The sequence below is a fragment of the Crinia signifera genome, chromosome 8, assembly GCF_055691185.1.
Source record: "Crinia signifera chromosome 8, ASM5569118v1, whole genome shotgun sequence".
In the NCBI taxonomy this organism is placed as follows: domain Eukaryota; kingdom Metazoa; phylum Chordata; class Amphibia; order Anura; family Myobatrachidae; genus Crinia; species Crinia signifera.
This window is the reverse complement of record NC_139224.1, coordinates 38,635,421-38,707,509: the sequence shown is the minus strand read 5'-3', so window position 1 is coordinate 38,707,509 and position 72,089 is coordinate 38,635,421. Positions and strand designations below refer to the sequence as shown.

The window sequence follows — 72,089 nt, the reverse complement described above, 5'->3', positions numbered from 1 at the left end:
AGTTGGGGTCCAGGTTTGTTTTTTTGAGAATTGGGGAGACAAGAGCGTGTTTGAAGGAGGAAGGGAAGATCCCAGAGGATAGGGAAAGATTAAAGAGGTGAGCCAGGTGAGAGCAGACTGATGGACTGAGACGACGTATAATATTGGAGGGGATAGGATCAAGCGGGCAGGTGGAGGGAGAAGCGGATTGAAGGATAGAGTGGACTTCAGCAGCAGTGGTGGGGTAAAATGAGGACAGGGGTTGGAAGGAGGGGAGTGGAGATGTAGGAGGGGAGGAGGGAGAGGGTGAGGTCATGGCAGCAGTGATGGCAGTCCTGAGAGAGGAGATTTTGGTTGAAAAGTAGGTAGCAAAATCAGCGGCTACGATGGAGGACGGAAGAGCTGGAGGAGGGGGGGAGAGCAAGGAGTTGAAGGTGGCGAAGAGCCTGCGGGGATTGGATGATTGGGAAAGGATGAGGGACTTAAAGTAGGATTCCTTGGCCAGAGCAAGGGCAGAGCTGAAGGAGGAAAGAATGAATTTGAAATGGAGATAATCCGCAAGGGAGCGTGATTTCTTCCAGAAGCGCTCAGCAGTGCGAGAGCTTAAGCGCAGCAGATTCCGTTACAGCGTCTTATATAGCGCAGCAGATTCCGTTACAGCGTCTTATATAGCGCAGCAGATTCCGTTACAGCGTCTTATATAGCGCAGCAGATTCCGTTACAGCGTCTTATATAGTGCAGCAGATTCCGTTACAGCACCTTATATAGCGCAGCAGATTCTGTTACAGCGTCTTATATAGCGCAGCAGATTCCGTTACAGCACCTTATATAGCGCAGCAGATTCCGTTACAGCGTCTTATATAGCGCAGCAGATTCCGTTACAGCGTCTTATATAGCGCAGCAGATTCCGTTACAGCACCTTATATAGCGCAGCAGATTCTGTTACAGCGTCTTATATAGCGCAGCAGATTCCGTTACAGTGTCTTATATAGCGCAGCAGATTCCATTACAGCGTCTTATATAGCACAGCATATTCCATTACAGCATCTTATATAGTGCAGCAGATTCCGTTACAGCGTCTTATATAGCGCAGCAGATTCCGTTACAGCGTCTTATATAGCGCAGCAGATTCCATTACAGCGTCTTATGTAGCGCAACAGATTCCGTTACAGCGTCTTATATAGCGCAGCAGATTCCGTTACAGCCCCTAATATAGTGCAGCAGATTCCGTTACAGTGTCTTATATAGCGCAGCAGATTCCGTTACAGCGACTTATATAGCGCAGCAGATTCCGTTACAGCACTTTATATAGCGCAGCAGATTCCATTACAGTGTCTTATATAGCGCAGCAGATTCCGTTACAGCGACTTATATAGTGCAGCAGATTCCGTTACAGCACTTTATATAGCGCAGCAGATTCCGTTACAGCCCCTAATATAGTGCAACAGATTCCGTTACAGCGTCTTATATAGCGCAGCAGATTCCGTTACAGCGACTTATATAGCGCAGCAGATTCCGTTACAGCACTTTATATAGTGCAGCAGATTCCATTACAGTGTCTTATATAGCGCAGCAGATTCCGTTACAGCGACTTATATAGTGCAGCAGATTCCGTTACAGCACTTTATATAGCGCAGCAGATTCCATTACAGTGTCTTATATAGTGCAGCATATTCCCTTACAGTGTCTTATAGCGCAGCAGATTCCGTTACAGTGTCTTATATAGCGCAGCAGATTCCGTTACAGTGTCTTATATAGCGCAGCAGATTCCGTTACAGCACCTTATATAGTGCAGCAGATTCCATTACAGTGTCTTATATAGTGCAGCCGATTCCATCACAGAACCCCATTATATAGCGCAGCAGATTCCATTACATTGTCTTCTATAGCGCAGCAGATTCCGTTACAGCACCTTATGTAGCGCAGCAGATTCCATTACAGCGTCTTATATAGCACAGCAGATTCCGTTACAGCGTCTTATATAGCGCAGCAGATTCCGTTACAGTGTCTTATATAGCGCAGCAGATTCCGTTACAGCGTCTTATATAGCAGCAGATTCTGTGTCTTATATAGCACAGCATATTCCCTTACAGTGTCTTATAGCGCAGCAGATTCCGTTACAGCACCTTATATAGCGCAGCAGATTCTGTTACAGCGTCTTATATAGCGCAGCAGATTTCATTACAGTTTCTTATATAGCGCAGCAGATTCCATTATAGCATCTTATATAGCGCAGCAGATTCCGTTACAGCGTCTTATATAGCGCAGCAGATTCCGTTACAGCGTCTTATATAGCGCAGCAGATTCCGTTACAGCGTCTTATATAGCGCAGCAGATTCCGTTACAGCGTCTTATATAGTGCAGCAGATTCCGTTACAGCACCTTATATAGCGCAGCAGATTCTGTTACAGCGTCTTATATAGCGCAGCAGATTCCGTTACAGTGTCTTATATAGCGCAGCAGATTCCATTACAGCGTCTTATATAGCACAGCATATTCCATTACAGCATCTTATATAGCGCAGCAGATTCCGTTACAGCGTCTTATATAGCGCAGCAGATTCCGTTACAGCGTCTTATATAGCGCAGCAGATTCCATTACAGCGTCTTATGTAGCGCAACAGATTCCGTTACAGCGTCTTATATAGCGCAGCAGATTCCGTTACAGCCCCTAATATAGTGCAGCAGACTATAACAATATCACTGGTATATAATATGATCAATAGAGCTGCCACCACATCATGCAGTGTAAAGGAAGGAGCACAGCTGCTGCACGTGCCTAGTGTACCAGCTTCTTCTTCTAATTTTGGATTATATTTGGAAACCCCCTCTAAAAATCCTGCGTTTGCCACTACATGGGAACATATTATGATAAGTGAGAGGTGTGCATGGAATTTGGAGGCATTATGGCATGTGGGGGATTAAGCTTGGAGAAGAGATAAACTGGAGATAAAGCGGAGAAAAGGTAAAAGGAGATAAAGCACCAGCCAATCAACTCCCAACTGTCATTTTCAAACACAGCTGATTGGCTGGTGCGTTATCTCCTTTTACCTTTTCTCTGCTTTATCTCCAGTTTATCTCTTCTCCAAGCTTAATAAATCTGCCCCTTAGGCCATGTGGGGGGAACATGGACCAAATAGGAGGCCTGAGTGTCTTAAAAACAGCCAATATTTAATATGATTTGTTAGTGACTACAACATACTTCATGTGGGCGGACAAGTGCAAATTCACCATATAATCGTTGATTTTAAACAATAACATTTTTATGTGATTATCATATTGTTTTATAAATATGAATAAGGGTTGAGTCAGGAAGAGATGTATCTGCAGCAGTGACATCACAGAGTGACTGTGATGTCACAACTGCCAGCTTACATCATGACAGAGCAGGCAGGACAGATCAGTAATAAAACTGCTGCCTGGAAGTCAGGTGTTACATGTCCTTACACAGCAACCTTCTCTTTATTCCTCCCAGCAGCTTCCCAACCGCTGTGACACGTCCACCTACGGCAGCAGCTGTACATGGAGATGCGGCCACTTGTTTTTGAAGACTCATCTAATAAGCAGCAGTGCGCCTGTGTGGAGCTTCCTGCCCCTCTACTCATGGTAGGAGGAACTATTATTGAGGAGCAGCAGGTGAGTGCGGTCAGGGATCGGGGATGGTGGTGTGGTCTCACTGCTTGATGGAAATCGCAAAATTCAGACAACAAAATTCTGACATTATTTACAGTATATCAAAATTAGGGTTGTTATTTTTGTTGTGGCAAAATAGAGAATAGGGGGCATGGCCAACCCTGAGAGCTGATGGCCATGCCCCCAGTTCCTCTCTCATAGTGGCCTAATTTCGGGCGTGGCCTATACTGGCGGCTCACCCGCGAGGCCGTTTTGATGCTATGGGGGCATGACCCAGAGGCTCTCTGTGCCTCTAGCCATGCCCCGAGCCCAGGGGGGTCTCCCAACAACCCCCCCCCTCGCCGCGGGACACTGCCGGCCGCGGCAGGGACACGGGAATGTCCCTGAAAACCGGGACATTCCCGCGGTTTTTGGGACTGTTGGGAGGTATGGCGCTGTGCAGGAGGTACGGGTGTAAGCTGAGTGACGTCAGCTAATTTATTCACTGCACTGCCAGTACTGCTGGGAAATTCAAAACTGAAAGTGCTCCCAGAGCTGGGCAGGCGGGTGACTATTGCGCTGTGCAGCAGGTATTATATGCCAGGGGCGCTGGCCAGGTATACAATATCGGGTGCCATGACATCCGATAATCACATTGCATCGAAGTTTTGTATCCGATGTTCTGCATGTGAAACATCGGATGCAATGCGATTTTTCCATAGGGTTGTATGTTAGTGAATTTACTGTACAATACCGGGTGCCATGGCATCCGATAATCGCATCCCATCCGATGTTTTGCATCCGATGTTTTTCATGTGAAACATCTGATGTGATGCGATTTTTCCATAGGGTTGTATGTTAGTGAATTTACTGCACAATATCGGGTGCCATGGCATCTGATAATCGTATTGCATCCGATGTTTTGCATCCGATGTTTTGCATGCGAAACATCGGATGCAATGCGATTTTTCCATAGGGTTGTATGTTAGTGAATTTACTGTACAATATCGGGTGCCATGGCATCCGATAATCGCATCCGATGTTTTGCACCCAATGTTTTGCATGCGAAACTTCGGATGCCATGCGATTTTTCCATAGGGTTGTATGTTAGTCAGTAGTTAGTAAGTACAATATCGGGTGCCATGGCATCCGATAATCGCATCACATCCGATATTTTGTATCCGATGTTTTGCATGCAAAACATCGGATGCGATGCGATTTTTCCATAGGGTTGTATGTTAGTGAATTTACTGTACAATATCGGGGGCCATGGCATCCGATAATTGCATCACATCCAACGTTTTGCATGAGAAACATCGGATGCAGTGCGATTTTTCCATAGGGTTGTATGTTAGTGAATTTACTGCACAATATCGGGTGCCATGGCATCCGATAATCACATTGCATCCGATGTTTTGCATCCGATGTTTTGCATGAGAAACATCGGATGCGATGCGATTTTTCCATAGGGTTGTATGTTAGTTAATTTACTGTACAATATCGGGTGCCATGGCATCCGATAATCGCATTGCATCTGATGTTTTGCATCCGATGTTTTGCATGCAAAACATCGGATGCGATTTTTCCATAGGGTTGCATGTTAGTGAATTTACTGTACAATATCGTGTGCCATGGCATCCGATAATCACATTGCATCGATGTTTTGTATCCGATGTTTTGCATGCGAAAAATCTGATGCAGTGCGATTTTTCCATAGGGTTGTATGTTAGTGAATTTACTGCACAATATCGGGTGCCATGGCATCCGATAATCGCATCCAATGTTTTGCATCCAATGTTTTGCATGCGAAACATCGGATGCGATGCGATGTGATTTTTCCATAGGGTTGTATGTTAGTGTATTTACTGTACAATATCGGGTGCCATGGCATCCGATAATCGCATCGCATCACATCTGATGTTTTGCATCCGATGTTTTGCGATTCTTCCATAGGGTTGTATGTTAGTGAATTTACTGCAAAATATCGGGTACCATAGCATCCGATAATCACATCACATCTGATGTTTTGCATCCGATGGTTTGCATCCGATGTTTTGCATGCAAAACATTGGATGTGATGTGATTTTTCCATAGGGTTGTATGTTGGTGTATTTACTGTACAATATCGGGTGCCATGGCATCCGATAATCGCATTGCATCCAATGTTCTGCATCTGATGTTTTGCATGCAAAACATCGGATGCGATGCGATTTTTCCATAGGATTGTATGTTAGTGAATTTACTGTACAATATCGGGTGCCATGGCATCCGATAATTGCATCGCATCCGATGTTTTGCATGCGATGCGATTTTTCCATAGGGTTGTATGTAACTGATTTTACTATACAATATCGGGTGCCATGGCATCCAATAAACTATCGGATCCGATTGTTTAGGGTTTTATGCCATATAATGTACTATACATGTATTATGACATATAATGTGATGGACGCACCCCCCCACTATCCATGCCACCCCGAAGCGTAGCGAGCGGCGGCAGAACGCGTCCGCCCGACCTTTTCATACCTCCACTATCCAAGACGGCGTGGAGTTGATTTTATATAGTGTGGCAAGCCCGAAGCGTGGCGAGCCCCGCGAGGGGACGCGAAATACATGTAACGTAATACGCTTCCCCTCGCGGGGCACGCTGCGCTCGCTATGCTTCGGGCTCGGTGGCTCACTGCGCTCGTCGCACTATATAAATTGAACTCCACGCCGACGTGGATAGTGGGAGTATGAAAAGATCGGGTGGATTCGTTCCGCTGCGCTCGCCATGCTTTGGGGTGGCGTGGATAGTGGGAGGTGCGTCCATCCCATTATATGTCATATAATACATGGATAGTACATTATATGGCATAAAACCCTATACAAGTGGATCCAATATTGGATCCGATATTTGATCGGATGCCATGGCACCCGATATTGTACAGTAATTTCACTAACATACAACCCTATGTAAAAATTGCATTGCATCGCATGCAAAACATCGGATGCGATGCGATTTCCCTACAGTAATGTACGTATGCTAATTGGGCGCCCAACTAACATATAAGTACCGGTTATCCACTTTCAGCCCGGACCGCCCGGCTGCCTCCCCCTGCTCCCCCGCCCTGCTCACTATGGAGCATTCGACCGCCGCCGCCAGCTCCCCCCTCTCCCCCCGCCTTCTCCACACATGAAAATCACCGTCTGGCTCCCTTCCCGGCACCTCACGGAGCATACATTTCCCTGCTCCATGCGGCGTGAGAGCGACAATACGGAGCAGGGGGAGAGAAAATATACATTGCCGCCTGCCTACTGTCCGCCCGCAGCAGCTCCGAGTCTTCCTCCAGCTCCCCTATTACTATGTTATTAAGGTAGCCCTACTGTGTGGTGCTATGTTATTATATTGCAGAGCGCGCGTCTGGAAATGTCAGTCGCTGATGAGATAGGGAACCTTTTTAGGAGCCTTGCACCAAGCAGGGAATGTGTCTGAACGGCCTTCTCCATCTTTTTTTCAGTAAAGGGAACAGGTTGCAAAACTCAGATATCATTTCCAAGGTGGCTCCCACCCATCTCTTCCCTTTACCCTGCGCAGACTTGTGCTCTGTTACACACACTTCCATCACACACGTACACACACATGTGTACGCTGTCCCCCCCAGTGCCCCCTGTGTGTACGCTGTCCCCCCAGTGTTCCCCGTGTGTACGCTGTCCCCCCCAGTGCCCCCTGTGTGTACGCTGTCCCTCCCAGTGCCCCCCCCGTGCGTACGCGGAATCGGTACATCTGTCAGACCACACTTAGGTCTACAGTCATTAGGCCGACCCCACTAGGTCGACTGGCAGGAAGGTTGACCTGACTTAAGGTCGACATGGGCCAAGGTCGACGTGACTTAAGGTCGAATTTGCATAAAGGTCGACATGAGGAAGTTCGACTGGTCATAAGGTCGACATGGGTTTTTCACAGTTTTTTTACCCGAATGTCGACACAGTCGACATGGACACAGTTGGCAATGAGAATCGGACCCTCGCATTGCTCGCTTCGCTCGCAATGCTTCAGGCTTTAATAACCTCCTCCACGCCCTAGTGGATGGTAGGGCATGAAATACCGCCTGTCGGCACATGTCGGCTCAGAAAACAGTGAAAAACCCATGTCGACCTTATGACCAGTCGACCTTCCTCATGTCGACCTTTATGCAAATTCGATCTTAAGTCATGTCGACCTTGGCCCATGTCGACCTTAAGTCAGGACGACCTTCCTGCCAGTCGACCTAGTGGGGTCAACCTAATGACTGTAGACCTAAGTTCATTCTAATAGATGACCGCTTCCCGCGTACGCTGCCCCCCCCAGTGCCCCCCGTGTGTATACTGTCCCCCCCAGTGCCCCCCGTGTGTATGCTGCCCCCCTGTGCCCCCATGTTTACGCTGTTGTCCCCCCAGTGCCCCCCGTGTGTACACTGTCCCCCCCAGTGCCCCCGTGTGTACACTGTCCCCCCCAGTGCCCCCCGTGTGTACGCTGTCCCCCCCAGTGCCCCCCATGTGTACGCTGTCCCCCCCAGTTCCCCCGTGTGTACGCTGTCCCCCAGTGCCCCCCGTGTGTACGCTGTCCCCCCAGTGCCCCCGTGTGTATGCTATCCCCCAGTGCCCCCCCGGGTGTACGCTGTGCCCCCCATGTGTACGCTGTCGTCCCCCCCAGTGCCTCCGTGTGATGCTGTCCCCCCAGTGCCCCCATGTGTACCCTGTCCCCCCCAGTGCCCCCCATGTGTATGCTGTCCTCCCCAATGCCTCAGTGTGTATTCTGTCCCCCCAGTGCCCCCCGTGTGTACGCTGGTTCCGCCAGTGCCCCTCGTGCATAAGCTGTGCCCCCCCATGTGTACCCCATGTGTACATTGTCCTCCTTTAATGCCCTACAATGCCCTTCAATGCCTTTTACACGCTGGGTGTCATGCTCATTGCCAGGGGTTTCATGGGCTGGATGTCTTGCCTGTTGACAGGGGTTTCATGCACTGGGACGGGTGTCATACTCAATGCCAGGGGTTTGTAATGCTTGTGGCCAGGGAGTGTTATCATTAAACATTTAAAAAATCAAATTTCATTCTTACACTGAAATTTAAAAATTTAAATAAAAAAATAAATAAATTGAAAAAAGCTATGAAATTCCATGGACAAAAAACCTTATGGTTTCACATGTCCCATAAAGGCTTCATACACATGATCTGGCATTTCAGAAACCTGCTGTAACTCTTCCACTCAAACTCCAAAAAGCAATGAAATTCCGATCATTAAGGCTGACGCCTTAATGGACGTGTTCCTTGCGCAATACAGATATGGTACGCCATCACAGCCTGTGGGTAAGTGCAGATTCAGCACTCTCACAGAGTGAGATTGCTGTCACTCACACAATGGTGGAGCTGCAAATTCACAGATTTGTGTTCTCATTGGAATACACACACATGCAGTCTATGCAACTGAAGGTCTGAGCAAAAGAGAGCTGAGCGGATGGGGTAAAAGTTGTGTTGATTGGAGGAGGAGACAGTGTCATGTGGATGGGGAGGAATAGAAATGCGTAGATAAAGGGAAGGCTGAGCAGCACTGATTGGGGGACTAACAAAGCAGATGGGTGGAAAACAGTGGCACAGATTGGGGGAGATAAGACAGAGTGATGCATTAGGTGGGAAACAGTGGAACAATTAAAGGTGGCCCAGATAGGAAAAAGACTGTAGCTGGGATGGTGGGTAGACAGAGGAGTGTGGATGGGTGGCAGAGCAAAGATGATGAAGGGAAAACAGGAGCACAGATGGAGAGAGGAGACAGCAGTACAGATGGAAGGAAACTGTGGCATGGATGAGGGGACAGAGCAGCCTGGATGGAGGGGGAGACAGAGTATTACTAATAGAGGGGAAGCCAGTGGCACAGATAGAAGGAAACAGAGTGGCATTGATATGGAAAGACAGGGCAGCACAGGTGGGGAAATACACATTGGCGTGGATGAGGGAATACAGACTAGCATAGATAGGAGAACACAAAGCAGTAAGGATTGGGGAAGACAGAGCTTCATGGAGGCATATACTGTAGGAGAAGAAAGTGTAGATACATAGTAGTTGGAGTATTATAGTTTTTGCAATTATGCAAGATGTTTGTGGTAACTGCATGTGAATACTAAATGAAATGGATAGTAGGTAGCGAGTGCGAAAGATGTTGGACCCCAGTGGAATAGTTCTAATAACTCAGTGGGATAGACAGTGTTAGATGATTGTGGGTACTTACTCATACCTCCCAACTTCAGTCCGGAGGAAATAGGGACACTCGCGCGGCGAAGCCGCGCGAGCGTCCGAAAAGGGGGTGGGGCGTATGCAAATGAGGGCGCAGTTTATGCTAATTAGCCGCGACCTCATTTTCATACGAGAATAGACGCTGTGCGCATGCGCACAGCGTCTATTCTACTAGATTGGGGGGTCTCCCAACTGCCACCCCCCGCAGCGGGACAATGCCTGCCGCGGGTGGGACGTCGGGACAGGACCCGAAAATCGGGACTGTCCCGACGGAATCGTGACAGTTGGGAGGTATGCTTACTGTATTAGGATGAGTGTGCCACATAACTGCTCAGACCTTTAGTTGCATAGACTGCATGTGTGTGTATTCCAATAAGCACACAAATCTGTGAATTAGCAGCTCCCCCATTGTGTGAGTGACAGCAATCTCACTCTGTGAGAGTGCTGAATCTGCACTTACCCACAGGCTGTGATGGCGTACCATATCTGTATTGCGCAAGGAACACGTCAATTAAGGTGCCAGGAGTTTGAGTGGAAGAGTTACAGCAGGTTTCTGAAATGCCAGCTCATGTGTATGAAGCCTTAATGGGACATGTGAAACCGTAAGGTTTTTTGTCAATGGAATATATATATAGATATATATATATATCTATATATATATGGAAAGTTTAGAATTTGGTGAGATGTGCGCCAGGAGGATATAAACAGGTAGTTGTCCAGGAGCATGATCCCATATAGTGCACTCCCCTAATATTATGGTTGGGGCGTCAGCTAAGTCCAGGAGCGGTTGTGTGCCACTCCGGGGGTGATTAGTAGAGAAAGTTTTTGTTTAGGACTTTGGATAGCGACTACTGTGCACGTATTTCACATGGGACAATGTATGAAGAAAAATAATTTATTTAAACACAGAAGAGAAAAGTATAAAAATACATATATATATTCACACAATGTTGTAAAACCGCAATATAAAACCAAAGAGACCGAATATAAAAAGGGGGGAGGATAAAAAATGGAGGTACTTCTGTACTTTCACGGCGCCAGCATGGCGCCGCGCGTCAGAGTCCCCTTGCGGGGCTCGCTTCGCTCGCCCACGCTGCGGGCTCGGTGGCTCGCTACGCTCGCCACGCTAATTAAAGTCAACTCCATGCCAACATGGATAGTGGAGGTATGAACTATCCATGTTGGCATGGCGTTAACTTAGTTTATTTTACTTAGTTAGTGGCGAGCGTAACCCGGAAGTACGCGCGGCGCCATGCTGGCGCCGTGAAAGTAAAGAAGTACCAAAATGGATACTAAAATGACAATATGTATTAATAAAAGAATGGGATGGCGATGGTGTCAATTTAATAAACTGACTGTACTATGAGAACACAGCAAGTGTATTAAAAAACTGTATTAAAAAAAGTGTCAATGTGCCACCTGGTAAGTATGTAAAGCCAAGTAAAACAAAATACACAAAAATAAATAAAAAACATAAATAAAAATAAATAAAAAAAAAAAAGGAGGAAAGAAAAGAAAAAAATTATATATATAATGAACTGCTGTTAGATGCTGCTACCACGAAATATTTGTAGTTAGAAATATAGGTTAGCTTAACTTGTTAGCAGTGTAGTGAGGAGCAGGAGTCAGAAGTATCCCAACATGTTTCGTCCAACAGCACTTCGTCAGGGGTAAGGGACAGAATGACTGAGGCTGTATTTATAACAGGGATAGGGTCTGAGGTGCCGCCCCCCTCGTTAACACTGCTTAATTAGACAAAAAATATGTTTGAAAAAAACCATGATATAAGACTATGTAAGAGGTGCTGGGGTTAGTACCACCAATTCTCATAGTAGCGAGTTCAAAAACGAGTGTTGGAAAGTATAAAGATAGCTGAAGGAGGTTTGGAGTGTGTCAGCTCCGTTTGCAGGGAGCGTGACATCACATCCGCCCCACTTCCGCCACACATCCGGCGTCCGTGTGGCTTTACCACGCATGTGCGCCTGGTTGTTGAGGTCTCTCAGTCTGGTAGCTAGGGAGCTACGTGTCACACCAGGGGCTTAGTCGACAAGACTGAGGCCTCTGGTGGGGACCTGGACCGGTACCTGAACCGGGGAGGTTGGAGAGGACCCTTGCGCATGAACTGCGCGACAGTGCACCCAGAGCCAATAAGCAGTCAGAGGTAAAAGTACAACCAGATTTATTATGCAGAAGGTTGTAACGGTACAGGCAGTAAAGTATGCAGGAGTAATGACAGTTCATGCAGATTGCAATACTTTACAGATGGGATGGATATGGTATCGATGGTGGAACATCGGATGGATATCGGATATGGAGACTGTGGGTCCGGAATGACGGACGGAAGATAGGAGCTTGACTGTGGGTCCGGAATGACGGACGGAAGCTTGACTGTGGGTCCGGAATCTCGGACTATCGATGGTGGAACATCGGAGGTGGATGATGCTGGAGCATCGGAGGACCAGAGTCCCGGAGCTAGGCTTGGTCGCTGGGCTGACGAGGCAGGCTCACAGGTGATGGAATAACCTGGACTTCAACAGGAGATGGAATAACCTGGAATACACTGCAGCATGGAAGACAACACCAGCAGAGAAATACACTTGCACGGAGACAAGGACAGCTGACCATACACAGGAGACAACTGAAGCACTAGCATTGATCTGAGAGCTCCCAGCATACTTATACCCACTGGGTGGCCAGGATTGGCCGGGCAGGTATGACAGGGAGATCAGATCAAACAGGATTGGACAGTACAGACATGTGACTGGGAAGAACATGGCAGCCCCCATGTCTGCTATGGCGGGAAAGTGTGTTTGTGCACGCCATGCTGGATACTGGGAGCAATGGCGGCGGACAGGTGGATTGCCGTGCACTGGGGACTGTCACTGGGAGACAGGAGAGCGGTGCGCCGCGCAGCCGCGGACTCAGCAGCGCTGAGAGGACTGGAGGATGGCAGCGATGATGGCGCACGGCAGACAGGACGCCGGCAGGGATGACGTCTGGACCGCAAGCTGAACCTGCGGAGGCACTTAGGCGGTAAGAACGTCTGTCTGACAGCTCGGATCGTGACAGCACCCCCCCCTTTAAGGGTGGCCCCAGGACACCTTTTAGGCTTGCGGGGAAACTTGGAGTGGAATGCCCGGATGAGTCTGGGAGCATGGACATCGATGGCATTGGTCCATGATCGTTCTTCGGGGCCGTAGCCCTTCCAATCGATCAGATATTGCAGACGACCATATCGGATGCGAGAGTCCAAGATTTTACTGACCTCATACTCTGTTCCACGCTGGGTGCAAACCTTAGGAGCCTTGGGGAGCTTGGAATGAAAGCGATTCAGAACCAGCGGCTTGAGCAGCGAAATGTGGAATGTAGCTGGCACTTTCAAATAGGGCGGCAACTTGAGCTTGTAAGCTACTGGATTGACGACTCGCTCAACTGGGAAGGGACCAATATATCGGGGAGCGAACTTCATCGATGGCACTCTCAATCGAAGATTCTTGGTTGACAACCAGACACGATCTCCTGGCACAGCTCTGCGTTTTCTGTCGGCAAATTTTTTGTACCTGCTTGAAGCTTTCAGGAGTGAAGAACGAATGAGCTTCCAGGATTTGACGAATTGCCGGATGGTCGTGTCGACCGCTGGAACAGAGGACACAGGTTGCAGAGTGAAGTCAGGAACTCGAGGATGAAACCCATAGTTGGCAAGGAATGGAGTGACATTTGATGAAGAATGATATTGGTTATTATGGCAGAACTCTGCCCATGGAAGGAGTTGAGCCCAGTCATCTTGGGAAGAAGAGACATATGTGCGGAGAAATGCTTCAAGGTCCTGATTCACCCTCTCCGTTTGGCCATTGGTTTGAGGGTGGTAGGCTGTGGAAAACTTTAACTTGACTTGAAGCAGGGAGCACAGGCTTCGCCAGAATTTGGCTACGAATTGGACTCCTCTATCGGAGATGATTTCAAGAGGCAGTCCATGAAGCTTGAATATCTCTTTGATGAAGAGCTGGGACAGCTTGGAAGCTGATGGAAGACCGGTGAGGGGAACGAAGTGAGCCATCTTGGTGAACCGGTCAACAATCACCCAGATGGTGGTGAATTTGTCAGACTCTGGAAGATCAGTTACAAAGTCCATAGAGATATGCGTCCAAGGACGATGTGGCACTGACAGTGGCATCAATTGCCCAGGAGGAGACTGATGACTGGTCTTGTGCTGAGCACATTTAGCACAAGAGGAAACAAAGTCCTGTACATCTTGTTTGAGGGACGGCCACCAGTAGGACCTGGTGATAAACTCGTAAGTTTTCTGAATGCCTGCATGGCCAGCGAATTTTGAAGAATGCGCCCAACAGAGCAACTTCTTTCTTAGAGCTGGCTTTACATATCTTTTCCCTGTAGGGGGCGTGAGATTTGAAACTCTCGTTGCGGAGAATGCCACTGGATCAATAATAAAGTGTTGATGCGTGGACTTGGACTCACTTTCTTGCTCCCATGAGCGGGAAAGGGCATCAGCTTTTCGGTTTTGTGTCCCTGGACAGAACGACAGCTTGAAACGGAACCTGGAAAAGAAAAGTGTCCATCTGGCTTGAAGGGGATTTAAACATTGAGCAGACTTGAGATACAGAAGATTCTTGTGGTCTGTGATAATTGTGATCTCATGAACAGCGCCCTCTAGAAGATATCTCCATTCTTCTAATGCCAACTTGATGGCGAGGAGCTCTTGATCGCTGATGGCATAGTTACGCTCTGCAGGCAGGAACTTACGGGAGTAGAACCCACAGGGATGAAGACAACCATCGGGCGCTTTCTGCGAGAGGACTGCCCCGACACCCACGGAGGAGGCATCAACCTCGAGAATAAAGGGCAAGGTGGTATCAGGTTGTCTTAAAACAGGAGCGGAAGTGAACCTCTGTTTCAACAGATGGAAGGCTTCGATGGCTTCTGCCGGCCACTTCACTGGATTAGACCCCTTTTTAGTCAAGGCAGTGATGGGAGCCACAATAGAAGAGAAGTTACGAATGAATTTTCTGTAATAATTGGCAAAACCCAGGAAACGTTGAATACCTTTCAGCGAAGAGGGAATTGGCCAATCTTGGATGGCCTGCAGTTTTCCTGGATCCATTTGAAGACCGGAACCGGAGACAATGTACCCTAGGAAGGGTATAGACTTCACCTCGAAGACACACTTCTCCAGTTTACAGTAGAGATGATTAGCTCGCAGCCGGGACAGAACCTCTTTGACCCAATAACGATGTTCTGTGATGTTATTGGCGTAGATTAAAATGTCATCGAGATATACAACTACATGACGATACAGAATGTCCCAAAAAATCTCATTAACATAGTGCTGGAACATGGCTGGGGCATTGCTGAGCCCAAAAGGCATGACGAGGTACTCATAGTGGCCGTCTCTGGTATTAAACGCCGTCTTCCACTCGTCGCCCTCTCGTATGCGGATGAGATTGTATGCACCCCTCAGATCGAGTTTCGTAAAGATGGTTGCACCGCTGACACGGTCAAACAGCTCGGTGATGAGGGGCAACGGATATGAGTTCTTTACTGTAATGTCATCGAGGCCGCGATAATCAATGCAGGGACGTAGGCCTCCATCCTTCTTCTTGACGAAGAAGAATCCTGCGCCAGCAGGAGAAGTCGAAGGACGGATGAATCCCTTTGCCAGATTTTCCTTGATGTAATTGGTCATGGCTTGAGTCTCTGGAAGAGAGAGAGGATAGGTTCTACCTCTGGGTGGTTCTTTGCCTGGGATAAGTTCGATAGGGCAATCCCACGGTCTGTGAGGAGGTAGGACACCAGCGCCAGACTTGCTGAATACATCTGAGTACTCTTGGTAGGGAAGAGGCGGAAGATCTGCTGCATCGGCTGAAGAATGACGAGCTGGGAGTACCTTTTGGAGACAGGTACCGGAGCAGGAAGGATCCCAGGAAAGGATTTCCGATGTCTTCCAATCAAGATGAGGATTGTGAAGACGGAGCCAGGGTAAACCCAGAACCAGAGCATGAGTGGCTCGGGGTAAAACCAGGAAGGACAAAAGTTCAGTGTGCAGGACTCCCACTTTGACTGTAAGTGGCAAAGTTCTGCGGGAGACTGTCGCATCAGGAATCCTACTGCCATCCACAGCAGTAAGGAAGACAGTCTTGGAAAGACTTTCAGTGGGTAACCCCCACTTGCGGACCAGTTCTGCAGTAACGAAGTTGCCAGCGGCACCGGAATCAAGAAGTGCGGAGACAGTCTTGAAATGCTGACCAACTTGTAGGGAAACTGGAAGGACACAATCAGTTGCTGATGGAGAGGACTTAATCACTCCTAGCCTAGCCTCTCCTTGACGGGCTAGGAGGAGGAGTTTTCCTGACGCTTTGGGCATGCAGAAATTTGATGTGCAGGATCGGCACAATACAGACAGAGCTGTGCCAACCGACGACGTCGACGTTCTCCGGGAGACAAACGGAAACGGTTTATCTCCATTGGTTCTTCTTTGGAATGGACCGCAGGAGCAGTGGGTAAAGAAGGCGGAGGAGTTGGCACTTTAACTGGAGCGCTCTTGTGACGTTCTATAGCCCTTTCTCGGAAGCGTAGGTCTACTTTGACACACAATGAAATAAGGTCACTTAGACCTGAAGGTAAGTCTCTGGTAGCGAGTTCATCCTTAATACGATCGGATAGGCCATGCCAGAAAGCTGCGTATAAGGACCCATCACACCAGGAGAGTTCAGACGCCAGAATATGGAACTGGACCAGATATTGCCCGACGGAGCGGGATCCCTGTCTGAGACGGAGGAGTTCAGTGGAGGCAGATGCTGATCGCCCAGGCTCATCGAAGATACGCCGGAATGTTGACACGAAGTCCTTGTAATTGGACAGGATGGCATCAGATCTTTCCCATAAGGGAGACGCCCATTCTAACGCTGCTCCACACAGGAGGGAGATGATGTAGGCGATCTTGACCCTTTCAGTAGGGAAGTTACTGGGTTGCAGCTCAAAGTGAATCTCACACTGATTGAGAAAACCTCGACAGGTCTTGGGGTTCCCATCATACTTGGTGGGGACAGACAGATGAAGGCGAGGTGCAGCAGCCATTACAGGAGGATGAACGGGACTTGGAAGTTCTCTGACAGGCTCAGGGCCACTGAGAGTGGTCTGTAGCTTATCCAGCCGGGAAGACAGATCTTGCAGGCAATGAATCACTTGGCTCTGCGCAGCCTCTTGCTGATCCAAGCGAACAGCCAGTTGCTGTACAGGGCTGGGTGGAGATGCTTGGTTTGCGGCTGGATCCATTTGGCTAGTGCTTACTGTCACACCAGGGGCTTAGTCGACAAGACTGAGGCCTCTGGTGGGGACCTGGACCGGTACCTGAACCGGGGAGGTTGGAGAGGACCCTTGCGCATGAACTGCGCGACAGTGCACCCAGAGCCAATAAGCAGTCAGAGGTAAAAGTACAACCAGATTTATTATGCAGAAGGTTGTAACGGTACAGGCAGTAAAGTATGCAGGAGTAATGACAGTTCATGCAGATTGCAATACTTTACAGATGGGATGGATATGGTATCGATGGTGGAACATCGGATGGATATCGGATATGGAGACTGTGGGTCCGGAATGACGGACGGAAGATAGGAGCTTGACTGTGGGTCCGGAATGACGGACGGAAGCTTGACTGTGGGTCCGGAATCTCGGACTATCGATGGTGGAACATCGGAGGCGGATGATGCTGGAGCATCGGAGGACCAGAGTCCCGGAGCTAGGCTTGGTCGCTAGGCTGACGAGGCAGGCTCACAGGTGATGGAATAACCTGGACTTCAACAGGAGATGGAATAACCTGGAATACACTGCAGCATGGAAGACAACACCAGCAGAGAAATACACTTGCACGGAGACAAGGACAGCTGACCATACACAGGAGACAACTGAAGCACTAGCATTGATCTGAGAGCTCCCAGCATACTTATACCCACTGGGTGGCCAGGATTGGCCGGGCAGGTATGACAGGGAGATCAGATCAAACAGGATTGGACAGTACAGACATGTGACTGGGAAGAACATGGCAGCCCCCATGTCTGCTATGGCGGGAAAGTGTGTTTGTGCACGCCATGCTGGATACTGGGAGCAATGGCGGCGGACAGGTGGATTGCCGTGCACTGGGGACTGTCACTGGGAGACAGGAGTGCGGTGCGCCGCGCAGCCGCGGACTCAGCAGCGCTGAGAGGACTGGAGGATGGCAGCGATGATGGCGCACGGCAGACAGGACGCCGGCAGGGATGACGTCTGGACCGCAAGCTGAACCTGCGGAGGCACTTAGCCGGTAAGAACGTCTGTCTGACAGCTCGGATTGTGACACTACGTGCGCATGCGCGCTCCGTCTATGGTTGTCCTTGTCTGTGCGAGTACGCTGTGTCTCTGACATTCTGTGTTACTCTGGAGACTTCACTGTGAGATGTTCCCATATGTTAGTATTGCGGGGGTTTCCATGGTGATCGCATAATGTCACCAGTCCTTGCTGGATGCCTGGATGTTCACAGTAGTTTTTTTCTCATATTCTGAGACAATGTAAGCCCGTGTGTAGTGGATTCAGTTTTTCTGTAAGTGATTCTCAAATTATATGAGAACCAGAAATTGGCAAGAATAAAAAAAAAATTAATATTTTACAGATGCACAGTCATTATTAAACGTTATAATATGAAAGTAAACCACTATCAGTAGGAAAGCCAATAAATAAATAAATAAATAAACAAACAGAACCCTGTAGAAATATGTGTGATGTGGAAGTGTATAAATTAATTAATATTTATACTCAAAGGGCATATATAGTGATGGATACATAATTGAAAGCATGTCCGATAATATAGAACTATACGAATAATTAGCAGAGACAAGTGGTCCAGTGAATATAAGTATTTATTGACACCACAAAGGAACCGCACATACAGAAACCCTCCGCCGATGTTATGATACAGCACCCGATATTCCTGGGAGGTCCCCCTGCCCAGTACTAATCAGGCCCATCACTGCTTAGCTTCCAAGTTCGGATGTAATTGGGCGTCCCAGTGAGGTATGGCTGTATAGTTGTTTGGTTGGAGATCAATGCATGTACCCAGTTCCTTCTCTAAGGTGTCGATGATGACAACCTAATGTGTCGGCAATTATAAGTTTGAAAGGAAGAGGTCTAGTAGGTGGAATAAGCACAGAGGTGCTGTTGCTGGACTTCTCAGAAGGTGACCCATTCTGGTACTGCTCAGCGTAAATTTTGTAGTGAACTACTGACCGCTGGAGATATTCTTCTTTTTGTCTCTTAAATGAAGGGTGCTATCTCATAGCTATCATTGAAGCCCTCTGGGTGTAGCGTATTCAGCTCGAAGATCCAGTACATCTCTCGACGTGAGAGAAGGTTCGATAGATAACCCCCTCTCTCTCCAAGGGTAACAAGTTCAATGCCTCTAAAAGTCAATTTTTCGGGGTCTGAGTTATGGTGAGTGCTGAAGTGTTGGGAGACCGCATGTGTCTGTACTTTATTCTTAATGTTCCTTACATGTTCTTGTATCCGGATTTTCAGTGCTCTTTTGGTTTTACCTACGTAACGTAGTTCGCATGGACATTCCAACATGTAAATTACTGATGTTGTATTGCAGTTGATGAAGCTTTTAGTCTTGAATTCTTTGGATTTGTCCTTATTGAAGAAATTCTTTCTGCTGGGGTGAAGATACTTGCAGATGATGCAGTGGCCACATTTGTAACTGCCAGTGCATTTGGGTAGGCCACTGGGTTTGGACGATTCATCTTTAAGCATGCTGGGGGCTAGGAGGTCCTTCAGGTTTTTTTGTTTCCGGTATACAATCTGTGGTTTAATGGGTAATGAGTCTTTGAGTATGGGATCCATCTGTAGAATGTTCCAATGTTTATTGAGTGCTTCCTTAATGATTCCTTCATGATGGTTGTAAGTTGTGATGAATTTGAAATCTGGTTCTCTATTCACTTTGGGTTTGTATTCCAGTAGTTTTTTCCTGTCCAAAGCCCTTGCTCTTTTGTTGGCCCTCTCCAATACATGGGTTGGGTACTTCTTCTCCCTGAATCTGTCTGTGATTGCTTCCAGTTGTGCATCTCTATCCTCTTCCTTCTTGCAGTTGTGGGTTATCCTGTGGTATTGGGAGTATGGAATGTTATCCTTCCATTTCAACAAGTGTCCACTCTCATAATGTACATAACTGTTGGTGTCTACCTTCTTCACAAAGTTCCTTGTTATCACATTATTACCTGTGCCCGTCAGTACCAAGTCCAGAAATTCGATCTCTTTGTCACTTATGTTTGATGTGAAAGCCAGGTTTAGGTCGTTTTCTCCAATATATTTTAAAAACTCATAAAATCTCTGTTCAGAACCATCCCAAACTATTAAAATGTCATCTATATATCTTTTGAAAAAGACAATGTTTTGTTTGTACGGGTGGTTATTATAAATGTACCTTCTCTCCCAATATCCCATCAACAAGTTTGCAAAACTTGGGGCAAATATTGTGCCCATTGCAGTTCCACAAATCTGCAAATAAAAACGGTTTAAAAATTTAAAATAATTATGTTTCAGGATAAAATTCATGACGTCACAAATGAACTTCCTATGTGCTGTTGATAGTGAAGAATCTTCTTCGAGGAATTCATTGCATGCTTCAATGCCCAGATGATGCTGGATACAGGTGTAAAGGGATTGCACGTCTATCGTCGCCCACATGTATCCCTCCTTCCATGTGAAATCCTCCATGAGGTTCAGAACTGAAGTTGTATCTTTCAGGTAGGATGGCAAATTGTTCACGTGTGGTCGTAAAAAAATGTCCGCATATTCTGATAGATGGGATGTCAATGAATCAATCCCTGCCACAATTGGTCTTCCTGGTGGGTTGTCCATAGATTTGTGTACTTTTGGGAGAAAGTAAAATACTGGAGTGGTTGGATTCATGTGTAGGAGATACTGGAATTCTTCTTTAGTGAGAATATTCTCCCTTAAACCTTGTAGTAGTAAGGGTCTTAGTTCTTCGATGTAGTTGTCCTTTGTGTAAACTACTTGTTGTATTTCTGCACCTTGATAACGGGGTCTTCCCGAAACGTTGGTATGTTTTGCACCATGTACTTATAAAGAAGAGTTGTTTTTTTACTGCAAGTCTCCAAGTGCTGCCATTTTTTCCATTGTTTTGGAAGGCACTGGAGCAAAGTACTAAAAGTGATTGAGCGCCGGTCCGCCCCCACACAGTATATATATATATATATATATATATATATATATATATATATATATATATATATACATATACATATATATATATATATATATATATATCCAATTATGCCGACACTCCAATTATTCAGCTGCTCCGGTGCCACTTCAAAAAAAGAGCACTCAGGAGACTTGGCAATAATACAACACAACTGTATTGAAAGGTATGAATGTTTTCAGAACTTAAGTCCCTTCCTCAGATACCTACAGCAATTTGTGCAACAAAGAAACCCCCCTACATATACTCCGCTACTTACCACACTGCTGCGTCCTCACCCACCGTCTGAGTCACGCCTGGACATCTAGATGACGCACTTACGGTCATGTCACCCTCAGCACCATGGCAACCACTTAGCTTGCGTTGCACAAGGTGTCTGGTGCGGTCCAAAGACTGTGCAACCTCTCTGCCTCTGGCTGGAAGTCCAGAACAGCGGGGGCACTGTGCAGCGGGACTGAAACAAAACACAGACATAAATAAATACAAATAAAAGTACACAAGTTACATTTTACATAAGCACACCAAGAGAATGCAGTAAAGGCACCAGTTATATCACTCTGTTAAATACACTAAAATTCAGACCAAAGAATTCCAGTTTATCTTGCCATTTAGGCCACCAGGCCTGGTTGTGCCCAAACGCAAGATCCACTGGGATTCACGCACCAAAAGGGTTTTGATCCTATCACCTCTACGTAGGGACTGTGGCACATGATCAATCATGTAATATTTGAGGTCCTTCAATACATGCCCTGCTGCTTTAAAATGCCGGGGCACAGGTTGATCCACATCCTTGCCCCGTAATGTAAGGCTGATTGAGGACTTATGTGCGGCCATTCTCTTCTTAAATTTACGGGAGGTCTGGCCCACATACATCAGGCCACATGGACAGGTTATTTCTTCGGGATTCGGTTACTAGGTCGACAAGCATTAGGTTGACCACTGAAGGGCAACATGCATGAAGATCGACATGACTGAAGGTCGATATGGGTTAGGTCGACAGGGACAAGCATTAGGTCAACATGGTGAAGTCCGACAGTGAAAAGGTTGACATGGGGGATTGCACTTATTTTTGAGCCGACATGTGCCGACAGGCAGTATTTCATGCCCTACCATCCACTAGGTCATAGTGGGAGAATAATATAGTAAGCTGAGTGCAGCAAAGCTCTGCGCCCGAAGCCTGGCGAGCACAGCGAGTCATTCAAGGTCGACCTTCATGCATGTTCACTTGACCATCAGTGGTCAACCTTATGCTTGCAGACCTAATGTCTATCTATCCTATGATTCATACCCTCCACTTCTTATAATAGTCAAGGCCTTGAAAATGATAAGCTCCAGGCACATGAGACCCTTAATCCAGCCCTGGATGTCATTACAGTACATCTAATCAGAGTGCACACTACATGGGAACATATTACAATAAGTGAGAGGTGCATGGAATGTGGAGGTATTATGGCAAGTGGGGGACTGACTGAGGCCCTGTGGGGGAAAGATGGCACAACAGCCGAGGACATGTGGATGATGAAGCAGGTAGGGGGAGGCCCCAATATTTATTTCCCTAGTACCAGGTTCGCTAACCTAACGGGTAGCCCGCCGGGTGTTCTGTGGTAGCTCGGCTGAGCTCCGACGTGTTGAGTGGCATCACTTGGAGGCAGGAGGTCAAATGAGCAAGATAGTGACCACCTACCGCTTCGCCGTCGTGTAGCGTTTCCTCGCTTGGCGGCAGGAGGTTAGAAAGTGACCTCCTGCTGCTTTGCTGTCGTGTAGCTGTTCCTCGCTTGGCAGCAGGAGGTCACTTTCTTGCGGCGTGAGGTGACTTCTCCAGCGTGAGATTTCGCGTCATCTCCCTCATGCCGTGCTCCTCTGTCGCCGCCAACGCCGCTGCTCCAATTGGTCCTCCCAGATCTGGTAACTCTCACTTTGTGTGTGTGTGTGCTGGCTATTTGTGCAGTGTGCATCCGCTTTGTGCAGTGCGCATCCGAGTAGTTCAATTTAGACTCCCGCCCGCATACTGCTTTCACTGCTGTATAATGGGCATCATGTGTGTGGCATATGTATAATGAGAATCAATGTGTGGAGCATATGTATAATGGGCATCATGTGTGTGGCATATGTATAATGGGCATCATGTGTGTGGCATATGTATAATGAGCATCAAGGTGTGGGGCATATGTATAACGGGCATCAATGTGTGGGGCATATGTATAATGAGAATCAATGTGTGGGGCATATGTATAATGGGCATCATGTGTGTGGCATATGTATAATGAGCATCATGTGGGTGGCATATGCAGAGGCGTAGGGAGGGCAGAGCCAGTGGAGCTCTCACTCCAGGCGCCGATTGGTCGAATGGCGCCGCCGGCCCGTCCCCCCCTCCACAAATGATCAGTCATCCGTGCACTAGATCATACTAATAGTACTAGCGGGCAGCGTGCGCCGGCAGGGGGGCAGCAGATTCCGTTACAGGGTCTTATATAGCGCAGCAGATTCCGTTACAGTGTGTTATATAGCGCAGCAGATTCCGTTACAGTGTGTTATATAGCGCAGCAGATTCCGTTACAGTGTCTTATATAGCGCAGCAGATTCCGTTACAGCGTCTTATATAGCGCAGCAGATTCCGTTACAGCGTCTTATATAGCGCAGCAGATTCCTTTACAGCGTCTTATATAGCGCAGCATATTCCGTTACAGCGTCTTATATAGCGCAGCAGATTCCGTTACAGCGTCTCATATAGCGCAGCAGATTCCGTTACAGCGTCTTATATAGCAGCAGATTCCGTTATAGTGTCTTATATAGCGCAGCATATTCCCTTACAGTGTCTTATAGCGCAGCAGATTCCGTAACAGTGTCTTATATAGCGCAGCAGATTCCGTTACAGTGACTTATATAGCGCAGCAGATTCCGTTACAGCGACTTATATAGCGCAGCAGATTCCGTTACAGCACTTTATATAGCGCAGCAGATTCCATTACAGTGTCTTATATAGCGCAGCAGATTCCGTTACAGCGACTTATATAGTGCAGCAGATTCCGTTACAGCACTTTATATAGCGCAGCAGATTCCATTACAGTGTCTTATATAGTGCAGCATATTCCCTTACAGTGTCTTATAGCGCAGCAGATTCCGTTACAGTGTCTTATATAGCGCAGCAGATTCCGTTACAGTGTCTTATATAGCGCAGCAGATTCCGTTACAGCACCTTATATAGTGCAGCAGATTCCATTACAGTGTCTTATATAGTGCAGCCGATTCCATCACAGAACCCCATTATATAGCGCAGCAGATTCCATTACATTGTCTTCTATAGCGCAGCAGATTCCGTTACAGCACCTTATGTAGCGCAGCAGATTCCATTACAGCGTCTTATATAGCACAGCAGATTCCGTTACAGCGTCTTATATAGCGCAGCAGATTCCGTTACAGTGTCTTATATAGCGCAGCAGATTCCGTTACAGCGTCTTATATAGCAGCAGATTCTGTGTCTTATATAGCACAGCATATTCCCTTACAGTGTCTTATAGCGCAGCAGATTCCGTTACAGCACCTTATATAGCGCAGCAGATTCTGTTACAGCGTCTTATATAGCGCAGCAGATTTCATTACAGTTTCTTATATAGCGCAGCAGATTCCATTATAGCATCTTATATAGCGCAGCAGATTCCGTTACAGCGTCTTATATAGCGCAGCAGATTCCGTTACAGCGTCTTATATAGCGCAGCAGATTCCGTTACAGCGTCTTATATAGCGCAGCAGATTCCTTTACAGCGTCTTATATAGCGCAGCATATTCCGTTACAGCGTCTTATATAGCGCAGCAGATTCCGTTACAGCGTCTCATATAGCGCAGCAGATTCCGTTACAGCGTCTTATATAGCAGCAGATTCCGTTATAGTGTCTTATATAGCGCAGCATATTCCCTTACAGTGTCTTATAGCGCAGCAGATTCCGTAACAGTGTCTTATATAGCGCAGCAGATTCCGTTACAGTGACTTATATAGCGCAGCAGATTCCGTTACAGCGACTTATATAGCGCAGCAGATTCCGTTACAGCACTTTATATAGCGCAGCAGATTCCATTACAGTGTCTTATATAGCGCAGCAGATTCCGTTACAGCGACTTATATAGTGCAGCAGATTCCGTTACAGCACTTTATATAGCGCAGCAGATTCCATTACAGTGTCTTATATAGTGCAGCATATTCCCTTACAGTGTCTTATAGCGCAGCAGATTCCGTTACAGTGTCTTATATAGCGCAGCAGATTCCGTTACAGTGTCTTATATAGCGCAGCAGATTCCGTTACAGCACCTTATATAGTGCAGCAGATTCCATTACAGTGTCTTATATAGTGCAGCCGATTCCATCACAGAACCCCATTATATAGCGCAGCAGATTCCATTACATTGTCTTCTATAGCGCAGCAGATTCCGTTACAGCACCTTATGTAGCGCAGCAGATTCCATTACAGCGTCTTATATAGCACAGCAGATTCCGTTACAGCGTCTTATATAGCGCAGCAGATTCCGTTACAGTGTCTTATATAGCGCAGCAGATTCCGTTACAGCGTCTTATATAGCAGCAGATTCTGTGTCTTATATAGCACAGCATATTCCCTTACAGTGTCTTATAGCGCAGCAGATTCCGTTACAGCACCTTATATAGCGCAGCAGATTCTGTTACAGCGTCTTATATAGCGCAGCAGATTTCATTACAGTTTCTTATATAGCGCAGCAGATTCCATTATAGCATCTTATATAGCGCAGCAGATTCCGTTACAGCGTCTTATATAGCGCAACAGATTCCGTTACAGCGTCTTATATAGCGCAGCAGATTCCGTTACAGCGTCTTATATAGCGCAGCAGATTCCGTTACAGCGTCTTATATAGTGCAGCAGATTCCGTTACAGCACCTTATATAGCGCAGCAGATTCTGTTACAGCGTCTTATATAGCGCAGCAGATTCCGTTACAGTGTCTTATATAGCGCAGCAGATTCCATTACAGCGTCTTATATAGCACAGCATATTCCATTACAGCATCTTATATAGCGCAGCAGATTCCGTTACAGCGTCTTATATAGCGCAGCAGATTCCGTTACAGCGTCTTATATAGCGCAGCAGATTCCGTTACAGCGTCTTATGTAGCGCAACAGATTCCGTTACAGCGTCTTATATAGCGCAGCAGATTCCGTTACAGCCCCTAATATAGTGCAGCAGACTATAACAATATCACTGGTATATAATATGATCAATAGAGCTGCCACCACATCATGCAGTGTAAAGGAAGGAGCACAGCTGCTGCACGTGCCTAGTGTACCAGCTTCTTCTTCTAATTTTGGATTATATTTGGAAACCCCCTCTAAAAATCCTGCGTTTGCCACTACATGGGAACATATTATGATAAGTGAGAGGTGTGCATGGAATTTGGAGGCATTATGGCATGTGGGGGATTAAGCTTGGAGAAGAGATAAACTGGAGATAAAGCGGAGAAAAGGTAAAAGGAGATAAAGCACCAGCCAATCAACTCCCAACTGTCATTTTCAAACACAGCTGATTGGCTGGTGCGTTATCTCCTTTTACCTTTTCTCTGCTTTATCTCCAGTTTATCTCTTCTCCAAGCTTAATAAATCTGCCCCTTAGGCCATGTGGGGGGAACATGGACCAAATAGGAGGCCTGAGTGTCTTAAAAACAGCCAATATTTAATATGATTTGTTAGTGACTACAACATACTTCATGTGGGCGGACAAGTGCAAATTCACCATATAATCGTTGATTTTAAACAATGACATTTTTATGTGATTATCATATTGTTTTATAAATATGAATAAGGGTTGAGTCAGGAAGAGATGTATCTGCAGCAGTGACATCACAGAGTGACTGTGATGTCACAACTGCCAGCTTACATCATGACAGAGCAGGCAGGACAGATCAGTAATAAAACTGCTGCCTGGAAGTCAGGTGTTACATGTCCTTACACAGCAACCTTCTCTTTATTCCTCCCAGCAGCTTCCCAACCGCTGTGACACGTCCACCTACGGCAGCAGCTGTACATGGAGATGCGGCCACTTGTTTTTGAAGACTCATCTAATAAGCAGCAGTGCGCCTGTGTGGAGCTTCCTGCCCCTCTACTCATGGTAGGAGGAACTATTATTGAGGAGCAGCAGGTGAGTGCGGTCAGGGATCGGGGATGGTGGTGTGGTCTCACTGCTTGATGGAAATCGCAAAATTCAGACAACAAAATTCTGACATTATTTACAGTATATCAAAATTAGGGTTGTTACTTTTGTTGTGGCAAAATAGAGAATAGGGGGCATGGCCAACCCTGAGAGCTGATGGCCATGCCCCCAGTTCCTCTCTCATAGTGGCCTAATTTCGGGCGTGGCCTATACTGGCGGCTCACCCGCAAGGCCGTTTTGATGCTATGGGGGCATGACCCAGAGGCTCTCTGTGCCTCTAGCCATGCCCCGAGCCCCCTGGCATGCGCACAGAGTTTATTTCCCACTGCTCACCAGCCGACAGGGGGGTCTCCCAACAACCCCCCCCTCGCCGCGGGACACTGCCGGCCGCGGCAGGGACACGGGAATGTCCCTGAAAACCGGGACATTCCCACGGTTTTTGGGACTGTTGGGAGGTATGGCGCTGTGCAGGAGGTACGGGTGTAAGCTGAGTGACGTCAGCTAATTTATTCACTGCACTGCCAGTACTGCCGGGAAATTCAAAACTGAAAGTGCTCCCAGAGCTGGGCAGGCGGGTGACTATTGCGCTGTGCAGCAGGTATTATATGCCAGGGGCGCTGGCCAGGTATACAATATCGGGTGCCATGACATCCGATAATCACATTGCATCGAAGTTTTGTATCCGATGTTCTGCATGTGAAACATCGGATGCAATGCGATTTTTCCATAGGGTTGTATGTTAGTGAATTTACTGTAAAATACCGGGTGCCATGGCATCCGATAATCGCATCCCATCCAATGTTTTGCATCCGATGTTTTTTATGTGAAACATCTGATGTGATGCATAGGGTTGTATGTTAGTGAATTTACTGCACAATATCGGGTGCCATGGCATCTGATAATCGTATTGCATCCGATGTTTTGCATCCGATGTTTTGCATGCGAAACATCGGATGCAATGCGATTTTTCCATAGGGTTGTATGTTAGTGAATTTACTGTACAATATCGGGTGCCATGGCATCCGATAATCGCATCCGATGTTTTGCACCCAATGTTTTGCATGCGAAACTTCGGATGCCATGCGATTTTTCCATAGGGTTGTATGTTAGTCAGTAGTTAGTAAGTACAATATCGGGTGCCATGGCATCCGATAATGGCATCACATCCGATATTTTGTATCCGATGTTTTGCATGCAAAACATCGGATGCGATGCGATTTTTCCATAGGGTTGTATGTTAGTGAATTTACTGTACAATATCGGGGGCCATGGCATCCGATAATTGCATAACATCCAACGTTTTGCATGAGAAACATCGGATGCAGTGCGATTTTTCCATAGGGTTGTATGTTAGTGAATTTACTGCACAATATCGGGTGCCATGGCATCCGATAATCACATTGCATCCGATGTTTTGCATCCGATGTTTTGCATGAGAAACATCGGATGCGATGCGATTTTTCCATAGGGTTGTATGTTAGTTAATTTACTGTACAATATCGGGTGCCATGGCATCCGATAATCGCATTGCATCTGATGTTTTGCATCCGATGTTTTGCATGCAAAACATCGGATGCGATTTTTCCATAGGGTTGCATGTTAGTGAATTTACTGTACAATATCGTGTGCCATGGCATCCGATAATCACATTGCATCGATGTTTTGTATCCGATGTTTTGCATGCGAAAAATCTGATGCAGTGCGATTTTTCCATAGGGTTGTATGTTAGTGAATTTACTGCACAATATCGGGTGCCATGGCATCCGATAATCGCATCCAATGTTTTGCATCCAATGTTTTGCATGCGAAACATCGGATGCGATGCGATGTGATTTTTCCATAGGGTTGTATGTTAGTGTATTTACTGTACAATATCGGGTGCCATGGCATCCGATAATCGCATCGCATCACATCTGATGTTTTGCATCCGATGTTTTGCGATTCTTCCATAGGGTTGTATGTTAGTGATATTACTGCAAAATATCGGGTACCATAGCATCCGATAATCACATCACATCTGATGTTTTGCATCCGATGGTTTGCATCCGATGTTTTGCATGCAAAACATTGGATGTGATGTGATTTTTCCATAGGGTTGTATGTTGGTGTATTTACTGTACAATATCGGGTGCCATGGCATCCGATAATCGCATTGCATCCAATGTTCTGCATCTGATGTTTTGCATGCAAAACATCGGATGCGATGCGATTTTTCCATAGGATTGTATGTTAGTGAATTTACTGTACAATATCGGGTGCCATGGCATCCGATAATTGCATCGCATCCGATGTTTTGCATGCGATGCGATTTTTCCATAGGGTTGTATGTAACTGATTTTACTATACAATATCGGGTGCCATGGCATCCAATAAACTATCGGATCCGATTGTTTAGGGTTTTATGCCATATAATGTACTATACATGTATTATGACATATAATGTGATGGACGCACCCCCCCACTATCCATGCCACCGTGAAGCGTAGCGAGCGGCGGCAGAACGCGTCCGCCCGACCTTTTCATACCTCCACTATCCAAGACGGCGTGGAGTTGATTTTATATAGTGTGGCAAGCCCGAAGCGTGGCGAGCCCCGCGAGGGGACGCGAAATACATGTAACGTAATACGCTTCCCCTCGCGGGGCACGCTGCGCTCGCTATGCTTCGGGCTCGGTGGCTCACTGCGCTCGTCGCACTATATAAATTGAACTCCACGCCGACGTGGATAGTGGGAGTATGAAAAGATCGGGTGGATTCGTTCCGCTGCGCTCGCCATGCTTTGGGGTGGCGTGGATAGTGGGAGGTGCGTCCATCCCATTATATGTCATATAATACATGGATAGTACATTATATGGCATAAAACCCTATACAAGTGGATCCAATATTGGATCCGATATTTGATCGGATGCCATGGCACCCGATATTGTACAGTAATTTCACTAACATACAACCCTATGGAAAAATTGCATTGCATCGCATGCAAAACATCGGATGCGATGCGATTTCCCTACAGTAATGTACGTATGCTAATTGGGCACCCAACTAACATATAAGTACCGGTTATCCACTTTCAGCCCGGACCGCCCGGCTGCCTCCCCCTGCTCCCCCGCCCTGCTCACTATGGAGCATTCGACCGCCGCCGCCAGCTCCCCCCTCTCCCCCCGCCTTCTCCACACATGAAAATCACCGTCTGGCTCCCTTCCCGGCACCTCACGGAGCATACATTTCCCTGCTCCATGCGGCGTGAGAGCGACAATACGGAGCAGGGGGAGAGAAAATATACATTGCCGCCTGCCTACTGTCCGCCCGCAGCAGCTCCGAGTCTTCCTCCAGCTCCCCTATTACTATGTTATTAAGGTAGCCCTACTGTGTGGTGCTATGTTATTATATTGCAGAGCGCGCGTCTGGAAATGTCAGTCGCTGATGAGATAGGGAACCTTTTTAGGAGCCTTGCACCAAGCAGGGAATGTGTCTGAACGGCCTTCTCCATCTTTTTTTCAGTAAAGGGAACAGGTTGCAAAACTCAGATATCATTTCCAAGGTGGCTCCCACCCATCTCTTCCCTTTACCCTGCGCAGACTTGTGCTCTGTTACACACACTTCCATCACACACGTACACACACATGTGTACGCTGTCCCCCCCAGTGCCCCCTGTGTGTACGCTGTCCCCCCAGTGTTCCCCGTGTGTACGCTGTCCCCCCCAGTGCCCCCTGTGTGTACGCTGTCCCTCCCAGTGCCCCCCCCGTGCGTACGCGGAATCGGTACATCTGTCAGACCACACTTAGGTCTACAGTCATTAGGCCGACCCCACTAGGTCGACTGGCAGGAAGGTTGACCTGACTTAAGGTCGACATGGGCCAAGGTCGACGTGACTTAAGGTCGAATTTGCATAAAGGTCGACATGAGGAAGTTCGACTGGTCATAAGGTCGACATGGGTTTTTCACAGTTTTTTTACCCGAATGTCGACACAGTCGACATGGACACAGTTGGCAATGAGAATCGGACCCTCGCATTGCTCGCTTCGCTCGCAATGCTTCAGGCTTTAATAACCTCCTCCACGCCCTAGTGGATGGTAGGGCATGAAATACCGCCTGTCGGCACATGTCGGCTCAGAAAACAGTGAAAAACCCATGTCGACCTTATGACCAGTCGACCTTCCTCATGTCGACCTTTATGCAAATTCGATCTTAAGTCATGTCGACCTTGGCCCATGTCGACCTTAAGTCAGGACGACCTTCCTGCCAGTCGACCTAGTGGGGTCAACCTAATGACTGTAGACCTAAGTTCATTCTAATAGATGACCGCTTCCCGCGTACGCTGCCCCCCCAGTGCCCCCCGTGTGTATACTGTCCCCCCCAGTGCCCCCCGTGTGTATGCTGCCCCCCTGTGCCCCCATGTTTACGCTGTTGTCCCCCCAGTGCCCCCCGTGTGTACACTGTCCCCCCCAGTGCCCCCCGTGTGTACACTGTCCCCCCCAGTGCCCCCCGTGTGTACGCTGTCCCCCCCAGTGCCCCCCATGTGTACGCTGTCCCCCCCAGTTCCCCCGTGTGTACGCTGTCCCCCAGTGCCCCCCGTGTGTACGCTGTCCCCCCAGTGCCCCCGTGTGTATGCTATCCCCCAGTGCCCCCCCCCGGGTGTACGCTGTGCCCCCCATGTGTACGCTGTCGTCCCCCCCAGTGCCTCCGTGTGATGCTGTCCCCCCAGTGCCCCCATGTGTACCCTGTCCCCCCTAGTGCCCCCCATGTGTATGCTGTCCTCCCCAATGCCTCAGTGTGTATTCTGTCCCCCCAGTGCCCCCCGTGTGTACGCTGGTTCCGCCAGTGCCCCTCGTGCATAAGCTGTGCCCCCCCATGTGTACCCCATGTGTACATTGTCCTCCTTTAATGCCCTACAATGCCCTTCAATGCCTTTTACACGCTGGGTGTCATGCTCATTGCCAGGGGTTTCATGGGCTGGATGTCTTGCCTGTTGACAGGGGTTTCATGCACTGGGACGGGTGTCATACTCAATGCCAGGGGTTTGTAATGCTTGTGGCCAGGGAGTGTTATCATTAAACATTTAAAAAATCAAATTTCATTCTTACACTGAAATTTAAAATTTAAAATAAAAAAATAAATAAATTGAAAAAAGCTATGAAATTCCATGGACAAAAAACCTTATGGTTTCACATGTCCCATAAAGGCTTCATACACATGATCTGGCATTTCAGAAACCTGCTGTAACTCTTCCACTCAAACTCCAAAAAGCAATGAAATTCCGATCATTAAGGCTGACGCCTTAATGGACGTGTTCCTTGCGCAATACAGATATGGTACGCCATCACAGCCTGTGGGTAAGTGCAGATTCAGCACTCTCACAGAGTGAGATTGCTGTCACTCACACAATGGTGGAGCTGCAAATTCACAGATTTGTGTTCTCATTGGAATACACACACATGCAGTCTATGCAACTGAAGGTCTGAGCAAAAGAGAGCTGAGCGGATGGGGTAAAAGTTGTGTTGATTGGAGGAGGAGACAGTGTCATGTGGATGGGGAGGAATAGAAATGCGTAGATAAAGGGAAGGCTGAGCAGCACTGATTGGGGGACTAACAAAGCAGATGGGTGGAAAACAGTGGCACAGATTGGGGGAGATAAGACAGAGTGATGCATTAGGTGGGAAACAGTGGAACAATTAAAGGTGGCCCAGATAGGAAAAAGACTGTAGCTGGGATGGTGGGTAGACAGAGGAGTGTGGATGGGTGGCAGAGCAAAGATGATGAAGGGAAAACAGGAGCACAGATGGAGAGAGGAGACAGCAGTACAGATGGAAGGAAACTGTGGCATGGATGAGGGGACAGAGCAGCCTGGATGGAGGGGGAGACAGAGTATTACTAATAGAGGGGAAGCCAGTGGCACAGATAGAAGGAAACAGAGTGGCATTGATATGGAAAGACAGGGCAGCACAGGTGGGGAAATACACATTGGCGTGGATGAGGGAATACAGACTAGCATAGATAGGAGAACACAAAGCAGTAAGGATTGGGGAAGACAGAGCTTCATGGAGGCATATACTGTAGGAGAAGAAAGTGTAGATACATAGTAGTTGGAGTATTATAGTTTTTGCAATTATGCAAGATGTTTGTGGTAACTGCATGTGAATACTAAATGAAATGGATAGTAGGTAGCGAGTGCGAAAGATGTTGGACCCCAGTGGAATAGTTCTAATAACTCAGTGGGATAGACAGTGATTGTGGGTACTTACTCATACCTCCCAACTTCAGTCCGGAGGAAATAGGGACACTCGCGCGGCGAAGCCGCGCGAGCGTCCGAAAAGGGGGTGGGCGTATGCAAATGAGGGCGCGGTTTATGCTAATTAGCCGCGACCTCATTTTCATACGAGAATAGACGCTGTGCGCATGCGCACAGCGTCTATTCTACTAGATTGGGGGGTCTCCCAACTGCCACCCCCCGCAGCGGGACAATGCCTGCCGCGGGTGGGACGTCGGGACAGGACCCGAAAATCGGGACTGTCCCGACGGAATCGTGACAGTTGGGAGGTATGCTTACTGTATTAGGATGAGTGTGCCACATAACTGCTCAGACCTTTAGTTGCATAGACTGCATGTGTGTGTATTCCAATAAGCACACAAATCTGTGAATTAGCAGCTCCCCCATTGTGTGAGTGACAGCAATCTCACTCTGTGAGAGTGCTGAATCTGCACTTACCCACAGGCTGTGATGGCGTACCATATCTGTATTGCGCAAGGAACACGTCAATTAAGGTGCCAGGAGTTTGAGTGGAAGAGTTACAGCAGGTTTCTGAAATGCCAGATCATGTGTATGAAGCCTTAATGGGACATGTGAAACCGTAAGGTTTTTTGTCAATGGAATATATATATAGATATATATATATATCTATATATATATATGGAAAGGTTAGAATTTGGTGAGATGTGCGCCAGGAGGATATAAACAGGTAGTTGTCCAGGAGCATGATCCCATATAGTGCACTCCCCTAATATTATGGTTGGGGCGTCAGCTAAGTCCAGGAGCGGTTGTGTGCCACTCCGGGGGTGATTAGTAGAGAAAGTTTTTGTTTAGGACTTTGGATAGCGACTACTGTGCACGTATTTCACATGGGACAATGTATGAAGAAAAATAATTTATTTAAACACAGAAGAGAAAAGTATAAAAATACATATATATATTCACACAATGTTGTAAAACCGCAATATAAAACCAAAGAGACCGAATATAAAAAGGGGGGAGGATAAAAAATGGAGGTACTTCTGTACTTTCACGGCGCCAGCATGGCGCCGCGCGTCAGAGTCCCCTTGCGGGGCTCGCTTCGCTCGCCCACGCTGCGGGCTCGGTGGCTCGCTACGCTCGCCACGCTAATTAAAGTCAACTCCATGCCAACATGGATAGTGGAGGTATGAACTATCCATGTTGGCATGGCGTTAACTTAGTTTATTTTACTTAGTTAGTGGCGAGCGTAACCCGGAAGTACGCGCGGCGCCATGCTGGCGCCGTGAAAGTAAAGAAGTACCAAAATGGATACTAAAATGACAATATGTATTAATAAAAGAATGGGATGGCGATGGTGTCAATTTAATAAACTGACTGTACTATGAGAACACAGCAAGTGTATTAAAAAACTGTATTAAAAAAAGTGTCAATGTGCCACCTGGTAAGTATGTAAAGCCAAGTAAAACAAAATACACAAAAATAAATAAAAAACATAAATAAAAATAAATAAAAAAAAAAAGGAGGAAAGAAAAGAAAAAAATTATATATATAATGAACTGCTGTTAGATGCTGCTACCACGAAATATTTGTAGTTAGAAATATAGGTTAGCTTAACTTGTTAGCAGTGTAGTGAGGAGCAGGAGTCAGAAGTATCCCAACATGTTTCGTCCAACAGCACTTCGTCAGGGGTAAGGGACAGAATGACTGAGGCTGTATTTATAACAGGGATAGGGTCTGAGGTGCCGCCCCCCTCGTTAACACTGCTTAATTAGACAAAAAATATGTTTGAAAAAAACCATGATATAAGACTATGTAAGAGGTGCTGGGGTTAGTACCACCAATCCTCATAGTAGCGAGTTCAAAAACGAGTGTTGGAAAGTATAAAGATAGCTGAAGGAGGTTTGGAGTGTGTCAGCTCCGTTTGCAGGGAGCGTGACATCACATCCGCCCCACTTCCGCCACACATCCGGCGTCCGTGTGGCTTTACCACGCATGTGCGCCTGGTTGTTGAGGTCTCTCAGTCTGGTAGCTAGGGAGCTACGTGTCACACCAGGGGCTTAGTCGACAAGACTGAGGCCTCTGGTGGGGACCTGGACCGGTACCTGAACCGGGGAGGTTGGAGAGGACCCTTGCGCATGAACTGCGCGACAGTGCACCCAGAGCCAATAAGCAGTCAGAGGTAAAAGTACAACCAGATTTATTATGCAGAAGGTTGTAACGGTACAGGCAGTAAAGTATGCAGGAGTAATGACAGTTCATGCAGATTGCAATACTTTACAGATGGGATGGATATGGTATCGATGGTGGAACATCGGATGGATATCGGATATGGAGACTGTGGGTCCGGAATGACGGACGGAAGATAGGAGCTTGACTGTGGGTCCGGAATGACGGACGGAAGCTTGACTGTGGGTCCGGAATCTCGGACTATCGATGGTGGAACATCGGAGGCGGATGATGCTGGAGCATCGGAGGACCAGAGTCCCGGAGCTAGGCTTGGTCGCTGGGCTGACGAGGCAGGCTCACAGGTGATGGAATAACCTGGACTTCAACAGGAGATGGAATAACCTGGAATACACTGCAGCATGGAAGACAACACCAGCAGAGAAATACACTTGCACGGAGACAAGGACAGCTGACCATACACAGGAGACAACTGAAGCACTAGCATTGATCTGAGAGCTCCCAGCATACTTATACCCACTGGGTGGCCAGGATTGGCCGGGCAGGTATGACAGGGAGATCAGATCAAACAGGATTGGACAGTACAGACATGTGACTGGGAAGAACATGGCAGCCCCCATGTCTGCTATGGCGGGAAAGTGTGTTTGTGCACGCCATGCTGGATACTGGGAGCAATGGCGGCGGACAGGTGGATTGCCGTGCACTGGGGACTGTCACTGGGAGACAGGAGAGCGGTGCGCCGCGCAGCCGCGGACTCAGCAGCGCTGAGAGGACTGGAGGATGGCAGCGATGATGGCGCACGGCAGACAGGACGCCGGCAGGGATGACGTCTGGACCGCAAGCTGAACCTGCGGAGGCACTTAGGCGGTAAGAACGTCTGTCTGACAGCTCGGATCGTGACAGCACCCCCCCCTTTAAGGGTGGCCCCAGGACACCTTTTAGGCTTGCGGGGAAACTTGGAGTGGAATGCCCGGATGAGTCTGGGAGCATGGACATCGATGGCATTGGTCCATGATCGTTCTTCGGGGCCGTAGCCCTTCCAATCGATCAGATATTGCAGACGACCATATCGGATGCGAGAGTCCAAGATTTTACTGACCTCATACTCTGTTCCACGCTGGGTGCAAACCTTAGGAGCCTTGGGGAGCTTGGAATGAAAGCGATTCAGAACCAGCGGCTTGAGCAGCGAAATGTGGAATGTAGCTGGCACTTTCAAATAGGGCGGCAACTTGAGCTTGTAAGCTACTGGATTGACGACTCGCTCAACTGGGAAGGGACCAATATATCGGGGAGCGAACTTCATCGATGGCACTCTCAATCGAAGATTCTTGGTTGACAACCAGACACGATCTCCTGGACGGAGGGCTGGCACAGCTCTGCGTTTTCTGTCGGCAAATTTTTTGTACCTGCTTGAAGCTTTCAGGAGTGAAGAACGAATGAGCTTCCAGGATTTGACGAATTGCCGGATGGTCGTGTCGACCGCTGGAACAGAGGACACAGGTTGCAGAGTGAAGTCAGGAACTCGAGGATGAAACCCATAGTTGGCAAGGAATGGAGTGACATTTGATGAAGAATGATATTGGTTATTATGGCAGAACTCTGCCCATGGAAGGAGTTGAGCCCAGTCATCTTGGGAAGAAGAGACATATGTGCGGAGAAATGCTTCAAGGTCCTGATTCACCCTCTCCGTTTGGCCATTGGTTTGAGGGTGGTAGGCTGTGGAAAACTTTAACTTGACTTGAAGCAGGGAGCACAGGCTTCGCCAGAATTTGGCTACGAATTGGACTCCTCTATCGGAGATGATTTCAAGAGGCAGTCCATGAAGCTTGAATATCTCTTTGATGAAGAGCTGGGACAGCTTGGAAGCTGATGGAAGACCGGTGAGGGGAACGAAGTGAGCCATCTTGGTGAACCGGTCAACAATCACCCAGATGGTGGTGAATTTGTCAGACTCTGGAAGATCAGTTACAAAGTCCATAGAGATATGCGTCCAAGGACGATGTGGCACTGACAGTGGCATCAATTGCCCAGGAGGAGACTGATGACTGGTCTTGTGCTGAGCACATTTAGCACAAGAGGAAACAAAGTCCTGTACATCTTGTTTGAGGGACGGCCACCAGTAGGACCTGGTGATAAACTCGTAAGTTTTCTGAATGCCTGCATGGCCAGCGAATTTTGAAGAATGCGCCCAACAGAGCAACTTCTTTCTTAGAGCTGGCTTTACATATCTTTTCCCTGTAGGGGGCGTGAGATTTGAAACTCTCGTTGCGGAGAATGCCACTGGATCAATAATAAAGTGTTGATGCGTGGACTTGGACTCACTTTCTTGCTCCCATGAGCGGGAAAGGGCATCAGCTTTTCGGTTTTGTGTCCCTGGACAGAACGACAGCTTGAAACGGAACCTGGAAAAGAAAAGTGTCCATCTGGCTTGAAGGGGATTTAAACATTGAGCAGACTTGAGATACAGAAGATTCTTGTGGTCTGTGATAATTGTGATCTCATGAACAGCGCCCTCTAGAAGATATCTCCATTCTTCTAATGCCAACTTGATGGCGAGGAGCTCTTGATCGCTGATGGCATAGTTACGCTCTGCAGGCAGGAACTTACGGGAGTAGAACCCACAGGGATGAAGACAACCATCGGGCGCTTTCTGCGAGAGGACTGCCCCGACACCCACGGAGGAGGCATCAACCTCGAGAATAAAGGGCAAGGTGGTATCAGGTTGTCTTAAAACAGGAGCGGAAGTGAACCTCTGTTTCAACAGATGGAAGGCTTCGATGGCTTCTGCCGGCCACTTCACTGGATTAGACCCCTTTTTAGTCAAGGCAGTGATGGGAGCCACAATAGAAGAGAAGTTACGAATGAATTTTCTGTAATAATTGGCAAAACCCAGGAAACGTTGAATACCTTTCAGCGAAGAGGGAATTGGCCAATCTTGGATGGCCTGCAGTTTTCCTGGATCCATTTGAAGACCGGAACCGGAGACAATGTACCCTAGGAAGGGTATAGACTTCACCTCGAAGACACACTTCTCCAGTTTACAGTAGAGATGATTAGCTCGCAGCCGGGACAGAACCTCTTTGACCCAATAACGATGTTCTGTGATGTTATTGGCGTAGATTAAAATGTCATCGAGATATACAACTACATGACGATACAGAATGTCCCAAAAAATCTCATTAACATAGTGCTGGAACACGGCTGGGGCATTGCTGAGCCCAAAAGGCATGACGAGGTACTCATAGTGGCCGTCTCTGGTATTAAACGCCGTCTTCCACTCGTCGCCCTCTCGTATGCGGATGAGATTGTATGCACCCCTCAGATCGAGTTTCGTAAAGATGGTTGCACCGCTGACACGGTCAAACAGCTCGGTGATGAGGGGCAACGGATATGAGTTCTTTACTGTAATGTCATCGAGGCCGCGATAATCAATGCAGGGACGTAGGCCTCCATCCTTCTTCTTGACGAAGAAGAATCCTGCGCCAGCAGGAGAAGTCGAAGGACGGATGAATCCCTTTGCCAGATTTTCCTTGATGTAATTGGTCATGGCTTGAGTCTCTGGAAGAGAGAGAGGATAGGTTCTACCTCTGGGTGGTTCTTTGCCTGGGATAAGTTCGATAGGGCAATCCCACGGTCTGTGAGGAGGTAGGACACCAGCGCCAGACTTGCTGAATACATCTGAGTACTCTTGGTAGGGAAGAGGCGGAAGATCTGCTGCATCGGCTGAAGAATGACGAGCTGGGAGTACCTTTTGGAGACAGGTACCGGAGCAGGAAGGATCCCAGGAAAGGATTTCCGATGTCTTCCAATCAAGATGAGGATTGTGAAGACGGAGCCAGGGTAAACCCAGAACCAGAGCATGAGTGGCTCTGGGTAAAACCAGGAAGGACAAAAGTTCAGTGTGCAGGACTCCCACTTTGACTGTAAGTGGCAAAGTTCTGCGGGAGACTGTCGCATCAGGAATCCTACTGCCATCCACAGCAGTAAGGAAGACAGTCTTGGAAAGACTTTCAGTGGGTAACCCCCACTTGCGGACCAGTTCTGCAGTAACGAAGTTGCCAGCGGCACCGGAATCAAGAAGTGCGGAGACAGTCTTGAAATGCTGACCAACTTGTAGGGAAACTGGAAGGACACAATCAGTTGCTGATGGAGAGGACTTAATCACTCCTAGCCTAGCCTCTCCTTGACGGGCTAGGAGGAGGAGTTTTCCTGACGCTTTGGGCATGCAGAAATTTGATGTGCAGGATCGGCACAATACAGACAGAGCTGTGCCAACCGACGACGTCGACGTTCTCCGGGAGACAAACGGAAACGGTTTATCTCCATTGGTTCTTCTTTGGAATGGACCGCAGGAGCAGTGGGTAAAGAAGGCGGAGGAGTTGGCACTTTAACTGGAGCGCTCTTGTGACGTTCTATAGCCCTTTCTCGGAAGCGTAGGTCTACTTTGACACACAATGAAATAAGGTCACTTAGACCTGAAGGTAAGTCTCTGGTAGCGAGTTCATCCTTAATACGATCGGATAGGCCATGCCAGAAAGCTGCGTATAAGGACCCATCACACCAGGAGAGTTCAGACGCCAGAATATGGAACTGGACCAGATATTGCCCGACGGAGCGGGATCCCTGTCTGAGACGGAGGAGTTCAGTGGAGGCAGATGCTGATCGCCCAGGCTCATCGAAGATACGCCGGAATGTTGACACGAAGTCCTTGTAATTGGACAGGATGGCATCAGATCTTTCCCATAAGGGAGACGCCCATTCTAACGCTGCTCCACACAGGAGGGAGATGATGTAGGCGATCTTGACCCTTTCAGTAGGGAAGTTACTGGGTTGCAGCTCAAAGTGAATCTCACACTGATTGAGAAAACCTCGACAGGTCTTGGGGTTCCCATCATACTTGGTGGGGACAGACAGATGAAGGCGAGGTGCAGCAGCCATTACAGGAGGATGAACGGGACTTGGAAGTTCTCTGACAGGCTCAGGGCCACTGAGAGTGGTCTGTAGCTTATCCAGCCGGGAAGACAGATCTTGCAGGCAATGAATCACTTGGCTCTGCGCAGCCTCTTGCTGATCCAAGCGAACAGCCAGTTGCTGTACAGGGCTGGGTGGAGATGCTTGGTTTGCGGCTGGATCCATTTGGCTAGTGCTTACTGTCACACCAGGGGCTTAGTCGACAAGACTGAGGCCTCTGGTGGGGACCTGGACCGGTACCTGAACCGGGGAGGTTGGAGAGGACCCTTGCGCATGAACTGCGCGACAGTGCACCCAGAGCCAATAAGCAGTCAGAGGTAAAAGTACAACCAGATTTATTATGCAGAAGGTTGTAACGGTACAGGCAGTAAAGTATGCAGGAGTAATGACAGTTCATGCAGATTGCAATAGTTAACAGATGGGATGGATATGGTATCGATGGTGGAACATCGGATGGATATCGGATATGGAGACTGTGGGTCCGGAATGACGGACGGAAGATAGGAGCTTGACTGTGGGTCCGGAATGACGGACGGAAGCTTGACTGTGGGTCCGGAATCTCGGACTATCGATGGTGGAACATCGGAGGCGGATGATGCTGGAGCATCGGAGGACCAGAGTCCCGGAGCTAGGCTTGGTCGCTAGGCTGACGAGGCAGGCTCACAGGTGATGGAATAACCTGGACTTCAACAGGAGATGGAATAACCTGGAATACACTGCAGCATGGAAGACAACACCAGCAGAGAAATACACTTGCACGGAGACAAGGACAGCTGACCATACACAGGAGACAACTGAAGCACTAGCATTGATCTGAGAGCTCCCAGCATACTTATACCCACTGGGTGGCCAGGATTGGCCGGGCAGGTATGACAGGGAGATCAGATCAAACAGGATTGGACAGTACAGACATGTGACTGGGAAGAACATGGCAGCCCCCATGTCTGCTATGGCGGGAAAGTGTGTTTGTGCACGCCATGCTGGATACTGGGAGCAATGGCGGCGGACAGGTGGATTGCCGTGCACTGGGGACTGTCACTGGGAGACAGGAGTGCGGTGCGCCGCGCAGCCGCGGACTCAGCAGCGCTGAGAGGACTGGAGGATGGCAGCGATGATGGCGCACGGCAGACAGGACGCCGGCAGGGATGACGTCTGGACCGCAAGCTGAACCTGCGGAGGCACTTAGCCGGTAAGAACGTCTGTCTGACAGCTCGGATTGTGACACTACGTGCGCATGCGCGCTCCGTCTATGGTTGTCCTTGTCTGTGCGAGTACGCTGTGTCTCTGACATTCTGTGTTACTCTGGAGACTTCACTGTGAGATGTTCCCATATGTTAGTATTGCGGGGGTTTCCATGGTGATCGCATAATGTCACCAGTCCTTGCTGGATGCCTGGATGTTCACAGTAGTTTTTTTCTCATATTCTGAGACAATGTAAGCCCGTGTGTAGTGGATTCAGTTTTTCTGTAAGTGATTCTCAAATTATATGAGAACCAGAAATTGGCAAGAATAAAAAAAAAAATTAATATTTTACAGATGCACAGTCATTATTAAACGTTATAATATGAAAGTAAACCACTATCAGTAGGAAAGCCAATAAATAAATAAATAAATAAACAAACAGAACCCTGTAGAAATATGTGTGATGTGGAAGTGTATAAATTAATTAATATTTATACTCAAAGGGCATATATAGTGATGGATACATAATTGAAAGCATGTCCGATAATATAGAACTATACGAATAATTAGCAGAGACAAGTGGTCCAGTGAATATAAGTATTTATTGACACCACAAAGGAACCGCACATACAGAAACCCTCCGCCGATGTTATGATACAGCACCCGATATTCCTGGGAGGTCCCCCTGCCCAGTACTAATCAGGCCCATCACTGCTTAGCTTCCAAGTTCGGATGTAATTGGGCGTCCCAGTGAGGTATGGCTGTATAGTTGTTTGGTTGGAGATCAATGCATGTACCCAGTTCCTCCTCTAAGGTGTCGATGATGACAACCTAATGTGTCGGCAATTATAAGTTTGAAAGGAAGAGGTCTAGTAGGTGGAATAAGCACAGAGGTGCTGTTGCTGGACTTCTCAGAAGGTGACCCATTCTGGTACTGCTCAGCGGAAATTTTGTAGTGAACTACTGACCGCTGGAGATATTCTTCTTTTTGTCTCTTAAATGAAGGGTGCTATCTCATAGCTATCATTGAAGCCCTCTGGGTGTAGCGTATTCAGCTCGAAGATCCAGTACATCTCTCGACGTGAGAGAAGGTTCGATAGATAACCCCCTCTCTCTCCAAGGGTAACAAGTTCAATGCCTCTAAAAGTAAATTTTTCGGGGTCTGAGTTATGGTGAGTGCTGAAGTGTTGGGAGACCGCATGTGTCTGTACTTTATTCTTAATGTTCCTTACATGTTCTTGTATCCGGATTTTCAGTGCTCTTTTGGTTTTACCTACGTAACGTAGTTCGCATGGACATTCCAACATGTAAATTACTGATGTATTGCAGTTGATGAAGCTTTTAGTCTTGAATTCTTTGGATTTGTCCTTATTGAAGAAATTCTTTCTGCTGGGGTGAAGATACTTGCAGATGATGCAGTGGCCACATTTGTAACTGCCAGTGCATTTGGGTAGGCCACTGGGTTTGGACGATTCATCTTTAAGCATGCTGGGGGCTAGGAGGTCCTTCAGGTTTTTTTGTTTCCGGTATACAATCTGTGGTTTAATGGGTAATGAGTCTTTGAGTATGGGATCCATCTGTAGAATGTTCCAATGTTTATTGAGTGCTTCCTTAATGATTCCTTCATGATGGTTGTAAGTTGTGATGAATTTGAAATCTGGTTCTCTATTCACTTTGGGTTTGTATTCCAGTAGTTTTTTCCTGTCCAAAGCCCTTGCTCTTTTGTTGGCCCTCTCCAATACATGGGTTGGGTACTTCTTCTCCCTGAATCTGTCTGTGATTGCTTCCAGTTGTGCATCTCTATCCTCTTCCTTCTTGCAGTTGTGGGTTATCCTGTGGTATTGGGAGTATGGAATGTTATCCTTCCATTTCAATAAGTGTCCACTCTCATAATGTACATAACTGTTGGTGTCTACCTTCTTCACAAAGTTCCTTGTTATCACATTATTACCTGTGCCCGTCAGTACCAAGTCCAGAAATTCGATCTCTTTGTCACTTATGTTTGATGTGAAAGCCAGGTTTAGGTCGTTTTCTCCAATATATTTTAAAAACTCATAAAATCTCTGTTCAGAACCATCCCAAACTATTAAAATGTCATCTATATATCTTTGAAAAAGACAATGTTTTGTTTGTACGGGTGGTTATTATAAATGTACCTTCTCTCCCAATATCCCATCAACAAGTTTGCAAAACTTGGGGCAAATATTGTGCCCATTGCAGTTCCACAAATCTGCAAATAAAAACGGTTTAAAAATTTAAAATAATTATGTTTCAGGATAAAATTCATGACGTCACAAATGAACTTCCTATGTGCTGTTGATAGTGAAGAATCTTCTTCGAGGAATTCATTGCATGCTTCAATGCCCAGATGATGCTGGATACAGGTGTAAAGGGATTGCACGTCTATCGTCGCCCACATGTATCCCTCCTTCCATGTGAAATCCTCCATGAGGTTCAGAACTGAAGTTGTATCTTTCAGGTAGGATGGCAAATTGTTCACGTGTGGTCGTAAAAAAATGTCCGCATATTCTGATAGATGGGATGTCAATGAATCAATCCCTGCCACAATTGGTCTTCCTGGTGGGTTGTCCATAGATTTGTGTACTTTTGGGAGAAAGTAAAATACTGGAGTGGTTGGATTCATGTGTAGGAGATACTGGAATTCTTCTTTAGTGAGAATATTCTCCCTTAAACCTTGTAGTAGTAAGGGTCTTAGTTCTTCGATGTAGTTGTCCTTTGGGTAAACTACTTGTTGTATTTCTGCACCTTGATAACGGGGTCTTCCCGAAACGTTGGTATGTTTTGCACCATGTACTTATAAAGAAGAGTTGTTTGGAGCAAAGTACTAAAAGTGATTGAGCGCCGGTCCGCCCCCACACAGTATATATATATATATATATATATATATATATATATATATACATATACATATATATATATATATATATATATATATATATCCAATTATGCCGACACTCCAATTATTCAGCTGCTCCGGTGCCACTTCAAAAAAAGAGCACTCAGGAGACTTGGCAATAATACAACACAACTGTATTGAAAGGTATGAATGTTTTCAGAACTTAAGTCCCTTCCTCAGATACCTACAGCAATTTGTGCAACAAAGAAACCCCCCTACATATACCCCGCTACTTACCACACTGCTGCGTCCTCACCCACCGTCTGAGTCACGCCTGGACATCTAGATGACGCACTTACGGTCATGTCACCCTCAGCACCATGGCAACCACTTAGCTTGCGTTGCACAAGGTGTCTGGTGCGGTCCAAAGACTGTGCAACCTCTCTGCCTCTGGCTGGAAGTCCAGAACAGCGGGGGCACTGTGCAGCGGGACTGAAACAAAACACAGACATAAATAAATACAAATAAAAGTACACAAGTTACATTTTACATAAGCACACCAAGAGAATGCAGTAAAGGCACCAGTTATATCACTCTGTTAAATACACTAAAATTCAGACCAAAGAATTCCAGTTTATCTTGCCATTTAGGCCACCAGGCCCTGTTGTGCCCAAACGCAAGATCCACTGGGATTCACGCACCAAAAGGGTTTTGATCCTATCACCTCTACGTAGGGACTGTGGCACATGATCAATCATGTAATATTTGAGGTCCTCCAATACATGCCCTGCTGCTTTAAAATGCCGGGGCACAGGTTGATCCACATCCTTGCCCCGTAATGTAAGGCTGATTGAGGACTTATGTGCGGCCATTCTCTTCTTAAATTTACGGGAGGTCTGGCCCACATACATCAGGCCACATGGACAGGTTATTTCTTCGGGATTCGGTTACTAGGTCGACAAGCATTAGGTTGACCACTGAAGGGCAACATGCATGAAGATCGACATGACTGAAGTTCGATATGGGTTAGGTCGACAGGGACAAGCATTAGGTCAACATGGTGAAGTCCGACAGTGAAAAGGTTGACATGGGGGATTGCACTTATTTTTGAGCCGACATGTGCCGACAGGCAGTATTTCATGCCCTACCATCCACTAGGTCATAGTGGGAGAATAATATAGTAAGCTGAGTGCAGCAAAGCTCTGCGCCCGAAGCCTGGCGAGCACAGCGAGTCATTCAAGGTCGACCTTCATGCATGTTCACTTGACCATCAGTGGTCAACCTTATGCTTGCAGACCTAATGTCTATCTATCCTATGATTCATACCCTCCACTTCTTATAATAGTCAAGGCCTTGAAAATGATAAGCTCCAGGCACATGAGACCCTTAATCCAGCCCTGGATGTCATTACAGTACATCTAATCAGAGTGCACACTACATGGGAACATATTACAATAAGTGAGAGGTGCATGGAATGTGGAGGTATTATGGCAAGTGGGGGACTGACTGAGGCCCTGTGGGGGAAAGATGGCACAACAGCCGAGGACATGTGGATGATGAAGCAGGTAGGGGGAGGCCCCAATATTTATTTCCCTAGTACCAGGTTCGCTAACCTAACGGGTAGCCCGCCGGGTGTTCTGTGGTAGCTCGGCTGAGCTCCGACGTGTTGAGTGGCATCACTTGGAGGCAGGAGGTCAAATGAGCAAGATAGTGACCACCTACCGCTTCGCCGTCGTGTAGCGTTTCCTCGCTTGGCGGCAGGAGGTTAGAAAGTGACCTCCTGCTGCTTTGCTGTCGTGTAGCTGTTCCTCGCTTGGCAGCAGGAGGTCACTTTCTTGCGGCGTGAGGTGACTTCTCCAGCGTGAGATTTCGCGTCATCTCCCTCATGCCGTGCTCCTCTGTCGCCGCCAACGCCGCTGCTCCAATTGGTCCTCCCAGATCTGGTAACTCTCACTTTGTGTGTGTGTGTGTGCTGGCTATTTGTGCAGTGTGCATCCGCTTTGTGCAGTGCGCATCCGAGTAGTTCAATTTGGACTCCCGCCCGCATACTGCTTTCACTGCTGTATAATGGGCATCATGTGTGTGGCATATGTATAATGAGAATCAATGTGTGGAGCATATGTATAATGGGCATCATGTGTGTGGCATATGTATAATGGGCATCATGTGTGTGGCATATGTATAATGAGCATCAAGGTGTGGGGCATATGTATAACGGGCATCAATGTGTGGGGCATATGTATAATGAGAATCAATGTGTGGGGCATATGTATAATGGGCATCATGTGTGTGGCATATGTATAATGAGCATCATGTGGGTGGCATATGCAGAGGCGTAGGGAGGGCGGAGCCAGTGGAGCTCTCACTCCAGGCGCCGATTGGTCGAATGGCGCCGCCGGCCCGTCCCCCCCTCCACAAATGATCAGTCATCCGTGCACTAGATCATACTAATAGTACTAGCGGGCAGCGTGCGCCGGCAGGGGGGCAGCAGATTCCGTTACAGGGTCTTATATAGCGCAGCAGATTCCGTTACAGTGTGTTATATAGCGCAGCAGATTCCGTTACAGTGTGTTATATAGCGCAGCAGATTCCGTTACAGTGTCTTATATAGCGCAGCAGATTCCGTTACAGCGTCTTATATAGCGCAGCAGATTCCGTTACAGCGTCTTATATAGCGCAGCAGATTCCTTTACAGCGTCTTATATAGCGCAGCATATTCCGTTACAGCGTCTTATATAGCGCAGCAGATTCCGTTACAGCGTCTCATATAGCGCAGCAGATTCCGTTACAGCGTCTTATATAGCAGCAGATTCCGTTATAGTGTCTTATATAGCGCAGCATATTCCCTTACAGTGTCTTATAGCGCAGCAGATTCCGTAACAGTGTCTTATATAGCGCAGCAGATTCCGTTACAGTGACTTATATAGCGCAGCAGATTCCGTTACAGCGACTTATATAGCGCAGCAGATTCCGTTACAGCACTTTATATAGCGCAGCAGATTCCATTACAGTGTCTTATATAGCGCAGCAGATTCCGTTACAGCGACTTATATAGTGCAGCAGATTCCGTTACAGCACTTTATATAGCGCAGCAGATTCCATTACAGTGTCTTATATAGTGCAGCATATTCCCTTACAGTGTCTTATAGCGCAGCAGATTCCGTTACAGTGTCTTATATAGCGCAGCAGATTCCGTTACAGTGTCTTATATAGCGCAGCAGATTCCGTTACAGCACCTTATATAGTGCAGCAGATTCCATTACAGTGTCTTATATAGTGCAGCCGATTCCATCACAGAACCCCATTATATAGCGCAGCAGATTCCATTACATTGTCTTCTATAGCGCAGCAGATTCCGTTACAGCACCTTATGTAGCGCAGCAGATTCCATTACAGCGTCTTATATAGCACAGCAGATTCCGTTACAGCGTCTTATATAGCGCAGCAGATTCCGTTACAGTGTCTTATATAGCGCAGCAGATTCCGTTACAGCGTCTTATATAGCAGCAGATTCTGTGTCTTATATAGCACAGCATATTCCCTTACAGTGTCTTATAGCGCAGCAGATTCCGTTACAGCACCTTATATAGCGCAGCAGATTCTGTTACAGCGTCTTATATAGCGCAGCAGATTTCATTACAGTTTCTTATATAGCGCAGCAGATTCCATTATAGCATCTTATATAGCGCAGCAGATTCCGTTACAGCGTCTTATATAGCGCAGCAGATTCCGTTACAGCGTCTTATATAGCGCAGCAGATTCCGTTACAGCGTCTTATATAGCGCAGCAGATTCCGTTACAGCGTCTTATATAGTGCAGCAGATTCCGTTACAGCACCTTATATAGCGCAGCAGATTCTGTTACAGCGTCTTATATAGCGCAGCAGATTCCGTTACAGTGTCTTATATAGCGCAGCAGATTCCATTACAGCGTCTTATATAGCACAGCATATTCCATTACAGCATCTTATATAGCGCAGCAGATTCCGTTACAGCGTCTTATATAGCGCAGCAGATTCCGTTACAGCGTCTTATATAGCGCAGCAGATTCCATTACAGCGTCTTATGTAGCGCAACAGATTCCGTTACAGCGTCTTATATAGCGCAGCAGATTCCGTTACAGCCCCTAATATAGTGCAGCAGACTATAACAATATCACTGGTATATAATATGATCAATAGAGCTGCCACCACATCATGCAGTGTAAAGGAAGGAGCACAGCTGCTGCACGTGCCTAGTGTACCAGCTTCTTCTTCTAATTTTGGATTATATTTGGAAACCCCCTCTAAAAATCCTGCGTTTGCCACTACATGGGAACATATTATGATAAGTGAGAGGTGTGCATGGAATTTGGAGGCATTATGGCATGTGGGGGATTAAGCTTGGAGAAGAGATAAACTGGAGATAAAGCGGAGAAAAGGTAAAAGGAGATAAAGCACCAGCCAATCAACTCCCAACTGTCATTTTCAAACACAGCTGATTGGCTGGTGCGTTATCTCCTTTTACCTTTTCTCTGCTTTATCTCCAGTTTATCTCTTCTCCAAGCTTAATAAATCTGCCCCTTAGGCCATGTGGGGGGAACATGGACCAAATAGGAGGCCTGAGTGTCTTAAAAACAGCCAATATTTAATATGATTTGTTAGTGACTACAACATACTTCATGTGGGCGGACAAGTGCAAATTCACCATATAATCGTTGATTTTAAACAATGACATTTTTATGTGATTATCATATTGTTTTATAAATATGAATAAGGGTTGAGTCAGGAAGAGATGTATCTGCAGCAGTGACATCACAGAGTGACTGTGATGTCACAACTGCCAGCTTACACCATGACAGAGCAGGCAGGACAGATCAGTAATAAAACTGCTGCCTGGAAGTCAGGTGTTACATGTCCTTACACAGCAACCTTCTCTTTATTCCTCCCAGCAGCTTCCCAACCGCTGTGACACGTCCACCTACGGCAGCAGCTGTACATGGAGATGCGGCCACTTGTTTTTGAAGACTCATCTAATAAGCAGCAGTGCGCCTGTGTGGAGCTTCCTGCCCCTCTACTCATGGTAGGAGGAACTATTATTGAGGAGCAGCAGGTGAGTGCGGTCAGGGATCGGGGATGGTGGTGTGGTCTCACTGCTTGATGGAAATCGCAAAATTCAGACAACAAAATTCTGACATTATTTACAGTATGTCAAAATTAGGGTTGTTACTTTTGTTGTGGCAAAATAGAGAATAGGGGGCATGGCCAACCCTGAGAGCTGATGGCCATGCCCCCAGTTCCTCTCTCATAGTGGCCTAATTTCGGGCGTGGCCTATACTGGCGGCTCACCCGCGAGGCCGTTTTGATGCTATGGGGGCATGACCCAGAGGCTCTCTGTGCCTCTAGCCATGCCCCGAGCCCCCTGGCATGCGCACAGAGTTTATTTCCCACTGCTCACCAGCCGACAGGGGGGTCTCCCAACAACCCCCCCCCTCGCCGCGGGACACTGCCGGCCGCGGCAGGGACACGGGAATGTCCCTGAAAACCGGGACATTCCCACGGTTTTTGGGACTGTTGGGAGGTATGGCGCTGTGCAGGAGGTACGGGTGTAAGCTGAGTGACGTCAGCTAATTTATTCACTGCACTGCCAGTACTGCCGGGAAATTCAAAACTGAAAGTGCTCCCAGAGCTGGGCAGGCGGGTGACTATTGCGCTGTGCAGCAGGTATTATATGCCAGGGGCGCTGGCCAGGTATACAATATCGGGTGCCATGACATCCGATAATCACATTGCATCGAAGTTTTGTATCCGATGTTCTGCATGTGAAACATCGGATGCAATGCGATTTTTCCATAGGGTTGTATGTTAGTGAATTTACTGTACAATACCGGGTGCCATGGCATCCGATAATCGCATCCCATCCGATGTTTTGCATCCGATGTTTTTCATGTGAAACATCTGATGTGATGCGATTTTTCCATAGGGTTGTATGTTAGTGAATTTACTGCACAATATCGGGTGCCATGGCATCTGATAATCGTATTGCATCCGATGTTTTGCATCCGATGTTTTGCATGCGAAACATCGGATGCAATGCGATTTTTCCATAGGGTTGTATGTTAGTGAATTTACTGTACAATATCGGGTGCCATGGCATCCGATAATCGCATCCGATGTTTTGCACCCAATGTTTTGCATGCGAAACTTCGGATGCCATGCGATTTTTCCATAGGGTTGTATGTTAGTCAATAGTTAGTAAGTACAATATCGGGTGCCATGGCATCCGATAATCGCATCACATCCGATATTTTGTATCCGATGTTTTGCATGCAAAACATCGGATGCGATGCGATTTTTCCATAGGGTTGTATGTTAGTGAATTTACTGTACAATATCGGGGGCCATGGCATCCGATAATTGCATCACATCCAACGTTTTGCATGAGAAACATCGGATGCAGTGCGATTTTTCCATAGGGTTGTATGTTAGTGAATTTACTGCACAATATCGGGTGCCATGGCATCCGATAATCACATTGCATCCGATGTTTTGCATCCGATGTTTTGCATGAGAAACATCGGATGCGATGCGATTTTTCCATAGGGTTGTATGTTAGTTAATTTACTGTACAATATCGGGTGCCATGGCATCCGATAATCGCATTGCATCTGATGTTTTGCATCCGATGTTTTGCATGCAAAACATCGGATGCGATTTTTCCATAGGGTTGCATGTTAGTGAATTTACTGTACAATATCGTGTGCCATGGCATCCGATAATCACATTGCATCGATGTTTTGTATCCGATGTTTTGCATGCGAAAAATCTGATGCAGTGCGATTTTTCCATAGGGTTGTATGTTAGTGAATTTACTGCACAATATCGGGTGCCATGGCATCCGATAATCGCATCCAATGTTTTGCATCCAATGTATTGCATGCGAAACATCGGATGCGATGTGATTTTTCCATAGGGTTGTATGTTAGTGTATTTACTGTACAATATCGGGTGCCATGGCATCCGATAATCGCATCGCATCACATCTGATGTTTTGCATCCGATGTTTTGCGATTCTTCCATAGGGTTGTATGTTAGTGAATTTACTGCAAAATATCGGGTACCATAGCATCCGATAATCACATCACATCTGATGTTTTGCATCCGATGGTTTGCATCCGATGTTTTGCATGCAAAACATTGGATGTGATGTGATTTTTCCATAGGGTTGTATGTTGGTGTATTTACTGTACAATATCGGGTGCCATGGCATCCGATAATCGCATTGCATCCAATGTTCTGCATCTGATGTTTTGCATGCAAAACATCGGATGCGATGCTATTTTTCCATAGGATTGTATGTTAGTGAATTTACTGTACAATATCGGGTGCCATGGCATCCGATAATTGCATCGCATCCGATGTTTTGCATGCGATGCGATTTTTCCATAGGGTTGTATGTAACTGATTTTACTATACAATATCGGGTGCCATGGCATCCAATAAACTATCGGATCCAATTGTTTAGGGTTTTATGCCATATAATGTACTATACATGTATTATGACATATAATGTGATGGACGCACCCCCCCACTATCCATGCCACCCCGAAGCGTAGCGAGCGGCGGCAGAACGCGTCCGCCCAACCTTTTCATACCTCCACTATCCAAGACGGCGTGGAGTTGATTTTATATAGTGTGGCAAGCCCGAAGCGTGGCGAGCCCCGCGAGGGGACGCGAAATACATGTAACGTAATACGCTTCCCCTCGCGGGGCACGCTGCGCTCGCTATGCTTCGGGCTCGGTGGCTCACTGCGCTCGTCGCACTATATAAATTGAACTCCACGCCGACGTGGATAGTGGGAGTATGAAAAGATCGGGTGGATTCGTTCCGCTGCGCTCGCCATGCTTTGGGGTGGCGTGGATAGTGGGAGGTGCGTCCATCCCATTATATGTCATATAATACATGGATAGTACATTATATGGCATAAAACCCTATACAAGTGGATCCAATATTGGATCCGATATTTGATCGGATGCCATGGCACCCGATATTGTACAGTAATTTCACTAACATACAACCCTATGGAAAAATTGCATTGCATCGCATGCAAAACATCGGATGCGATTTCCCTACAGTAATGTACGTATGCTAATTGGGCGCCCAACTAACATATAAGTACCGGTTATCCACTTTCAGCCCGGACCGCCCGGCTGCCTCCCCCTGCTCCCCCGCCCTGCTCACTATGGAGCATTCGACCGCCGCCGCCAGCTCCCCCCTCTCCCCCCGCCTTCTCCACACATGAAAATCACCGTCTGGCTCCCTTCCCGGCACCTCACGGAGCATACATTTCCCTGCTCCATGCGGCGTGAGAGCGACAATACGGAGCAGGGGGAGAGAAAATATACATTGCCGCCTGCCTACTGTCCGCCCGCAGCAGCTCCGAGTCTTCCTCCAGCTCCCCCATTACTATGTTATTAAGGTAGCCCTACTGTGTGGTGCTATGTTATTATATTGCAGAGCGCGCGTCTGGAAATGTCAGTCGCTGATGAGATAGGGAACCTTTTTAGGAGCCTTGCACCAAGCAGGGAATGTGTCTGAACGGCCTTCTCCATCTTTTTTTCAGTAAAGGGAACAGGTTGCAAAACTCAGATATCATTTCCAAGGTGGCTCCCACCCATCTCTTCCCTTTACCCTGCCATGTGTACGCTGTCCCCCCCAGTGCCCCCTGTGTGTACGCTGTCCCCCCAGTGTTCCCCGTGTGTACGCTGTACCCCCCAGTGCCCCCTGTGTGTACGCTGTCCCTCCCAGTGCCCCCCCCCGTGCGTACGCGGAATCGGTACATCTGTCAGACCACACTTAGGTCTACAGTCATTAGGCCGACCCCACTAGGTCGACTGGCAGGAAGGTTGACCTGACTTAAGGTCGACATGGGCCAAGGTCGACGTGACTTAAGGTCGAATTTGCATAAAGGTCGACATGAGGAAGTTCGACTGGTCATAAGGTCGACATGGGTTTTTCACAGGTTTTTTACCCGAATGTCGACACAGTCGACATGGACACAGTTGGCAATGAGAATCGGACCCTCGCATTGCTCGCTTCGCTCGCAATGCTTCAGGCTTTAATAACCTCCTCCACGCCCTAGTGGATGGTAGGGCATGAAATACCGCCTGTCGGCACATGTCGGCTCAAAAAACAGTGAAAAACCCATGTCGACCTTATGACCAGTCGACCTTCCTCATGTCGACCTTTATGCAAATTCGATCTTAAGTCATGTCGACCTTGGCCCATGTCGACCTTAAGTCAGGACGACCTTCCTGCCAGTCGACCTAGTGGGGTCAACCTAATGACTGTAGACCTAAGTTCATTCTAATAGATGACCGCTTCCCGCGTACGCTGCCCCCCCAGTGCCCCCCGTGTGTATACTGTCCCCCCCAGTGCCCCCCGTGTGTATGCTGCCCCCCTGTGCCCCCATGTTTACGCTGTTGTCCCCCCAGTGCCCCCCGTGTGTACACTGTCCCCCTCAGTGCCCCCCGTGTGTACACTGTCCCCCCCAGTGCCCCCCGTGTGTACGCTGTCCCCCCCAGTGCCCCCCATGTGTACGCTGTCCCCCCCAGTTCCCCCGTGTGTACGCTGTCCCCCAGTGCCCCCCGTGTGTACGCTGTCCCCCCAGTGCCCCCGTGTGTATGCTATCCCCCAGTGCCCCCCCCGGGTGTACGCTGTGCCCCCCATGTGTACGCTGTCGTCCCCCCCAGTGCCTCCGTGTGATGCTGTCCCCCCAGTGCCCCCATGTGTACCCTGTCCCCCCCAGTGCCCCCCATGTGTATGCTGTCCTCCCCAATGCCTCAGTGTGTATTCTGTCCCCCCAGTGCCCCCCGTGTGTACGCTGGTTCCGCCAGTGCCCCTCGTGCATAAGCTGTGCCCCCCCATGTGTACCCCATGTGTACATTGTCCTCCTTTAATGCCCTACAATGCCCTTCAATGCCTTTTACACGCTGGGTGTCATGCTCATTGCCAGGGGTTTCATGGGCTGGATGTCTTGCCTGTTGACAGGGGTTTCATGCACTGGGACGGGTGTCATACTCAATGCCAGGGGTTTGTAATGCTTGTGGCCAGGGAGTGTTATCATTAAACATTTAAAAAATCAAATTTCATTCTTACACTGAAATTTAAAATTTAAAATAAAAAAATAAATAAATTGAAAAAAGCTATGAAATTCCATGGACAAAAAACCTTATGGTTTCACATGTCCCATAAAGGCTTCATACACATGATCTGGCATTTCAGAAACCTGCTGTAACTCTTCCACTCAAACTCCAAAAAGCAATGAAATTCCGATCATTAAGGCTGACGCCTTAATGGACGTGTTCCTTGCGCAATACAGATATGGTACGCCATCACAGCCTGTGGGTAAGTGCAGATTCAGCACTCTCACAGAGTGAGATTGCTGTCACTCACACAATGGTGGAGCTGCAAATTCACAGATTTGTGTTCTCATTGGAATACACACACATGCAGTCTATGCAACTGAAGGTCTGAGCAAAAGAGAGCTGAGCGGATGGGGTAAAAGTTGTGTTGATTGGAGGAGGAGACAGTGTCATGTGGATGGGGAGGAATAGAAATGCGTAGATAAAGGGAAGGCTGAGCAGCACTGATTGGGGGACTAACAAAGCAGATGGGTGGAAAACAGTGGCACAGATTGGGGGAGATAAGACAGAGTGATGCATTAGGTGGGAAACAGTGGAACAATTAAAGGTGGCCCAGATAGGAAAAAGACTGTAGCTGGGATGGTGGGTAGACAGAGGAGTGTGGATGGGTGGCAGAGCAAAGATGATGAAGGGAAAACAGGAGCACAGATGGAGAGAGGAGACAGCAGTACAGATGGAAGGAAACTGTGGCATGGATGAGGGGACAGAGCAGCCTGGATGGAGGGGGAGACAGAGTATTACTAATAGAGGGGAAGCCAGTGGCACAGATAGAAGGAAACAGAGTGGCATTGATATGGAAAGACAGGGCAGCACAGGTGGGGAAATACACATTGGCGTGGATGAGGGAATACAGACTAGCATAGATAGGAGAACACAAAGCAGTAAGGATTGGGGAAGACAGAGCTTCATGGAGGCATATACTGTAGGAGAAGAAAGTGTAGATACATAGTAGTTGGAGTATTATAGTTTTTGCAATTATGCAAGATGTTTGTGGTAACTGCATGTGAATACTAAATGAAATGGATAGTAGGTAGCGAGTGCGAAAGATGTTGGACCCCAGTGGAATAGTTCTAATAACTCAGTGGGATAGACAGTGTTAGATGATTGTGGGTACTTACTCATACCTCCCAACTTCAGTCCGGAAAGGGGGTGGGGCGTATGCAAATGAGGGCGCGGTTTATGCTAATTAGCCGCGACCTCATTTTCATACGAGAATAGACGCTGTGCGCATGCGCACAGCGTCTATTCTACTAGATTGGGGGGTCTCCCAACTGCCACCCCCCGCAGCGGGACAATGCCTGCCGCGGGTGGGACGTCGGGACAGGACCCGAAAATCGGGACTGTCCCGACGGAATTGTGACAGTTGGGAGGTATGCTTACTGTATTAGGATGAGTGTGCCACATAACTGCTCAGACCTTTAGTTGCATAGACTGCATGTGTGTGTATTCCAATAAGCACACAAATCTGTGAATTAGCAGCTCCCCCATTGTGTGAGTGACAGCAATCTCACTCTGTGAGAGTGCTGAATCTGCACTTACCCACAGGCTGTGATGGCGTACCATATCTGTATTGCGCAAGGAACACGTCAATTAAGGTGCCAGGAGTTTGAGTGGAAGAGTTACAGCAGGTTTCTGAAATGCCAGATCATGTGTATGAAGCCTTAATGGGACATGTGAAACCGTAAGGTTTTTTGTCAATGGAATATATATATAGATATATATATATATCTATATATATATGGAAAGGTTAGAATTTGGTGAGATGTGCGCCAGGAGGATATAAACAGGTAGTTGTCCAGGAGCATGATCCCATATAGTGCACTCCCCTAATATTATGGTTGGGGCGTCAGCTAAGTCCAGGAGCGGTGGTGTGCCACTCCGGGGGTGATTAGTAGAGAAAGTTTTTGTTTAGGACTTTGGATAGCGACTACTGTGCACGTATTTCACATGGGACAATGTATGAAGAAAAATAATTTATTTAAACACAGAAGAGAAAAGTATAAAAATACATATATATATTCACACAATGTTGTAAAACCGCAATATAAAACCAAAGAGACCGAATATAAAAAGGGGGGAGGATAAAAAATGGAGGTACTTCTGTACTTTCACGGCGCCAGCATGGCGCCGCGCGTCAGAGTCCCCTTGCGGGGCTCGCTTCGCTCGCCCACGCTGCGGGCTCGGTGGCTCGCTACGCTCGCCACGCTAATTAAAGTCAACTCCATGCCAACATGGATAGTGGAGGTATGAACTATCCATGTTGGCATGGCGTTAACTTAGTTTATTTTACTTAGTTAGTGGCGAGCGTAACCCGGAAGTACGCGCGGCGCCATGCTGGCGCCGTGAAAGTAAAGAAGTACCAAAATGGATACTAAAATGACAATATGTATTAATAAAAGAATGGGATGGCGATGGTGTCAATTTAATAAACTGACTGTACTATGAGAACACAGCAAGTGTATTAAAAAACTGTATTAAAAAAAGTGTCAATGTGCCACCTGGTAAGTATGTAAAGCCAAGTAAAACAAAATACACAAAAAAAAATAAAAAACATAAATAAAAATAAATAAAAAAAAAAGGAGGAAAGAAAAGAAAAAAATTATATATATAATGAACTGCTGTTAGATGCTGCTACCACGAAATATTTGTAGTTAGAAATATAGGTTAGCTTAACTTGTTAGCAGTGTAGTGAGGAGCAGGAATCAGAAGTATCCCAACATGTTTCGTCCAACAGGACTTCGTCAGGGGTAAGGGACAGAATGACTGAGGCTGTATTTATAACAGGGATAGGGTCTGAGGTGCCGCGTCCCCTCGTTAACACTGCTTAATTAGACAAAAAATATGTTTGAAAAAAACCATGATATAAGACTATGTAAGAGGTGCTGGGGTTAGTACCACCAATCCTCATAGTAGCGAGTTCAAAAACGAGTGTTGGAAAGTATAAAGATAGCTGAAGGAGGTTTGGAGTGTGTCAGCTCCGTTTGCAGGGAGCGTGACATCACATCCGCCCCACTTCCGCCACACATCCGGCGTCCGTGTGGCTTTACCACGCATGTGCGCCTGGTTGTTGAGGTCTCTCAGTCTGGTAGCTAGGGAGCTACGTGTCACACCAGGGGCTTAGTCGACAAGACTCAGGCCTCTGGTGGGGACCTGGACCGGTACCTGAACCGGGGAGGTTGGAGAGGACCCTTGCGCACGAACTGCGCGACAGTGCACCCAGAGCCAATAAGCAGTCAGAGGTAAAAGTACAACCAGATTTATTATGCAGAAGGTTGTAACGGTACAGGCAGTAAAGTATGCAGGAGTAATGACAGTTCATGCAGATTGCAATACTTTACAGATGGGATGGATATGGTATCGATGGTGGAACATCGGATGGATATCGGATATGGAGACTGTGGGTCCGGAATGACGGACGGAAGATAGGAGCTTGACTGTGGGTCCGGAATGACGGACGGAAGCTTGACTGTGGGTCCGGAATCTCGGACTATCGATGGTGAAACATCGGAGGCGGATGATGCTGGAGCATCGGAGGACCAGAGTCCCGGAGCTAGGCTTGGTCGCTGGGCTGACGAGGCAGGCTCACAGGTGATGGAATAACCTGGACTTCAACAGGAGATGGAATAACCTGGAATACACTGCAGCATGGAAGACAACACCAGCAGAGAAATACACTTGCACGGAGACAAGGACAGCTGACCATACACAGGAGACAACTGAAGCACTAGCATTGATCTGAGAGCTCCCAGCATACTTATACCCACTGGGTGGCCAGGATTGGCCGGGCAGGTATGACAGGGAGATCAGATCAAACAGGATTGGACAGTACAGACATGTGACTGGGAAGAACATGGCAGCCCCCATGTCTGCTATGGCGGGAAAGTGTGTTTGTGCACGCCATGCTGGATACTGGGAGCAATGGCGGCGGACAGGTGGATTGCCGTGCACTGGGGACTGTCACTGGGAGACAGGAGAGCGGTGCGCCGCGCAGCCGCGGACTCATCAGCGCTGAGAGGACTGGAGGATGGCAGCGATGATGGCGCACGGCAGACAGGACGCCGGCAGGGATGACGTCTGGACCGCAAGCTGAACCTGCGGAGGCACTTAGGCGGTAAGAACGTCTGTCTGACAGCTCGGATCGTGACAGCACCCCCCCCCTTTAAGGGTGGCCCCAGGACACCTTTTAGGCTTGCGGGGAAACTTGGAGTGGAACGCCCGGATGAGTCTGGGAGCATGGACATCGATGGCATTGGTCCATGATCGTTCTTCGGGGCCGTAGCCCTTCCAATCGATCAGATATTGCAGACGACCATATCGGATGCGAGAGTCCAAGATTTTACTGACCTCATACTCTGTTCCACGCTGGGTGCAAACCTTAGGAGCCTTGGGGAGCTTGGAATGAAAGCGATTCAGAACCAGCGGCTTGAGCAGCGAAATGTGGAATGTAGCTGGAACTTTCAAATAGGGCGGCAACTTGAGCTTGTAAGCTACTGGATTGACGACTCGCTCAACTGGGAAGGGACCAATATATCGGGGAGCGAACTTCATCGATGGCACTCTCAATCGAAGATTCTTGGTTGACAACCAGACACGATCTCCTGGACGGAGGGCTGGCACAGCTCTGCGTTTCCTGTCGGCAAATTTTTTGTACCTGCTTGAAGCTTTCAGGAGTGAAGAACGAATGAGCTTCCAGGATTTGACGAATTGCCGGATGGTCGTGTCGACCGCTGGAACAGAGGACACAGGTTGCAGAGTGAAGTCAGGAACACGAGGATGAAACCCATAGTTGGCAAGGAATGGAGTGACATTTGATGAAGAATGATATTGGTTATTATGGCAGAACTCTGCCCATGGAAGGAGTTGAGCCCAGTCATCTTGGGAAGAAGAGACATATGTGCGGAGAAATGCTTCAAGGTCCTGATTCACCCTCTCCGTTTGGCCATTGGTTTGAGGGTGGTAGGCTGTGGAAAACTTTAACTTGACTTGAAGCAGGGAGCACAGGCTTCGCCAGAATTTGGCTACGAATTGGACTCCTCTATCGGAGATGATTTCAAGAGGCAGTCCATGAAGCTTGAATATCTCTTTGATGAAGAGCTGGGACAGCTTGGAAGCTGACGGAAGACCGGTGAGGGGAACGAAGTGAGCCATCTTGGTGAACCGGTCAACAATCACCCAGATGGTGGTGAATTTGTCAGACTCTGGAAGATCAGTTACAAAGTCCATAGAGATATGCGTCCAAGGACGATGTGGCACTGACAGTGGCATCAATTGCCCAGGAGGAGACTGAGGACTGGTCTTGTGCTGAGCACATTTAGCACAAGAGGAAACAAAGTCCTGTACATCTTGTTTGAGGGACGGCCACCAGTAGGACCTGGTGATAAACTCGTAAGTTTTCTGAATGCCTGCATGGCCAGCGAATTTTGAAGAATGCGCCCAACAGAGCAACTTCTTTCTTAGAGCTGGCTTTACATATCTTTTCCCTGTAGGGGGCGTGAGATTTGAAACTCTCGTTGCGGAGAATGCCACTGGATCAATAATAAAGTGTTGATGCGTGGACTTGGACTCACTTTCTTGCTCCCATGAGCGGGAAAGGGCATCAGCTTTTCGGTTTTGTGTCCCTGGACAGAACGACAGCTTGAAACGGAACCTGGAAAAGAAAAGTGTCCATCTGGCTTGAAGGGGATTTAAACATTGAGCAGACTTGAGATACAGAAGATTCTTGTGGTCTGTGATAATTGTGATCTCATGAACAGCGCCCTCTAGAAGATATCTCCATTCTTCTAATGCCAACTTGATGGCGAGGAGCTCTTGATCGCTGATGGCATAGTTACGCTCTGCAGGCAGGAACTTACGGGAGTAGAACCCACAGGGATGAAGACGACCATCGGGCGTGGCATTGCCGTGGCAATCCCACGGTCTGTGAGGAGGTAGGACATCAGCGCCAGACTTGCTGAATACATCTGAGTACTCTTGGTAGGGAAGAGGCGGAAGATCTGCTGCATCGGCTGAAGAATGACGAGCTGGGAGTACCTTTTGGAGACAGGTACCGGAGCAGGAAGGATCCCAGGAAAGGATTTCCGATGTCTTCCAATCAAGACGAGGATTGTGAAGACGGAGCCAGGGTAAACCCAGAACCAGAGCATGAGTGGCTCGGGGTAAAACCAGGAAGGACAAAAGTTCAGTGTGCAGGACTCCCACTTTGACTGTAAGTGGCAAAGTTCTGCGGGAGACTGTCGCATCAGGAATCCTACTGCCATCCACAGCAGTAAGGAAGACAGTCTTGGAAAGACTTTCAGTGGGTAACCCCCACTTGCGGACCAGTTCTGCAGTAACGAAGTTGCCAGCGGCACCGGAATCAAGAAGTGCGGAGACAGTCTTGAAATGCTGACCAACTTGTAGGGAAACTGGAAGGACACAATCAGTTGCTGATGGAGAGGACTTAATCACTCCTAGCCTACCCTCTCCTTGACGGGCTAGGAGGAGGAGTTTTCCTGACGCTTTGGGCATGCAGAAATTTGATGTGCAGGATCGGCACAATACAGACAGAGCTGTGCCAACCGACGACGTCGACGTTCTCCGGGAGACAAACGGAAACGGTTTATCTCCATTGGTTCTTCTTTGGAATGGATCGCAGGAGCAGTGGGTAAAGAAGGCGGAGGAGTTGGCACTTTAACTGGAGCGCTCTTGTGACGTTCTATAGCCCTTTCTCGGAAGCGTAGGTCTACTTTGACACACAATGAAATAAGGTCACTTAGACCTGAAGGTAAGTCTCTGGTAGCGAGTTCATCCTTAATACGTTCGGATAGGCCATGCCAGAAAGCTGCGTATAAGGACCCATCACACCAGGAGAGTTCAGACGCCAGAATATGGAACTGGACCAGATATTGCCCGACGGAGCGGGATCCCTGTCTGAGACGGAGGAGTTCAGTGGAGGCAGATGCTGATGGCCCAGGCTCATCGAAGATACGCCGGAATGTTGACACGAACTCCTTGTAATTGGACAGGATGGCATCAGATCTTTCCCATAAGGGAGACGCCCATTCTAACGCTGCTCCACACAGGAGGGAGATGATGTAGGCGATCTTGACCCTTTCAGTAGGGAAGTTACTGGGTTGCAGCTCAAAGTGAATCTCACACTGATTGAGAAAACCTCGACAGGTCTTGGGGTTCCCATCATACTTGGTGGGGACAGACAGATGAAGGCGAGGTGCAGCAGCCATTACAGGAGGATGAACGGGACTTGGAAGTTCTCTGACAGGCTCAGGGCCACTGAGAGTGGTCTGTAGCTTATCCAGCCGGGAAGACAGATCTTGCAGGCAATGAATCACTTGGCTCTGCGCAGCCTCTTGCTGATCCAAGCGAACAGCCAGTTGCTGTACAGGGCTGGGTGGAGATGCTTGGTTTGCGGCTGGATCCATTTGGCTAGTGCTTACTGTCACACCAGGGGCTTAGTCGACAAGACTGAGGCCTCTGGTGGGGACCTGGACCGGTACCTGAACCGGGGAGGTTGGAGAGGACCCTTGCGCATGAACTGCACGACAGTGCACCCAGAGCCAATAAGCAGTCAGAGGTAAAAGTACAACCAGATTTATTATGCAGAAGGTTGTAACGGTACAGGCAGTAAAGTATGCAGGAGTAATGACAGTTCATGCAGATTGCAATACTTTACAGATGGGATGGATATGGTATCGATGGTGGAACATCGGATGGATATCGGATATGGAGACTGTGGGTCCGGAATGACGGACGGAAGATAGGAGCTTGACTGTGGGTCCGGAATGACGGACGGAAGCTTGACTGTGGGTCCGGAATCTCTGACTATCGATGGTGGAACATCGGAGGCGGATGATGCTGGAGCATCGGAGGACCAGAGTCCCGGAGCTAGGCTTGGTCGCTAGGCTAACGAGGCAGGCTCACAGGTGATGGAATAACCTGGACTTCAACAGGAGATGGAATAACCTGGAATACACTGCAGCATGGAAGACAACACCAGCAGAGAAATACACTTGCACGGAGACAAGGACAGCTGACCATACACAGGAGACAACTGAAGCACTAGCATTGATCTGAGAGCTCCCAGCATACTTATACCCACTGGGTGGCCAGGATTGGCCGGGCAGGTATGACAGGGAGATCAGATCAAACAGGATTGGACAGTACAGACATGTGACTGGGAAGAACATGGCAGCCCCCATGTCTGCTATGGCGGGAAAGTGTGTTTGTGCACGCCATGCTGGATACTGGGAGCAATGGCGGCGGACAGGTGGATTGCCGTGCACTGGGGACTGTCACTGGAAGACAGGAGAGCGGTGCGCCGCGCAGCCGCGGACTCAGCAGCGCTGAGAGGACTGGAGGATGGCAGCGATGATGGCGCACGGCAGACAGGACGCCGGCAGGGATGACGTCTGGACCGCAAGCTGAACCTGCGGAGGCACTTAGCCGGTAAGAACGTCTGTCTGACAGCTCGGATCGTGACACTACGTGCGCATGCGCGCTCCGTCTATGGTTGTCCTTGTCTGTGCGAGTACGCTGTGTCTCTGACATTCTGTGTTACTCTGGAGACTTCACTGTGAGATGTTCCCATATGTTAGTATTGCGGGGGTTTCCATGGTGATCGCATAATGTCACCAGTCCTTGCTGGATGCCTGGATGTTCACAGTAGTTTTTTTCTCATATTCTGAGACAATGTAAGCCCGTGTGTAGTGGATTCAGTTTTTCTGTAAGTGATTCTCAAATTATATGAGAACCAGAAATTGGCAAGAATAAAAAAAAAAATTAATATTTTACAGATGCACAGTCATTATTAAACGTTATAATATGAAAGTAAACCACTATCAGTAGAAAAGCCAATAAATAAATAAATAAATAAATAAACAAACAGAACCCTGTAGAAATATGTGTGATGTGGAAGTGTATAAATTAATTAATATTTATACTCAAAGGGCATATATAGTGATGGATACATAATTGAAAGCATGTCCGATAATATAGAACTATACGAATAATTAGCAGAGACAAGTGGTCCAGTGAATATAAGTATTTATTGACACCACAAAGGAACCGCACATACAGAAACCCTCCGCCGATGTTATGATACAGCACCCGATATTCCTGGGAGGTCCCCCTGCCCAGTACTTATCAGGCCCATCACTGCTTAGCTTCCAAGTTCGGATGTAATTGGGCGTCCCAGTGAGGTATGGCTGTATAGTTGTTTGGTTGGAGATCAATGCATGTACCCAGTTCCTCCTCTAAGGTGTCGATGATGACAACCTAATGTGTCGGCAATTATAAGTTTGAAAGGAAGAGGTCTAGTAGGTGGAATAAGCACAGAGGTGCTGTTGCTGGACTTCTCAGAAGGTGACCCATTCTGGTACTGCTCAGCGGAAATTTTGTAGTGAACTACTGACCGCTGGAGATATTCTTCTTTTTGTCTCTTAAATGAAGGGTGCTATCTCATAGCTATCATTGAAGCCCTCTGGGTGTAGCGTATTCAGCTCGAAGATCCAGTACATCTCTCGACGTGAGAGAAGGTTCGATAGATAACCCCCTCTCTCTCCAAGGGTAACAAGTTCAATGCCTCTAAAAGTCAATTTTTCGGGGTCTGAGTTATGGTGAGTGCTGAAGTGTTGGGAGACCGCATGTGTCTGTACTTTATTCTTAATGTTCCTTACATGTTCTTGTATCCGGATTTTCAGTGCTCTTTTGGTTTTACCTACGTAACGTAGTTCGCATGGACATTCCAACATGTAAATTACTGATGTTGTATTGCAGTTGATGAAGCTTTTAGTCTTGAATTCTTTGGATTTGTCCTTATTGAAGAAATTCTTTCTGCTGGGGTGAAGATACTTGCAGATGATGCAGTGGCCACATTTGTAACTGCCAGTGCATTTGGGTAGGCCACTGGGTTTGGACGATTCATCTTTAAGCATGCTGGGGGCTAGGAGGTCCTTCAGGTTTTTTTGTTTCCGGTATACAATCTGTGGTTTAATGGGTAATGAGTCTTTGAGTATGGGATCCATCTGTAGAATGTTCCAATGTTTATTGAGTGCTTCCTTAATGATTCCTTCATGATGGTTGTAAGTTGTGATGAATTTGACATCTGGTTCTCTATTCACTTTGGGTTTGTATTCCAGTAGTTTTTTCCTGTCCAAAGCCCTTGCTCTTTTGTTGGCCCTCTCCAATACATGGGTTGGGTACTTCTTCTCCCTGAATCTGTCTGTGATTGCTTCCAGTTGTGCATCTCTATCCTCTTCCTTCTTGCAGTTGTGGGTTATCCTGTGGTATTGGGAGTATGGAATGTTATCCTTCCATTTCAATAAGTGTCCACTCTCATAATGTACATAACTGTTGGTGTCTACCTTCTTCACAAAGTTCCTTGTTATCACATTATTACCTGTGCCCGTCAGTACCAAGTCCAGAAATTCGATCTATTTGTCACTTATGTTTGATGTGAAAGCCAGGTTTAGGTCGTTTTCTCCAATATATTTTAAAAACTCATAAAATCTCTGTTCAGAACCATCCCAAACTATTAAAATGTCATCTATATATCTTTTGAAAAAGACAATGTTTTGTTTGTACGGGTGGTTATTATAAATGTACCTTCTCTCCCAATATCCCATCAACAAGTTTGCAAAACTTGGGGCAAATATTGTGCCCATTGCAGTTCCACAAATCTGCAAATAAAAACGGTTTAAAAATTTAAAATAATTATGTTTCAGGATAAAATTCATGACGTCACAAATGAACTTCCTATGTGCTGTTGATAGTGAAGAATCTTCTTCGAGGAATTCATTGCATGCTTCAATGCCCAGATGATGCTGGATACAGGTGTAAAGGGAATGCACGTCTATCGTCGCCCACATGTATCCCTCCTTCCATGTGAAATCCTCCATGAGGTTCAGAACTGAAGTTGTATCTTTCAGGTAGGATGGCAAATTGTTCACGTGTGGTCGTAAAAAAATGTCAGCATATTCTGATAGATGGGATGTCAATGAATCAATCCCTGCCACAATTGGTCTTCCTGGTGGGTTGTCCATAGATTTGTGTACTTTTGGGAGAAAGTAAAATACTGGAGTGGTTGGATTCATGTGTAGGAGATACTGGAATTCTTCTTTAGTGAGAATATTCTCCCTTAAACCTTGTAGTAGTAAGGGTCTTAGTTCTTCGATGTAGTTGTCCTTTGGGTAAACTACTTGTTGTATTTCTGCACCTTGATAACGGGGTCTTCCCGAAACGTTGGTATGTTTTGCACCATGTACTTATAAAGAAGAGTTGTTTTTTTACTGCAAGTCTCCAAGTGCTGCCATTTTTTCCATTGTTTTGGAAGGCACTGGAGCAAAGTACTAAAAGTGATTGAGCGCCGGTCCGCCCCCACACAGTATATATATATATATATACATATATATATATATATATATATATCCAATTATGCCGACACTCCAATTATTCAGCTGCTCCGGTGCCACTTCAAAAAAAGAGCACTCAGGAGACTTGGCAATAATACAACACAACTGTATTGAAAGGTATGATTGTTTTCAGAACTTAAGTCCCTTCCTCAGATACCTACAGCAATTTGTGCAACAAAGAAACCCCCCTACATATACCCCGCTACTTACCACACTGCTGCGTCCTCACCCACCGTCTGAGTCACGCCTGGACATCTAGATGACGCACTTACGGTCATGTCACCCTCAGCACCATGGCAACCACTTAGCTTGCGTTGCACAAGGTGTCTGGTGCGGTCCAAAGACTGTGCAACCTCTCTGCCTCTGGCTGGAAGTCCAGAACAGCGGGGGCACTGTGCAGCGGGACTGAAACAAAACACAGACATAAATAAATACAAATAAAAGTACACAAGTTACATTTTACATAAGCACACCAAGAGAATGCAGTAAAGGCACCAGTTATATCACTCTGTTAAATACACTAAAATTCAGACCAAAGAATTCCAGTTTATCTTGCCATTTAGGCCACCAGGCCTGGTTGTGCCCAAACGCAAGATCCACTGGGATTCACGCACCAAAAGGGTTTTGATCCTATCACCTCTACGTAGGGACTGCGGCACATGATCAATCATGTAATATTTGAGGTCCTCCAATACATGCCCTGCTGCTTTAAAATGCCGGGGCACAGGTTGATCCACATCCTTGCCCCGTAATGTACGGCTGATTGAGGACTTATGTGCGGCCATTCTCTTCTTAAATTTATGGGAGGTCTGGCCCACATACATCAGGCCACATGGACAGGTTATTTCTTCGGGATTCGGTTACTAGGTCGACAAGCATTAGTTTGACCACTGAAGGGCAACATGCATGAAGATCGACATGACTGAAGGTCGATATGGGTTAGGTCGACAGGGACAAGCATTAGGTCAACATGGTGAAGTCCGACAGTGAAAAGGTTGACATGGGGGTTTGCACTTATTTTTGAGCCGACATGTGCCGACAGGCAGTATTTCATGCCCTACCATCCACTAGGTCAGGGCTGGGCAACTGCGGCCCTCCAGATGTTGAGGAACTACACATCTCAGCATGCCTTGCATCAGTTTCAGCATGGCCACATAGCAAAACTAATGCAAAGCATCCTGGGATGTGTATTTCCTCAACATCTGGAGGGCTGCAATTGTCCAGCCCTGCACTAGGTCATGGTGGGAGAATAATATAGTAAGCCGAGTGCAGCAAAGCTCTGCGCCCGCAGCCTGGCGAGCAAGGGGACGCGGTGCACTTTTTTAATGTCCGTGTCGACTTTGCCGATATTCGGGTAAACAAAGTGAAACACCCCATGTCGACCTTGCCAATGTCGACCAAATGCTTGTGTCAACATAATGACCCTGTTGACCTAACCTATGTCAACCTTCAGTCATGTCGACCGTCATGCATGTCGACCTTCAGTCAGGTCGACCTTCATGCATGTTCACTTGACCATCAGTGGTCAACCTAATGCTTGCAGACCTAATGTCTATCTATCCTATGATCCATACCCTCCACTTCTTATAATAGTCAAGGCCTTGAAAATGATCAGCTCCAGGCACATGAGACCCTTAATCCAGCCCTGGATGTCATTACGGGTGTGGTATGGGATCCCGACAGTCATTATCCCGACGTCGGGATCCAGACTGGCCGGAGTCAGACAGCATGGCGAGCGCAAAAAATCCCCTTGCGGGCTCGCTGCGCTCGCCACGCTGCGGGCACGGTGGCTCGCTACGCGAGCCACCTATTCTATTCTCCCTCTATGGGGGTCGTGGACCCCCACGAGGGAAAATAGCGGGTGTCTGTCAGGCACCCGGCTGTCGGCATTTTGACAGTTGGGATCCCGACGTCGGGTAAATGACTGTCGGGATCCCGACTGTCGGGAACCCGTCCGGCACCCGTCATTACAGTACATCTAATCAGAGTGCACACTACATGGGAAGATATTACAATAAGTGAGAGGTGCATGGAATGTGGAGGTATTATGGCAAGTGGGGGACTGACTGAGGCCCTGTGGGGGAAAGATGGCACAACAGCCGAGGACATGTGGATGATGAAGCAGGTAGGGGGAGGCCCCAATATTTATTTCCCTAGTACCAGGTTCGCTAACCTAACGGGTAGCCCGCCGGGTGTTCTGTGGTAGCTCGGCTGAGCTCCGACGTGTTGAGTGGCATCACTTGGAGGCAGGAGGTCAAATGAGCAAGATAGTGACCACCTACCGCTTCGCCGTCGTGTAGCGTTTCCTCGCTTGGCGGCAGGAGGTTAGAAAGTGACCTCCTGCTGCTTTGCTGTCGTGTAGCTGTTCCTCGCTTGGCAGCAGGAGGTCACTTTCTTGCGGCGTGAGGTGACTTCTCCAGCATGAGATTTCGCGTCTTCTCCCTCATGCCGTGCTCCTCTGTCGCCGCCAACGCCGCTGCTCCAATTGGTCCTCCCAGATCTGGTAACTCTCACTTTGTGTGTGTGTGTGCTGGCTATTTGTGCAGTGCGCATCCGCTTTGTGCAGTGCGCATCCGAGTAGTTCAATTTAGACTCCCGCCAGCATACTGCTTTCACTGCTGTATAATGGGCATCATGTGTGTGGCATATGTATAATGAGAATCAATGTGTGGAGCATATGTATAATGGGCATCATGTGTGTGGCATATGTATAATGGGCATCATGTGTGTGGCATATGTATAATGAGCATCAAGGTGTGGGGCATATGTGTAATGGGCATCATGTGTGTGGCATATGTATAATGGGCATCATGTGTGTGGCATATGTATAATGGGCATCATGTGTGTGGCATATGTATAATGGGCATCATGTGTGTGGCATATGTATAATGAGCATCAAGGTGTGGGGCATATGTATAATGAGCATCAATGTGTGGTGCATATGTATAATGGGCATCATGTGTGTGGCATATGTATAATGAGCATCATGTGGGTGGCATATGCAGAGGCGTAGGGAGGGCGGAGCCAGTGGAGCTCTCACTCCAGGCGCCGGTTGGTCGAATGGCGCCTCCGGCCCGCCCCCCCCTCCGCAAATGATCAGTCATCCGTGCACTAGATCGTACTAATAGTACTAGCGGGCAGCGTGTGCCGGCAGGGGGGCAGCAGATTCCGTTGCAGTGTGTTATATAGCGCAGCAGATTCCGTTACAGTGTCTTATATAGCGCAGTAGATTCCGTTACAGCGTCTTATATAGCGCAGCAGATTCCGTTACAGTGTCTTATATAGCGCAGCAGATTCCATTACAGCGTCTTATATAGCGCAGCATATTCCGTTACAGCGTCTTATATAGCGCAGCAGATTCCGTTACAGCGTCTTATATAGCGCAGCAGATTCCGTTACAGCGTCTTATATAGCAGCAGATTCCGTTATAGTGTCTTATATAGCGCAGCATATTCCCTTACAGTGTCTTATAGCGCAGCAGATTCCATTACAGTGTCTTATATAGCGCAGCAGATTCCGTTACTGCGACTTATATAGCGCAGCAGATTCCGTTACAGCACTTTATATAGCGCAGCCGATCCCATCATAGAACCCCATTATATAGCGCAGCAGATTCCGTTACAGCGTCTTATATAGCGCAGCAGATTCCGTTACAGCGTCTTATATAGCGCAGCAGATTCCATTACAGCGTCTTATATAGCGCAGCAGATTCCGTTACAGCGTCTTATATAGTGCAGCAGATTCCGTTGCAGTGTCTTATATAGCGCAGCAGCTTCCGTTACAGCGTCTTATATAGCAGCAGATTCAGTGTCTTATATAGCGCAGCATATTCCCTTACATCAGTGATTTTCAACCTTTTTACCTTGCGGCACACTAAATAAGATTTTCAAATTGCCAAGGCACACCATGAGATCCCCACAGGGCAAAACACATTGGCCCCAGGGGCGTATCCAGGATAAAATGACAGGGGGGGCACCATGATAAAAAGGGTTTGGGTGGGGGAGGGGCAGTGTTAGTGGTGCCAGTGTACATGCTAAGAGAGCGGCAGGAGAGGGTGGGAATGGAATTAAAAATAGGCCCTGGCATTTAAAGTACGCAGGCCCACCATGGCGACAAAAGTGAAGGATGTAGTTGTGCGCGCGCCAAAGGCGCGCTCCAGAAAAGGGTGTGTGGCCACTCAACAGGGGGCGTGTCAACACCATATACAACTTCTACACATTATGCAACAAAATACTAGACCCCATTATACTTGCCCCTTACACATGATGCCAAATGGAATGAGCCAAAATTCACATAATGCCACATGGATTGAGCCAAAATTTACATAATAACACACACGGATTGAGCCAAAATTCACATAATGCCAAATGGATTGTGTCAAAATTCACATAATGCCACACGGATTGAGCCAAATGCATAAAATGCCATACGGATTGAGCCAAAATTCACATAATGCCACATGGATTGAGCCAAAATTCACATAATGCCACACGGATTGAGCCAAAATGTACATAATGCTACACGGATTGGGAAAAAATTCACATAATGCCACATGGATTGAGCCAAAATTCTCATAATGCCACATGGATTGAGCCAAAATTCACATAATGCCACACGGATTGAGACAAAATTCACATAATGCCACATGGATTGAGCCAGAATTCACATAATGCCACACAGATTAAGCCAAAATTCACAATACACTTCATAAACAGGGACATTGTCTGCCAAAGGTGCGCATTAAACATTAACACCATAATGTCCATTACACGTTAAGTTACACGCCATTATGTCCATTATGTGTTATGCCAAACACCATAATGTCTATTAAAAATTATGCTACATAAGTGCTGCTTCTCTACATGCTCATTGCCAAGGGTTCCATGCTCATTGCCAGAGGTTCCATGCTCGTTGCCATGTGGGATTACATGCTCATTGCCAAGGGGGAATACATGCTCGTGGTAAATGGGGGACAGCCGCCGCCAGGCAGAAGTGATAGCCACTGACAGTGGCAGAACCTGGCTGTATTCAGAGCACTGCAGGTCCCGGCTATTTGAAATAATACCCCTTTCACACCAGAAAATGCATTCCCAGGTTGGCCCCTTTTACACCAGCCTAGTCCCTGCATTTTCTGGTGTGAGGGTGAGAGAAAACCACCCCTCCCTCCTTTAACCAGTTATCTCATTTAACCGGCTATATCTTCGGAACCAACTGACCCATTTACATGAGACAAGTATTATATTGAAGAACTTTTGAGTGGGCTTTGAATGATTTTGGTCCAGTGAGACTGGAACGTTTGGTTCCAGAGTAATCTGCCCTCAAAATCATGAACAGCCATGAAATTACATTTCAAAAATAAAAAATTGGTTTACACGCAATATCTCTGGAACCGAATGACCGATTTGGACCAGCCTGGTATCATATTGAAGGCCCAGCGATTTGGAATGATATCAACCACAAGCTTCTGTGATGCCAGGGTGGGAACTGGCAGCCATCGGAACCGGGTGGGGGTCGGAATTGACGGGTCCCATATTATCCTATGGGGAAAAAACGTTACAGGTTTGCCAGGCGATATCTCCGGTTCCCGGGGGGCTAGAGACATGGGGATGGGTTCGTTGGAAAGCCCTGGTCTTCAGCTACAAAATAAATGACATTGGGGGCACGTGCCCGGGCCCCCCCCCCCTGAATCTGCCACTGATTGGCCCCCACAGGTAAAAATCCAAACCTATATGCCTCCATATAAAAAACAATCACACTGGTCCCCACAGGTAACAAAACTAAAATACATTGACCCTTTACATGA

The 72,089-nt window shown here is 47.5% G+C and overlaps 3 pseudogenes; all 3 read right to left on the bottom strand.

Annotated features, from left to right (window-relative positions):
* Positions 1-18,798: 18,798 nt before the first annotated feature.
* On the bottom strand, positions 18,799-18,916 carry LOC146029230 (5S ribosomal RNA; annotated as a pseudogene).
* Positions 18,917-42,492: 23,576 nt separating this feature from the next.
* LOC146029229 (5S ribosomal RNA) lies at positions 42,493-42,610 on the bottom strand (annotated as a pseudogene).
* A 21,361-nt stretch (positions 42,611-63,971) lies between these two features.
* LOC146029372 (5S ribosomal RNA) lies at positions 63,972-64,089 on the bottom strand (annotated as a pseudogene).
* Positions 64,090-72,089: the final 8,000 nt, after the last annotated feature.